Raw genomic sequence first — 72089 nt, 5'->3', positions numbered from 1 at the left:
AAAACCAAGATCACTTAGTCCCACCTCCCCTGCTATGGACAGGGACACTTACCACTAGAACAGGTTGCTCAACACCACATCCAACCTGGCCTTGAACACTTCCAGGGATGGGGTGAAGCAGTCCAGCTGGAGAAGGATTGTCCTTCTCGGACATCCCGGCCAGCTATCCAGCACCGCTAGCAGTACGGGGGCTCTATCCCGATCTCCGTGGTTCGGGACAGCACCTGAGGCAAACGCTCTGTGCTGTGACAGCAGCGTGACCTTGTGGTAGGACGTGGCTTGGCTTGTGGCTACAGCCAGCAGAAATAAGAGAGCGCTCTCCAGCTGTGGTGAATCCAGGGTTATTGGGCCCCAAGGGAATCGACAGCCAAAGAGAAAGAGGGGGAAGTTGCAACAGCTTATAAGGAAGGAGGGAAACAAGGGAGCAGTCAGTCCTTGGATGAATAGGGTTTCAGAGGGGAGTGGGATACAAAAGATTGACTTAGGGAGAACACCAATGGGGATAACTTGAGGGTGGGGCCCCAGCCCCTGAGCCAATTACTCAATGCTCTAGCTGGAAGTTTCTAGAGAGTTCTAGAGAGAAGGGTGGGAGCACTGAGTGACGGACAGGGCACCAGGGAGGGATTTGAGAAAGGGTACATTGATCCCCAAGGCAACTGGGGAGGAGTTGGGATAACTGGCAGCATAAAGGAGGGAAGGGAGAACCAGGGCAGAACCATTACATGACAGGGGAAACAGAACAGTCCAACTTGTACAGACACAACACAACAATGGGGTATCAACAGCTTTTCTGGACAACAATTTACATGTGATATGTAAAAACAGCACTCATAACACAAGGAAAATTATGCTGGGCTTCTCACTCCAACTGTTTGAGCTATACATTTTCTAGAATCCTTGTTTCCTTTTTCTGGTCTAATTTATTTGATTTTCTCTTACTTTGTCATGTTCCATTTAAGAAAAAAATGAGTGAAAATGATGTGATTGATACCTGTGATATCATCATATCAAATATCTTAGTGGTTAGGATATTTTCAAGGGAAAAAACACATACATAAAGCTATGTGTACAATGATGTCTAAATATGAAAAAGATTTTTGCTTTCTGGGAACATTGCGAGGAAACAAAAATCACCCCAGAAAATGTTCCAAGGAAATTAATAAAAGTAACTGCAAACAAGGTAAATTTTTGTGTTTTTTAACTAAAAAAAAAAAGTGTTTTACAGTGTCTCCAAACTCTTTTCATCACTCTGAAAATATTACTTTTGCTGAAAATCCCTTCTGTATTTCATTTTTCTGTCATAGCATCAAATACTTTATGAAATTGTGAAGATGTATTGTCAGTGTAACTCTATGGTACATTTTCCAAAATGCAAAGTAGATCATTGTACCATATAGCTGAATTGAAGGATTCAGATTAGAATCAGATAAAACGCACTTACTTGAACAAGCTAGTAATTACACTGAATCATGTAATGTGTCTCTAGAGCTACTCTATTCTAGTTTGCTTAAAGAGCAGCTGACTCTGAAAGCACTGTTTACAAGCCATTCTGTTCCCATATTATATATTTTTCAATATTTATCTTCCATTGTCTTTTACTACTAGGAGCATTTGCATGAAAACAGAATCTTTGTTTTTCGGGAGTGCATCTGCTACTGCTGCTGATTCTCAGCCTGAAGTCATAATCCAGTGTTCAAGACATCAGCCTTACATTTAGAGGAACCAGATGAATTGTCATTATAAACAAAGTGTAAAAAACACCCTCAAATTCTGTCTTCAGATGTGGTTTAAAAGGAGAAACTTGAGAACTCTCGACCATGAAACCTATTTTCTTACAAGTGTACATAATGATGCATAGCTAGGAAAACAGAAAGAAGAACCAGCAACTTCGTTAAAAGGTATGAAGGTACTCCAGGGACTTAGGGAACTAGACTGCAGAAAGTGGGTTTTGCTATGGTAACACCACCTACACCTCTTAACTTCTCTAATGTCTCCAAATCCTATGCTGATTTTACCTTATTATGCGAATTTCTTATTCAGAGAAATTCTCACTTACCATGCAGGATACCAGCAGAGATAGTGTCATGATTTTGAGGGGACCAGAGAATTTGCAGTCAAGGTGCTCTAAAAACCCCTATATTTTTACAGTTGGCTTTGACAGAACATAGATTTATATTTGGATTCAGAGTGTTTCTGATTGTGATTAATGGACTGGAAATGCTATTCCAGATGCTGATAGAAACATTTGAATAAAAATGCTTAAGATTTTAGTATTTGTTTTTTTTTTTTAATATTTGAAAAAAAAAAAAAGAAGAAAAAGAAGAGAAGATAAAAGAAAAGAAAACTAATTGTAAGTAGTTATTTAAACTATTTCTCTACTTTACACCAAGGGCCAGTACCTGTTAAGGACAATTTGACATTACCACAGCTTATCTGTCTCTTATCAGTTCCCACAGAAACATAAATTATTAGCTTACAGAACTTCAATTTTTGTTAACTTGATGTCTGGTGAGGGGAGCACATCTCAAGTAATAAATACAAGATGCAGCCTGAGAAATAGAACTGTTTCCACTATTTTCATGATGCCAGTAAAAGAGCTGTGTGTGCATATATTTTGTGGGCCAAGAGATTATAGCTGTACATACATAAACCTAGAGATCATGCAAGTGTGTGGGTAAATACACAAATAATATTAGGCAGAAGGCTAACACATTGGTGATTTCTTTGTCATTGCTGTTTTCCATGTATTTATGTTGAGGAGGAGCTGAACATTCAAAACCCTAAAATATTTATTTAGGCTGAAATTATTAAAATTTTATTATGATGGCAGGATGTCTCAAACAGTAACAATCGGATTTCTTCCTGTCCATGTCATTTGGTTTTCATTCTCCAGTTAGATTAACTTTTCAGATGGATATAGAGAACGAAACACGGCCCATTATTATTGCAGTTTCTTACTTGTCTACATTCATCACAGCAAATATATTCCAGCTAGAAAATGTGTGGGAAAACCTACCTGGGAGATAGTATGATGTTTTAAATTTACAAACCATACTAGTTATTCAGAAAGCATTTCTAAAACTATATTGTGTGGCTTAAAACAAATTACAGTTCTACTGAAATCTTCTATCAATCATGGTTCGCTTTATCAAACTAAAATTTAAGTCTGCGTTTAGGTAGAGTGGTTTTGTTTCATAGCCATGTACAGTTTCACTGCTGTTGACCAGTCTGAATAAGGATTGTAAAGAGCAACCTAAGGCTGCTATCATCTGTTTTCATTTCATCTTTTGTATTTTAGCTGTATTTTAGCTGTATTTTAGCTGTATTTGATCCTCCTTTCTTTTATCTTGTAACTTGGTCTGCTGTATTTCTCAGCAATGTGATATTACTTGCAATTTGGGGATGCAATTCCAAGGGATTTTCCTGCTAGCACTTAAGAAGGCAACATGGAAGAAAACAGTGAAATGTATGAAAACCTGAGAGAAGCTTTGGTATGCTGCAGAGAATTTATGTGGACTTTCTGCTACTGAGTGGCTGCATTAAATGTTTGACACGTTCTTTTTTGAAAAAAACACAATTAATAGCCTTTGTCACATATCAAAAGTCTTTCTATATCAAACTTAAATTATACCATCTACAGTATATGGTCTGGCAGTGCCCTGTAATTTCATTTATAAAAGAACATCTCCAGGCTTAAAAATAAGAATTTCTACTCCAGCCCTTCATGTAAATGTCAGAGATGGATTTCTATCAGTGTTCCAACTACTTAAATATGTATGAGTATATATCATTGAAAACAAAGAAACAGCATCTCCTTCAATTCTCAGTTTGTTATTGTTTATGTGTCTTGGTTCCCCTCCAAAAACTTGTTTAGGACATTGCTTTTGGTTCAGATTTTATTTTTCTTCAGGCACAGGAACTAATAAACTTTGCTTAATTTCAGGTTTAGAACTGACAGTTCCATCAAACAGATTTTCTAAGAGAGATGAATGACTTTCATGAAACCACAGTGGACACCTGAACTGCTTTATTAGTTCTCTTTTTCTTTATCTAATAACTAACAGATATTTTCTTTCACATGCTAATTAAAAATTGTTTTTTATCCACTGTGTTACTAGTTTTTGAGCATTCTGAGTTTTGAGATCATATTAAAGAACACTTTTTTAGGGTCTTTTATATAAGACCCTAGTCAATTACACTTTGCCTTCCAGATCAAATTCCTTATGGTCCAGTATTAAACACACATATATTATAGAGAGACTATAATTTCCTTCTTACATGTAAGCTGAAAACAGGTTCAATTACTAAATCTGGGTTTGGGTTTACAAGGTTGAGTCTTTCAATTCATTTACAGCATTTTTGTTCCATTAACTTGACACATTTTATAAGCAGTCTCACATGCCTCAGTTACATTGGTGAGGATGTTTTAGATTCTCAGGAAATTTCTCTGCTTTCTGGATTTCCAACAATGTATTTCAAAAAAATCTAATAAATTAATACATAGGAATAATCTATTTTCTGTTTATTTCTACATAATAAAACACTATGACTTTATGAGAATTCTATATTTACATATGTTGATATAATCAGAAATTTTATTTTGCAAAATAAAGACTATGGAATTATGTATTATTTAATAGAAAATATATTTAATGATTTTATCAAATGTTGTATTTTAATTAAATTTTGTTTTTATTTCATTGAGTAAATGTTGTAATGACAAACCTGTTCCATGAGCTTTTGAGAAACAATATTTGTAAATAATTGTCCTCCAAATTCTTCTATCAGTCATTTTTCTTCACCCTATTTCTGCTCTCCTGCTTCTGTTTTTTCCCAATACAAAGTGAAAGTACTTTCAGTTCTACCAATATTTGCCAATTATATGATCCATTTAAGCTTCTATAGTATTGTGCCAGGGTTATCTCATGTCCAACATCAGAGTTCACATTTCTTTCTTAAAAGTCTTAATTTCTTGTACTATTCAAATACACCAGAGACAGAACAAAAAGATATTTGTGGGATCAAAGTGAAAATTAATTTAAACTTAAGCAAGGTTTAACTGATCTATGGCATGCTTCAAATATGTTTGCTGGATATCAATACATGCTGGCAGTGTGGACAGGAAAGTGATAATTTAGCACATATCTGGCATCACATTTCTGTTTAAAATGTTAGAAATTCCATTATATATTAAGTCATCACATGACTTACCCATCTTTGCTGTATTTAACCTAAATGCATGTGAATGTAATCTTCTAGTGAATAGACTGTGATTGCCCTCAGTTGTGCAAAGTCTTAGTGCTATCATATTTCTCTAAAAGAATTGAATATTGACATATTCTATACCATCTAATCTATAAAATTTAATTTAAGACTAGAGGATATGAAGAAAATCAGTTGCTCCTTCTTTGCTTATTCAGGTTCAGAATTTAAAAGAAACATATTTGAAACAGAACTTGAATATTAATTGCACACAGACTTGTTACTGAGGTGCTGCAGGACTAGGAAGCCTTGTTGGCTTAAATTTGAGTCACTTCTCTGAGTTTTAACCTGTTGTTATATACATTTTCAATAGCTGTTTTTCAACAGCTGTTTGGCTTTTTAAATTAGACTTAAACCCAAAGTTGCAAGACTCAGTCACACTGAATAACACCTTACAACATAGTTTGTCTCACTGGCATGTACCTGAAAAAATTAACTGTGTAGAAAGGCAACAGAACCTAATCTTATATGAGCTATCAGTTTTCATAATCATCTTTTCCCTTCAATCATTAAAGCTAGCAGTGGTCTGATGGAGGACTCACAACCAACACCAAGAACGGTTTTAAGCATCAACACTCTACTATTCCCCAGTACACCTTTTATACCCTCACCTGTACCACATGCACCACACCTGTGTGCCTTTTTACTCTTTTGTGATGTCAATGCACCTCAGCATTCTGTGATATTTTTCTCCTGACAATGGTCACCTGTTTTACACAGCTGTGTCCTATTAGGGATGAGGCTTGGCTGCAGCACCAATCCTAATGTCCCATAATCTATGCTCCTACAATGGTCATTTCCTTAAGTAAAAACAAACAAATGTGGATGATCAAAAACTGTCTTGATAACCATATACTGTATTTCATTATTTAATGTGTGCATTATTTTCCTTTGCATATTTTTTATGTATATGTATGTATGAAGGGGGTGGACTTCTTGAAATAAGTTTTTATACAATGAACATCAGATGAATATAGTAATATCTATTCTCTTAGGTTCTTAATTTTGCATATTAGCTGAGCAATGACAATAATAATTTCAGGTTCTCGTTCACATAATTATAGCTGAAACTATCTGAAAAAAAATCTCATACACATGTTAACAGTGCACGTAAATTATTTTTCACCTACCTTGCTCAGAGTTACAAAACTAGACTCTACAAGAAATGAATAAAGAAATTATTTCCTTATCTTCTTAAGTAGTTCCTTGGTTTCCTTATTTTCTGCAATTTGTGATGACTCAGGGTGGGGGGAGCTGCCATCCATTATAACAATTGTGCCACCCATAATTACATCCTTTGTTTTTTCGTCTATTGTCGTTTTATCTGTCTGCATCTATATGCATGTAGTTTTGAGGATCTTGGAGATGGAGGAAATTTTTCTTCTGTCTTCATATGATGGATACAAGCCCCAGTCATATTTCAGCCTTGTCCATCTAACATACCTGCCACCCCTATGTTTTGCTCAACAGACCATTATAGCTTGGGTTGTAGCTTGAATAGAGAGCTTCAGCATGATTAACATTTTAACTCATAGACAGACACTTGGCCTTACTGTCCAGAAGGAATATGTACTGTCTTCCTCTCTAAGCACATCTGTCTCTATGTCTACAGAAAGCATTTTGAGGCCAGTCTCTTGCTGAGCTAATAGCTAAAAAGATGGTCATTAAGTGCATGGGTCCTGAAGTAAAACGCTTTAGCCCACTCCTAAGTCAACCCATCCTCCAGTAGCTTGATTAAACCTTTGTGAACAGTTTTCTGTCTGCTGAGTAGTCTCCTAAAGAGTATTTGGCTTTCACAATGCTGTTGAATCTGTTTTACTGCAATTTATCTTGCACTGTCTTGAATGGGAAAGAAAAGTTGTCAGGCTCCTTATTTCAAAGAAAATTACTGCTTGAGGACATATCTCAAATTAGATCTCATCTCACAACTGAGCTATTACAACTGGAAAGCCTCTTCCTTTTGTGTATTTGCTGGTACAAAACTTCGTCCTTGCAAAAAGTCAGTCCGTGGTCACCAGTCTGAAAGTTAGTTATTCATTTTACCTGTATTTATGCAAATGTGGAAAGAGATGCTGAACATATACAACTTGCTTGAATTCTGATGTTACACAGTAAAATGTGAGCAAAATATTTTTTTATAAGCACAGGAGTTACTAAAAACTTTGAGTTTAAAAAAATCCAAGAAGATGATGTTTAAACATTGTACTTTGTTTAAACTTGAAGGAAATTTCAATTCCAGTTTGGATTCCATTGTGTTAGGTGCCTTATTGCAGTTGCTTATAATCCTTATGTCCTTAAGTTTAAAAAATCCCTCAGAATCTTCAGATGTGACTGACCAGGCAACACATGTATTTATGTATATATACTTATCTCTATATATATATACATCTCTTATGTGTATAGATATTGTATTAAAGGATCAACTGTACAACTGATCATATAATTTTTTTTTCATTTTTCTTCTTTAGGTGTGAAAAATTGTAGTGTCTGAATTTCATGAAGATCAAACTGGTAAAAGCTAATAAAGACTCAGCACCTCTGGCTGAGGTCATGTTTCCTAAAGCTCCCCTTTAGCACTCTAATTGGCCAAAAGATTGCCAAAAGAGATTCAATTAGAAAAGTATATCCTAAGTATTATGATTGGAGCTATTGCATTTTGCTCTTTTTTTTTCCTTTAGAAGAAAAAATATTATTTTAAAATAATTATTTCCAGTTTTAGAGGAAGAGTACTTAAAAATCTGGCCTTGAGGTCTTCTCAAAATCTGGCTGTACTTGTGAAGCTGAAACAACCTTCTCAAATCATAGCTACTCAAAATGTCAGGAATATTCTGAATAAGACTGAGTTTTATAACTTTGTCAATCAAGCCTATCACTAAATAAAATGTCAGATGTTGAGTTTGTCTATTTATTGCCAATAAAGTTTGAATTTGAACTTTGAAAATGTGCCTGAGAAATTATAATTTTCCATCTTCCTGTTAACTCTTCCAAGTAGACTTGCAAAATATATTCATGGTTTGTACTTGGAATAAAGCAATTTTCCCCATTTAAAATGAGGCGATAGTTCTGAATATTACAGAAAAATAAAAGTACAATGAACAACTTTCCTTGAATACACAGTACTATGTATCATGACAGGAAAAAGAAGAATGAAGCTAAAAACATTTTTAAAATGGATCCAAGCTAGCAAAAAAATTGTAATTTTAATTTTAATCTTTTCAATTTGAAATATTATTTGATTAAATACTCAGGAGTTTCATGAAAATATTTGAATATATCTTTCTTTTTTCAAAGCTCTGTAATATTTCAGACTAAATGTGAACTTGTACTGGTGTGCAATGGTGTTGTGGTCCAGGCTCTCACTGGAAAGGTGTTATCTGTCTATTTCTTTGCTTCCCTGTACCATACATGTCTGAAAATCTTATTCTTCAGCAAAGATGCTCAAACCAGTGGACATAATTATTAACTATAACTCATTAGTCCTATACACAATAATCTGATTAGAGTTTTCATATAGACAGATGATACATCTTCTCATACCATACTAACTTAGAGATATTCTTATTAAAATAAAAAGCATAAAGCTCATGACATTACATTACATAAAACTTTATTTTGTCACATTTCTGCTGTTTCAATATCACACGTGATTAACTCTTCCTATAAGGTATTCTGACCCCTTTTTTTTTAACTGCCTTCTCTCTAAATTCTTTAATATTTTGATATTATGGTGACTCTTAACAATTTTTGTTTCAAAACTTGGAGCTTTTTTTCAGTGTATGAAATTAAACCCCACTGGCAGAATAATATTGCTATGGAATACATAGTGGTTTGTCAGTGCATCCAAATCTAATGCTTCTGTTTTTCAACAGTGCTGAGACTTTCATGCATATGGCACATAACTACTTAAAATTTAACATTATCTATATAACAATATTGACATTATTTAGTATAGTGTGAACCCTACTGTAAAATTTCCTTCTTTTCCATACCTCCCCTGCCAACAATATCTCCCCATAATGCCCATGGGTTTTTATTTTCCTTAAAATATTCCTACCTTTGAATCCACTCCGTTTTTACTTCTGAGTAGGTGTAATTATCAAAGGGTGCCAGACTTCATTTTCATTCCTGATGCTTTTCAAAAAGTGTAGACTATGTGAGGTACTAAATATATATACATATATATATAATCTGAATATGTTGCAGGCAATAGCTCCCTATTTGGTGATACTGTTTCCTGAGAAGAACTATCATATGCTACACCTGTAGAAAGATTACATTTCTTTTATGTAATCTCTGAGTCTTCTATGCTACCCTCCAAACTTTGAGACTGGCATCTGCTGTGACCAGCTATGAAAAACAGTGTGATAGCTTATATAAGTCTAGCTGTAGATGCTGATGCTGTGGGTGGAGAGAATATCAGATAGAAGAGAGGACCAAATATGGATGAAGAAAATAAAACATTTCCACAAAACTGTGACATTTTCATGGTAAAAAATTCTACTTTTCTACATACAACCTGCTAGTGTATGTCTGCATGCTGGAAAAGGGGGAAAAGAAATTTCATCTTTTCTATCTGTGGGGTGAGAAGTAATTATGGAATGGGAGAGAATGAACACAAAGAAATGTAATCATGCAAAGGAGAATAATCCATGGTGGACGTACAAGAAGTTCTTCTGAAATCTTTGCTGGGCTACGTGGGCTCTGCCCTATTCTTGTGTGGAGGGATAGAACGTAAGAAAATAGTGCAGAAGGTAGGCTCCGACCCAAGGAGTTGCAGCTGTACTAATCACCAAAGATTAGGAACAGGCCTGCCCTTAACAGGCCACAGCTGTGTCCAATAAGGAAGGGTGCTACAAAAGAGTGGGTTAGCTGGGTGAGGAGAGAGAGGTGGTTTGTTGGCTGTGCTGTGAAGAAGGAGGAGTCAGTGCTGTGAGCACCTACCTATGAGAAATCACTGAGAAGGTATGGGAACCTTCACAGTATGATGATAACATTCATGTATTTAGCTGGTGGCTGATACCTTCCAGAAGAGGCATTTAATTTCAGAGTACAACCTTCTCATTGTGGCTGTGATTTTAAACTTACTGTGTAATGGAGCATATCAGCATTTACCTTATGATGAGATGGCCTTGTCTGTCAGCCAGGGAGCTGCTTAATGTTATATATGGGTTAAACGAGCCAAAAAAAGAGAGAAGGGAAAAAAAATTAAAGAACCTTGAGCCCTCTAACAAAAGGGAAAACTTCCCCTATGGCAAGTAGCCACATAGTGTTTTTTTAAAGTTCCATTTTCTCCTGAAAATTGATTAAGTAGCACTAAATCATATAAGATAAAGGAATTCCAAGGTCAAGGGGGGTTCCTGCAGAATCACCCATTGTAGTGATTGCTGTAGTAGATGTTATCCTTTCAGCAGAAATAGTTCTTTAATGTTTGCAAATACATTTTGTTCCATGAAAAAATAGCAATTCTCCAACATATCAGAACACTAAAGTCTTTCCTTGTGAATATTTGCACACAATAAATGAGGAAGAGCTATAAAAGCCAAATCAATCAGATGTTTGGAATTTGACTAGTTGCTCCCAAAGGCAGTTTTACTGAATGTATCCCTTGGAAGGTGTAATGCTATCTGCAAACCTTACATGACATTTGGCTATGTGAAATTGGAGACCGATATAAGCTAAAAATAAATAGATTTATTGAACTAATTTTATGTCTCAACTTGATTTAGTGAAGGTGTTTATTTTGCAGCAGTTTTGACCTAAGAAAAGCAAAATAATAAGTTCAGGTTCAGTCCTTAAAAAAGCTCTACAGTAACCATGAAATGTACTATATACATTAATATACAAAAAAGACAGTAGCTGTCATTTTCATCACCCAGATCCTATTTAATCAGATCAGTATAGAACTGTTCTGGAGTTCACAGTAATCACAATGCTATAAATTTGCCCATCTTAATTCTTAGTTTTAAGATTTTCTTATTAAAGCCGAATTATGCTTCAAGAGAGAAGTTTCTGCAATGTGCCTATGGATGATGGTGAATTTTCAATTTCAAAGATGAACCAGAAGTTTAGGCCATCCAATCAACACCTTTGCTCCAAAATTCGTATTTGTAAGTGCCCTGTGGTGTTAAATTTTCTCTTGTCAGTCTCCAGTTTTCTTGACAACCACTGTGATTTGCTTTCAGTAGGAGTATGTTAGCATTTTACCAGTAATTTGGTGTCATCTGAGGATTTTGAGAGGAAAAATAATATCTTTCCTTTTATACTGCTCTAGCATAATGGAGAAAAAAAGTGCTCAGGAAAATGCCCAAGTTCTAATTCACAAGTGACGGCATTCTGTATTGCTTCCATAGTGTCAGGTGATTTTCTGTATTGTCAAATGTACAGGCTGACTTTGGAATTTTTGTTTTGTTTGTTTGTTGGCATTTTTAATTTGTTGGGTTTTGTCTTGATTTGAAAAGACAGGTAAGGAAGGCAGGAGTATCCCTTGAAATTGAAAATGCATACCCCCTCCCTCCAAATTACTATAATCATAAAATTAAGGGGCTCTCAGACAAAGATATGAGAATAGGAATAGCAGTTCTTTACTAGGAAAATTAAAATAAAAATGCAGTAGTACAAAAAAAACAACAAAAACCAAACAAACAAAACACAACACTGCCAGAGTCAGAATATGACCTGACACCCTGTGGGTCAGGGTGTTGGTAGCAGTCCAATTGAAATGGTGGCTGCAGTCTTCCTGGAGCGACAGATTTGGTTCTATTGAAGTGGTGATCCTGCAGAAGGGTGTAGTTTTCCTCTGGAGGTCCAGTGCTGGTGCAGACAGGTCTGATCTTCCTTCTGGGAATCCAGTGGGAAAAGGCTGTCTGTGGTGTTCCAAATCTCAGATTATATCCAGGTAGGAATCCTTGGCTCCTCTCCCTGAGCAGAGCATCTCACAATGGGGTGATGTAATTTTCATCAGCCATGCAGTGAGACTCAATGGCTCACTAACAGAAGATATCTCCCTGGAGGGAGAATGAGTCATGGAAGGGATAAAGAAAACTGCTCCACCTGGTTTTAAGAGCTGGCCCATTAATAGAAGATAACTACTCCACCTGGTTTTAACAGATGGTAATAGAATACATACTTTCAGTTACATCTTGCATTGCAACCTAAAGCATTTTGCTACATTTTTTCCCCTCCCTTTGTTATGTTCTATCTTTGAAAAACCAGGAATCCCATATCTTCATGCATTCTTTTTGTTAGAGAAATGTGTTCAGATCAGATGACTAAAAGCATTTGTGGCACAGAAACCCGTAACTTGTGCTGCCACAGATTCCTCTGTTCAGCAAAGTCAGGAGGGAATTGGTGTTAAGTGCTCTCTCTCTCTTTTGAATGTATGGTAGCAGAGATGGTAAAGACAGAGTTACACTTCATGTTACTGTCCTTTGTAACATCACACTGGGTTCTCTGAAGAGTACAGGTAACCACAAAGGGACTGCTATGAGGATTTCATATACTGGTGACTCAGTGGCTGTTCAATTGGGCAGCCTCCCTTGACTTGGCTTCACAGAAGAACCCATGACTTGGTGGTCATATTATTGAAAATAAACAATAATAGTGATAATTAAAACAAAACCTACAAAACCTACAAAACAAAGCCCTACAAAGACAAGTTGAGATGTTCACAAAAAATAGAATGCTGTAAAACTTTTCTTCAAGCCTCTGTCTTATTGTTTGTTATGAAATGTAAATTTATGCAGCTGTGAAAGGGCTTATAGAAGACTCTACACAACCATTAAAAAAACTATAATTTGTGATGGCTCAGTTATTTGGAATCCTGGATTAATAGTAGAGAAATAATTAGTTCCAGCCATAAATTAGAAAGGAAAGCATAAACATGAAATCTATTCTTTTTAATTTAATAAATATTTTCAAATTAAGAAGATTGCTCAATATGACAAAATAAAAATTCAAGGGATGTTATCATACATCTGATATATACTATTCCTGTTTAATATTTTACAAGACATCTTTATTATCCTCTCATACAACACCAGAACAAATGTGCATTTGTTAAGGTGAAATTTGTCATTCTTGAGTCTAACTAAACCTTTTTTCTTTTCTTAAATTGAAAAAAAGGGATTCATTTCAGACCACATGGAAAGTACTTAAGATTTATTTTAGTTTTTTATTGCCCATGCAATATTTGCTTTTTTTTTTTTTCCTCTGTTTATTAACCCTCAAGTATTTTTTAGTTTGGAACTTGAAATCTACCAATAAAACGACAAAATGAAATACAAGCTATCAAGGAATAAGTTTTAGGTCAGCTTGAGTTTTCTGAAAAATCACACAACAAAGATATTCAAGGCACCACCAAATTTACAGGCTGTACAATTCACCATTCACTTAGGAACTGGACTTAATGATCTTTGTGGGTCCCTTGCAACAAAGAATATTCTGTGAAATCTGTGAGTAATTCAATTGTAATCAATCTGAAGTGAAAGACAGACAAAGTGACTGATCTATATGCATGCTGGAAGATACACTCTCTTTTGAAGGAAATAATGTACACAGAAATGAACATTCTGATTGTAGACCAAACAAATGTATGCTAATGTAGACTTGTGAACACCTCAAAACTGAAATGCTTTTGGTTTTTGGGACTGACTTATTTGTACCTGACTTATTGCTTCAATTGACTACCGTTGAATATGGATGCTTTTTAAAATGCCCCAGACAAGTATTGATATGATATGGATGCTCATATACTATTGTGTGGCATATTTCTAAATGTGCCTTTATAGGAAAAAAAAGAAAAAAAAAGACTTCAGATATATAAATTTCTTTTATAGTCAAAATAGAGAGGTTGCATCTGTAAATAGCCAGATAAAATCATATGCCTCTAAAGAGATTTATCTGAATTGAAGCTGCCAAAATTAGAAACAACTATACAACCTCTATAAATGGGTTAATATTGTATTTTTTATCACAAGGTTCACCAAGATGTTTGTTTGGTGGGGTTTTTCCCTGTGTTCGGCATTTACCTTCATACCTGGGACTGCTGGAAGTTCATTGTGTGTTGACTATAGTGTTGACTTCATTACTTCATTAGTATTGCAGAGAACAAGCCAGGTAATAATGTACCTGACTAATTATGCTTGCAAATTATCATAGGCAAAAAATTGAAACTGCTTCCCAAAATCAAGCTCAAAATAAAGCATGGAGTGTAGTATTTTCATAACTGCATGTCAGTATTTTATGTGTTTGTTCTTTGTCTAGTTCACAATGGTAAGAAATTTATCTGACCATTATTTATTATATTATTTATAATTATATATTTATGAGAATCAGAATATGCACAACAGAACTTAAACCCTATCAGAGTGTCTCAAACAATTAAGTTACTCAAAACAAAGCACTGAATGAAGAAAAAAATCGCATCATTCTACTAGAAACTGCAGAACATTATTAAGTGTTAGAAACAGGAGGAATTAAAATTCTGATGCTTCATTCTCTTTTAGGTAGAGCATAATGAGAACAGAAAATAGTACAACATTAATCCATCCTTGTGACAAACCTTGTGAGGTAAAGGGCAATGGGTACAAACTTATCTGTCCTTGTTACTGTCTTCTTGTAATGCCACAATCCTCTCTAGTTACCCAAGTACAAAGTCATACAAAGTATTAGTTTTCAAATCAAATTGTACTGTTGGCAGTGGGTCCAGCTAAGTGAAACTGTAGTTTCTATTCCACTTAAAATAGACAAATAATGAGATACAATGGGCTGAGTATTCAGTCAATAGTAATGGGTAGTCCATACTTAAGTAAAAGACTGACTTTAACTCTTGGTATCTTTGGATTTTGGCCTGGATTTTTCCACAGAGGTTATGTGCTGTCACGTATATCTGGAAGCTTTGGCTTAATTGGATGCTTTTGTATTTGAGTACAAAGAAACTCTGAATGACAATATTTATGCTAATTCAAAAGTGTGGGATGTAGTGAACATTTAAAAATAGACTACATGACTATGTATCATAGAATTGGAGTTTCAAGGTTATTTCAATACACAAAAAGATTTTTTCTGCTTAAACACCACTGCAAGAGAGGCCAAGCTAATCACATGAAGGCACATCTCTGAAGTATCCCAGATGATTAGATCTACTGAGGGCTAATTGCTTCCTACAACAGTTTCTAATGTATTTGTGATATTCTAAAAAAGGTTAAATATCTAGCTTTAACTTTTTGACTTTTTTGAAACAAATGAAATCCCATTTTTCAAATTTATCTTATTTTTGAAGTCAAGATTACTAAGAAATATTAGTCAAGATTTTAATTTTCACTTTCTCAATGGAGGAAAAATACTCAAGAGGAAAAATACTATACTTTGTAAAAAAATTATTTTCAGAGAGGTTTAGCTCAGCATTCCAACAGTATCATGGTATTGACTGGCCGAGCTAAGAGAAATATACTAGTAAAAATGGAATCTCAGATATACCTCAAGATCTCAGGTATATCTCAAGATATACCTTTCTTGATTCACTGGTGTCAAAAGCGGAAAATGTATTGTTTTTAATTTGAAGTGTGTTAAAAAAATTGTTGTTTAAAATAAAAGATAGTGGTCATCTTATTTTTTCTCTCCATGTAATAGATCTCCAGTGCTGAGATATGACACCAATGTTCAGATTTTTTTTAAAAAAACACTATTTCACAAGAGTTTCAAATTCAAGAGATTCAAATCTAGATGAGATTAAATATGGTAAACTAGATAAAATGTGTGAAAGACAAGAATGAAGAAGAAAACCAGAAGATAGTATGAGGTATTTCACAGTTATAGAGTGTACTATAATACAAATTACAAATATATCAAGTAGAGATTGATTCTCAGAAACTAATGAGATAGTTGACATAGGTTTCAGTCGATAAAACATGAAAAGACGTGTAGAAGAATTTAAACCACTGTCCATTGTGTAAGGATAGCAACTAATTAGCTTTACTTAGTGCTTAAATAAGTACCTGGGTAGTAGTATTTGGAAAGATTATGAATCTGGTTGAGGAAGCTAATTATCCTTATCTGAATTTTTTAAATCCATGAGACATTTATTTTAAAACAAAATATAGCAATTTCCCTGAGATGAGGGCTGGGCTAGCCTTGTTGCTTTCTTGCCAGACAGAAGGGAAAAAGGAAATTCCCTGGATCATTCATTTTTTACATGGGTGTTCACAGAGGCAGATCAGTTTTCTCAGTGGTTTAACAGAGAAAACCTAATTACTGATTAGATTTTTTCAGATGCTGAGGAAACTCCTAGCAGCTTATCTTAGAACACCACTTCCATGGTGCAAGACCAGCACACTACCTTCAAATGGAAAGGTTTGTGTGAAAATAGGAAGGCCGGTTCTTACTGGCTACATTTGTGTCACCAGATCTAAAAGCATTTTCCTGCTTTTGCTTCAGGTATATGACCTGGTTTTATCAAGGTAAATGAAGGTGTATCCCCCACCCCACTGCACACCGCAGTCCCCTGCCCGCTTACCCGTTAATGGAAATGGCAACATAGAGGTGGTATTTTTGAAAATCAGATCCCTTGACTGATACTGGTTATATGTCTAATAAGTAAAGCATTTTAATGATTCTGTTATTAAAGTTCAGAGACAGACCTTTTATCAAGCATGCTAGAGCTTTCATCATGTTTGGGTAAGATACTCTTTGATTACACCAACATTATTTTTAAGAAGGCTCCCCTTGCCACATTCATGAATGTCCTGTTATCCACAGAACAGGAATATTTGAGATAAGCCTACATATAAGTGCCACATATTTAAAATCCACCTATTTTCATTTCTTTTATGCTTTGCCTTCTTTCATAAAGTGGTGGTCAAGTAATTGGAAAGTATGCATAGCTGGAGATCTTTAATGACTTCCTGACAAATAACTTGTTTTTTCAAATTTTGCTATCCTATTTCCAAAAGACTGCATTTGACTAGGCCAATTTTTTCCTCAGGTCTGTGTTTTGTCCCTGAAATTTGCAATTCTCTTGCAGCTGAGCTTCAAATGCTCTCTTGACCTGAAACATGAATAAAATTTTCTGCACTTTTCCAGACACATTAATCCTACTATAGTAATTATGTGTATGTGAACTCTTAGGGAGGCACTCACAGTCTCATGGACAAAGTGTTTGTTAAAAGGCAAAACTAATTTATCAGTATCTTGGCAAAAGATAGCATTCATATGGGAAATCAAGTCAATTGAACAGCATGATCAATTGTTGGCTGATGGCAATGAGGGTCTCCACTGCAATAATCACTGCAGTGGAATCTTCAGCAAGGTTGGGTAAAATTCCAGCTGCTCCATGATCCTGTGTGACCACTCCAGCACATGAATAACTCACTGCTATCAATTACCCTAACTACATATAAAACATCTCTCAAATATCTCAACTATGTACAAAACGCTGTTCTGCATGACCTTTTTTGTATTTCTATGAGGAGTTCTCTACTACCTCTTTACAAATATTTGTTCTATGTACAGTTTGATCAGTTCTGCAGCAGAAACTGCCTGGAAGACTTTGGGATAATTCACATGGGATATAAAAATCAGCAGACTTAAGGGCAACTTGATTTTTGAGCATTTGGGGATCCAGAGAGGTCCCAGGTGAGTGGAAGCTGACAAATGTCCCAGTTTTCAAGAAGAGAAAGAAGGAGAACCCCAGAAACTTCAGGCCCACCAGTCTCACTTCAGTGCCTGGTAAAATCATGGAAAAGGGTATTCTGTGAAGTACTGAAAAACACCTGGAGACAACATAGTCATTGGTACCAGACAGCACAGCTTCATGAGGGGAAGGTCCTGTTTGTTGAACCTGACTTCCTTCTATGGCAGGGTAAACCACTTAGGTGATCTAGCAAAACCACTAGACTTTGGACTTCAGCAAAGGTTTTGATCCTGTCTCTCATAGTATCCTTCTGGATAAAATGCTGGATTATAAAGGTGGTGGTGTAGTCAGTCAACTGGTTAAAAGTCCTTTGTCTACCATCAGTTATCTCATGTATGCAGATGGCTGGCTGGGGAGTTCCTGAGCAACCTGGGAATTAACATCACCATCCTGATGTCCATCCACATCATAGTTCTAATTAAAGGGCAGGCTGGAATTTCACCTTGTAGCTCACTAATAACTAAGATTTTTAGCATTTGTGACACAATAGATCAGTAAAATGCTTTGGCATATATAAAGTTAAAAAATCCAAGAAAAATATGATTGAAGTAAGAATAGGCCATGATTATGTTGGGGGTTTTTATTCTGCAGAAAAGTAGGATTTCCTTATCACTTGCAAGCAGGGTTGGTATATATATGTAAGTGCAGAAAATCTCAAGACATGCATGCAGATTTGAACATTGCTTCCAGTTCTATCTATCTTGTATTATAAAACCACATTCCCAGGAAATCTGTTGTGTGGGCTAACATTTTTCTTCACCCTTGTCATGATGGATTTTTTTTGTTGTTGTTCATGCTTTTTGGCATCTGAGCACAAAATGCAGCATATATGTCTTGCTAAAGACAGCATTTGGGAGGATGTAAATGGAAAACTAGGCATTTCTTAGTACTAAAAGTAAGAAAAATTTTCCTTACTTTTTGGCTGTCTGTTCTACTGAGATTTACTTTTGCTGACATACTTTTACATTAATTTCCCCTGTAGCAAATAAAAGAACGAGTCTACAGGAGGATTGCATTATTGTATTTATTTATAATATTCGTATGCAAACAATATAGTGAGCACTTAAAAATAACTTGTTTGAGATCTAATAAAACTGAGGCCTGCTATACTAGTTCAGTCAAATTTGTTTTTCTTCTCCCCCTTCCTTTATTTGCTTTGTTTCTGGCTTCTATTTATTTCCTTGCTATAATCCTTGTCTACTTAGAGATTTGTGTGGATAAGATAAAAACCTTTTCTTCTGTCACTGGTTTATTGTCATTCCATCTTGACAAGAACTGCAGAAAACCCAGCTGGAAGGCAAGGGTTTTTAGGCATACAGTGTCTCTTTTCTTTACGGACCAGCAACTATGTAAATTAAAAAATAATAATAATAAAAAAACCAAAACAATTAAAAACTAACAAAACACCTTAAATAGTTTCCTACCTTCTCATAGCATTGTTTCCTAGGGCAATGGCACTTTCGCTCCCTGTGGACTGCCCTTTTATACAACCTTCATGCTTAATTGTGTGCAATCTTTTTACTCCCTCTCCTTTCCTGTTTTCTTGGTTATAATTTTCATCACACAGAAAATATTTTTGTTGTTGTCTTTAGACCATTTCAACTTTATGTCTCCTTTCCAAACTTCCAAAAATTTATCAGGAATTTCTTTTTTTTCATTTTCACAATAATTTTATAAACACTTTAGGGATGTATTTGCAGTTTATAGCTCTCTGCAGTTGAATGTTTCCCCTGGGCCTGTTCACCTCATGACATCTCTGTAATTTCATTCTCTTAATTATATTTTAGCATGCAAAACAATGGGACATAAAGTCTCCTCAGATGTCAGACAAAACCTGCCACAGATCTTACTAAAATTTCCTACCAATAATGATTTTACTGATAAGCCTCACAGTAAGACAATAACCTGTTTTGTAACATGTAGAAAATTTTTTAACAACCTCATTAATATACTGAGAGTGTTCAATGCTGCTTGCGTTCATTGTGGAGGCTGGAGAAGCCACCTAAGTGACTGAGGAGTAAATCCTTTATCAGGAGACTTCATGCTTTTTTTCAAGGGCCAAATTCTATGTCACTCAAAGATGATTCCTTTCAGGGTGGAATTCCATGCACTTTCATACCTATGAATTCCACACACCAGAGCAGCTCAATTACAATTTCTTTATTTGAGAAAATGTTTAATCTCATCACCAGAGAAGTTCTGTTTGTTGTTCATAGCCCAACTGATTCTTTTTTGTCAACATCAGAGCACCCAAACAGTTGGGTTCAGCCTACTCATTTCTACATTAAGTACCAAATGTCTTAGAAAGTTTGCATTGAAGAAGGCAGAGGACTGCCAGAGTGCTTGTTTTTGTAATTAATCCCTATGGAAACAAAATGCTGTGATTTGAAATTTTGAGCAATCTAAGAAATAAATGGACTTTAAAAAGGAATTTTTTTTTCTAATAAAATTTAGGTATGCTACATGATATGTATTGCAATTGGCAGGAGTTAATTTATAGTGAATATGAAGAGATACTACTTCAATAAGTGTAGTTCTACACTTTGATATATAACAGAAATAAGACTGTACCTGATTTGTTTAATCATAGAATCAAAGAATGGTTTGGGTAGAAAGGCACCTTTAATGATCATCTATTCTAACACCCCCATTCCCTGCCATGGGCAGGGACACCTTCCAGTAGATCAGGTTGCTCAGGGACCCATCCAACTTGGATTTGAACACTGTCACAGATGGGGCATCCACAACTTTTCTGGGCAAACAGTTTTAGTGTCTCACTCCCCTCTGAATAAAGAATTTCTTCTTAAAACTTAATTTAAATCTCTACTCTTTCAGTTTAAAATTGTTACCCTTTGTTCTATCACTGTCTGCCCATGTAACAAGTCACTCTTGCTCTTTTTTTTTAAACCTCCTTTAACTACTTGAAGGCTGTAACAAGGTTTCCCCAGTGCCTTCTCATCTCCAGGCTGAGCAACCCCATCTCTCCCAGCCTGTCTTTGTAGGAGAGGTGCTCCAGCCATCAAATAATTGTTGTGGCCTTCCTCTAGACCCACTCTAACCCACTCCCATATCTGTCCTGTGCTGAGAACTCCAGACCTGGACACAGTACTTTAGGTGGAGTCTCACACTGTCTGTGATTAAGAGAGCTGAGTTGAAATTTGTTCTGTTAAAAACCTCCATTTACATGATTTCCATCTGGAGAAGCATAAGGAGTGATTCTAGTCATTTTCACTACAAAGAAAGAGAATGTTTTCTGTTTGACAGTTTGTAATATGACGAGAGTTTGCCAACTGAGGAAGGATATTCACTTGTGTGACTCTTGTGTTACAGCATATCTGAGAATATGTCGTGGTTTAACCCCAGCCAACAATCAAGTCCCACTCAGCAGCTCTCTCACTCCTCCACCAGAAGCATTGGGGAGACAATTGGAAGAGTAAAAGCTGGAAACTTGTGACTTGGCATGAAAACAGTTTACATAGGGAAAGCAAAAAGCACATACACATGCAAAGCAAAACAAGGAATTAATTCGCTGCATCCCATGGGCAGCTGTTCAGCCATCGCCAGGAGAGCTGGGACACATCACACATAAATGGTTCTTTGGAAGGACAGATGCTATCACTCCAAATGTTCCTCACTTCCTCCTTCTTTGCCTCCCTTTAATGCTGAGCATGATTTCATATGGTCTGGAATATCCTTTGGTCACTTGGAGTCAGCCTGGCTGTGTCTCCTTCCAACTTCCCCACGCAGCCCCAACTTCCTCACCAGGCTGGCAGTATGAAAAGCAGAAAAGGCCTTGGCTCTGTGTAAATCCTGCTCAGCAATAGCAAAAACATTTCTATTACCATCACTGTGTTCAGCACAAATCCAAAACACATCCACTATAAAGAAAACTAACTCCATTCCAGCCAAAACCAGCACAAGAATATCTGAATCTGCAGCTGAGGCAATCCACAGCCGAAGATATCTTGTACTAAATGACTTCCTTGATAAACAAAGAGGAGAATTAACTGCTTTCAAAAAGATTGAGGCAAATCAACACTTTCAGAGCAGCCAAGAGTGCAGGCTTTTCATTACTTCCCATCAAAATTAGGAAGGGTAGGGAACCCATGTAAGAAGACATTTTCCAGCTAGGAGAACAGCACCTTCTTGGAACAAACCTAGGGGAGACTGATATTGTTCTTTAATTATAACTACATCTTAAGTTACCCTTAATGGTAGTTAAAGGCCTAGATTTAGGTTTCTGAAGCAAGCCCTAAGGTGACCAATGACCAGGGCTTGAGCCACCTGCAATTTGAAGCTCAGCGCTTTGCAGAATGGCTGCATGATATTCACCAAGTTTTACCACAAACACTGTTGCTGAGCTGTGACAGACTACAGAAGGCAAAACCAGGCAAGATAAGTAGAGTGAAAACAGAGAAATAGAAGTGTTGAGATGGTAATACCAACACAAAGATCTAGAAGAGAAACACCAACTCAATAGGATGCATAAAAAAGACTAAGCAAAAGAAAGAGCAGGGAGATGGGAGATCTCAACCTGACAATATCAGGGGTTATGCTGTTCCAAAGAGCAATGAAAGCCAAGCCTTTTCCCAGATGACTGATGAGACACAAGTTAGCTCAAGGTGAGATTAGGCAGAATGTTAATGATTAGCCCCATATTTGCATGTCCTACTTCTCTGCTGTATCTATCAGACAGTAAATATTTTCTGGATGCTTATGGGAGTGTGCATCTTGCTCTCAAGGTCTCTTTGTGCAGAGCAAAATATGCCTGGAGAAATTGTGGTTCAGTAAGGGAGGGTTGGACCAGGAGACTACTTTGGAATGAATGGAATCACTCTCCAGAGGTTAACTTTCAGGTAGGTAATATAGAAGTTAGGTACCTCTGATCTTTAGAGCAGCCTTAGCAGTGCTGTGAACAGATAAAACAATCAATGCAGCCAGCCAGTCAGTGTGGGATCTTTTGTACTTTCATATCCACATCTTCTGGTCTGGTAGAAGTGCTTTGCTACACAGTTCATATCATTGTGAGAGAGATTTTTACTCTGCTTGCCTGCTCAGGGAAACATTGCTTTATTACTTGTTAGACCACATTGTAATTTTTTTTTCCTTTTCTTTTTTATTTTTGCAAAGAAAGATTAAATTCCTATTTTACTGTGTAGCACCAGAAAGACAGAACTAAACAGGCAATACATTGCTTATACTCTTAAGCAATCCTTCTAGTACCTTCCTAATTAACTTGACATTGGTCTGAATGCTTTTAAGCCTCCATTTGCTTAAAATAGCACAAAGTCTGGATTTATTCAACCTCACTTTAGTCTTCAGACAGATATTTGTGTCTATACCTGTTGGAGAGAAGTAGGCTCTCCACAGGATGATTCAGAACTTATCTTATTTAAATTTCTCTCTTGAGGTGTCATTCTGTTAAGTCCAGAAATAGCTTATGCCATTTTTGTGCCTAGGTTAGACTCCTCAGGAAGGTGCCAGAAGCTAAGAGGAATGAATTTAAATTAAATTTTTTTGACAAAAAGTTTTGGCTCAAAGATAAAAAAAAAAGTCCTTCCAAAGATGTATATTATATCTGAAAGCTCCTAACTTACTGAGGAGAATAAACATTAGACTTCCTTTCAAGTTTACTCCCTAATTTCCAGGAGCATATGGCTTGTTAACTCACCTAGCTGCAATTGCATCCAACACTTAACTTCTGTGCCTGTGCTGCCCTGTCACCCAACAGATTGGTACTTCCTTGCTGGAGAGTTACTCACTCAGCTATCAGTGTTCAGATGACACTGTGTATAATTTTGCTCACTTCTGCTATGATTTACAAAGTTATGAAGGGCCTCAGTGTTGATTCTCCTCCCCTAAGGTTTGAAGAGCTGACAGTCTCAGCCATCTAATTCCTTGAGTGCAACCAGAACTCAAACTGCCTGAAATAATAGTATATTTCATTTGACTTATGTGTGCTTTTACAGGCATTACTGCAATACTTCCTGACAATTCTACAGTTAAAGCCAAAGTGTCAGAATGCAACACATCTCCAGAGAGCAATAATTTGTAAAACAAAGCAAAAAGGTAAAATTTAAAAAGTGAAGTCCTTCCAGCTACAGTTTCCATATGCGCCTAAAGATCTATTGGTCAAGAAATTACATAATTCTTTGTGAAAACTGGGGCAGAAATTCTACTTTATTCAGATCTAGGACACAGAACTCACACTGTGTAGTAGCCACAAGAACTAGATAAATTATTGATGAGCAAAAACAGGATATTAATTCACAGGAGGAGTAAGATATTTTTGGTTTTAACTTCTTCTCATGCTGATGATAAAATATCCTATATCATTTGGCATGAGCCTCATTAAATATATGTATCCTGTACTTTCATAACACCTTTATGTTTTCCAGCCTCTATTTCAGCTTTAAATACTGGCAGTGAAATTAAGACACATCAATTATTAGAGCAAAGATTTTACTAAAATGACAGAGCCTTCTGTCCGTCTGCCTCACATTTTTAAGTCTTTCTATTCACATTTTCCAAAATTACAAAATTAATTTACATAGATATTTCAAATATATTTTTCCTTTATAATTTTTGTAATTAATATTTTAAAATTATTATTTAATTTTAAATGTAGGTTCTTGTCTGCCCAGGAAAAAAAAGGTACCAAAAACCACAGGGAATAAGCTTTTTGCAGGTTGTTTCTCTAAACCACAGGAGATCATGGTCCTATATCTATGAGAGCTGATACCCATATTTCCCAGTTAGCTTGATAATTCCTTAGTTGCCAGACTGTAAAAAATTCTGATTTATTTTTTTTCCTCTCCAGGCTTCCTCCTAGATTTGCATTAGAAAATTAAGAAAAGAATTGTAAGGCGAGGGAAAAAACAACAAAAGTGTGATTTTTCAGCCTAGTAAGATATTTTTTTCCTAAAATGGTACAGTTCTGGATTTTGTTTCAGTGCTTCTTACTCACTACAATGTGTTAACCTTAAATGAAAATTCAGAAACCATTATTAAGTATGTGTGTTCTAACCCATACTTTGTGGAACTGAAATTTTGTCTAAAATGAGACTTATTTAGTATCTAAAGATTATCTGCTGTAACTCTCTAGAGCTGTTAAAATAAACCAAGTCCAGGCAGGCTAGTTGGGGAAGTGGACTTGGACTTCCTCGCCATTGAGAATATCTCAGTCAAAATAATCAAACAACTATTGTTTTCAACAAGCAATAAAGTAATATCATGGAATCACCGAATGAAAAAATATTAAGGCCAGGAGGGACTTGTATTTCAGTCCAACATCCTACTCAAGGCAGGACAAATTCAGTCAGGCTGTGCAGGACTATGTCTCCAAGGCTTAAAGACCTCCAGGGTTTGACACTCACTGCACTATTCTCTGGGTAACTTCCTCCAAGGTTTGGCTATCTGCACTGTATAAAAATCCTAGCATTTAACCAGAATTTCCCATGTTCTGACTACTGTCCTTTGCCAATCACTGGGCATTTCCATGAGGTTGCTCTATGACTTCTGTATCCTCAGATCAGGGGCACTGCAGACAGCAATATGATCTCCCTGAGCCTTCTTTTCTGCAGATTGAGTCTGTTCTCTCAGCTTTCCCTTGTCTATCATGTGCTCCAGCCCCATGACAGACACAGTGGCCTGTGCTGGACAACCCCCAGGATGTTCATGTCATTTTGTAAGGGGTAGCCCAGATTCTGTGGTTTTGCTGGTGTTGAACTGAGGATGAGGATCATTTCCCTGAGCCTGCTGGCTGCAGTCCTGCTTGTGCAGCCCAGAAGGCAATTGGCCTCTGCTGCAAGGATGCACTCTGGCTCTTCACCTGCTTAGAGCCTACCAGCTTCTGCAAAGCTGCTCTCCATCTGGTCAACCCCCAGCATGTACTAGTAATTGGGCTTACTCCTCTCCAGGTGCAGACTTTTTCATTTGCTTTTAGTGAACTTCCTGAGGTTCCTGTTAGCCCATTTCTCCCACCTGTCCCTTGTAGTAACAGTCCTGCCCTCTATGTGCTTTTCATACTCTGGGGTTGTTCACAAATTTGCTGAGAGCACACTCTGTCCCACCATCTAGGTTGTTATAAAGAAATTAAGATGCATTTTTTCCAGGACTGATTCCTGAATGATGCCTCAACATCAGCATACATCAGTCCAGCATCTGCTCTTTCCAGCATTAACTACTGGTCTTTGAGTCCAGCAGTTCAGTCAATTTTCTATGCACCTTGATGTCTACCTGTCCACGCCATATCTCAAAATTTCAATACTAAGGAGACTATGAGGGACTCTTTCAAAGACCTTCCTTACGTCAAAGTGTGAAGCATCAGCAATAATCACGGTTGCAGAAAGCAGTAAGGTTGCCCAGGGATGAGTTACCCTTGGTACATTCATGCTGCTGCTTCCAGTTATTTAAATTTTCTATTGTGTCTTGAGAAATAGCTTCTGATAGGATCTGCCCCATAACAGATGAGATAAGATCTTTACCTGGATCCTTCTCCTGGAAGATGAATGTGGTGTTTGCCTTTTTCCAGCCATCAGAAACCTTTCACAATTTACATTTTATTTTGAAAATTATAAGGTTAGCCCCTCAGCAACATCAGCCAGCTCCTCTGGTAGCCATGGATACATTGCATTTGTACATACAGGCTTGTCTATGTCTAATTGTCTAATATTTAAAAACCAAAAATGAGAAGTCTATGTTTCTGATCTTTCCACATGCATTTTTTTAGTCCTCCCAAGTAAAGAGGGAATTTCTATCTAAAGGGGAATTTCCTACCAGTCAAAATTTTGACAATGACAAAAAATATATTTTTCAGTTAATCTTTAAACCATTCCCAAGCCTTTAAAGAATTTAGCTTTTATGTAATTCTAATATTCCATTCCTTCCTCTATATTTTTTTCTTAGGATATTCCCAGGAATATCAACTGCTCAGCACATTTTTCAGGCTTCGTAGTGTATTGATTTGAAATACACTGAAAATTAAATACATTTTTAAATCTTTTTCTTTCAGTCATTCATATGAATTATCACATGCTTTCTCTAGGTCTTAGATTAATCAAATATATTTTCTAAACTTTTATATGCAAACCAAATAAAAAATAAACTTTACAATAAACTCCTCTACGAAGCAGTAATGAGATGTATTGGCATAATATTTATGTTGCATCAACAGACAACGAAAATGAGAGAGATGTCTTTTCATGTCATTGTCATCAAAAACATTCCAAGCAAGTGACTTAATTCTATTATTCCAGTTTTGTGACCAAATTTGGTTTATTCAGTCAGGGGAAAATAAAGCTGTTTGTATTGCTGATTTATTTTGCACAAACCACTTTAATTGAAGTGGCGTAATCAGTGGAAACTAAAGAGCTACTACACTGCAATGAAAGGAAGAGTAAAGCGTATTCTGCTCCCTAATCAGCAATTGGGAAAGGACATAAATTTTGTCTTTCAGTTATCAAGTAAAAGTTTGGAATTCAGGGTGAAGGAGGAGAGAAAAAACAGTTTATTTACAGTTGACTTCATTGTTTGTTTTCTACGAGAACATAGCTGTGAATCATTACCTAGTTGACAGAAAAACAAGGATTAGCAGTATGGAGACACATATATATATTCAACATGATTAAATTTCCTCAGCAGCCCAGTAAATATGCTGTCTGTCTGTAGAGGGCATGGCCCTGCTGTGTGCTAACCTGGCACTTTGGGGGCTCAGTGTTGCCATGGCCTGATCTGGGTGTCGCTGGTTTAACCCCTGTGCTGGGGCCAGTGGCTGCTGCCTCCCCTGCTCCAGCTCCAGCCCTGTGGTGCCCCCACTGCAGAAGGGGTGACACCCCCCTGCCTGTCACTGCCTGACAATGCACAGCCCTTTGTGTGCATGGGGCTGGAAGAACTTCACCTGGCAGACCAGGAGGAGGATGCCAAATGGATGAGAACATTTATAAAGATAAACCCAAGAATAACCAAGGCCAGAGGCGAAGGTTCCACCCACCATCATGCCCCTCCCACTCTTCAGAAGGCAGGATGCTGGCAGCTCCATGTGCCACCCTCACTACTTTTTCTGACATTGCCAACAGAATCACACTGAATCACAAAATGAACTGTGGTGGAAAAGACCTTTGAGATCATCGAATCCATCAGCCTTAAACCCAAAATGATCCCAGTTTCATAGCATTACTGTAACTTAAATACAAAAAAAGTCTGTATTTTTATCTAGTTGTTAAGATTATAATTAGGTTAATAAATTATTTGTTCCACATATGCACACTGTGTTCTATTTTTACATATAACAAGGTTTGGAGCATAAAATGTAATACCTAGTCACACAGAAGGAAGTGCTTTTCAGCAGTATCATTTGAAGCTGTAGTTCATACAGTTCATCATCCCATGAGCAGCCTTTAAATTCCTATTTCACAATTCATTCCTTGTTCTTTTTTGAGACTAAGTGACAATGGTCTGCCTGCAGAATAGAGGTAAGATCCTGAGACAGGTTTATACATGAATATCTACATGAATACATCCTGAGTTAGCTCTAGGTTTTTTCTGCACCAGAAGTGAAGATTTCCACACATGAAGTGAATGAAGACAACTTATTAGGTATGGTCAAACCATATCTCTCTTTCCCTATTTTTGGTCTGTTTACATTAAGACTTTGGAAAGAATTTACAGACTTAACTGAAAGTTAAATTAGAGAATCTCAAAAACTCCTGAAGCTTTTCTATCTCTTTAGGAAGTAATCTTTTGTTTTTCATTTCAGAGATTCTATGTAGAATCATTGTGGATTATTTAGCTGTAAGACAAATGTTACACAGCTCACACAAAGGATTGAGATGTGGGTTTTATTAAATTTATTATTAGGCACTCAACAGACCATATCTAGGCTACTGTTTCCAATGCAATTGGAAAATATTCTGTTTTCACCAATACAAGCAAGATATTGCTATACTTGAGTAACTTTAGCAGAGGCCACCAGAGTGCTTGTGCATTGGAACACGGCCTGTGAGGGAATAGTGAAGATGAGCTTGTTCTGTCCAGGAAAGAAAACACTTTGGGGGTATGTTAGAGAAGCACCAGATGTATATGGGACAAGGTAGATGAGCTGTTAATAGCATTACACAGCAGAAAGACAAGAGAAGAGTTTTAAAATTAAACAGCACTTATTCGGACTGGGTACCAAGAAAACCTCTTTTTTTTTTTTCCCATGAGCATGATCCAGCAGTGGAGGAAGTTGCCCAGAGACACTGTGCAGCATCCATCTCTGGATTTTTTCTACATTCAATTGATAAAGCCCTGAGATTCCTGGTTTGACTCCATAGCTGATCCTGTTTGGAGCAGGAGGTTGGGTTAGAGATCTCCTGAGTTCCCTTCTCACTTGAACTGTTCTGTGCTTCTATGGTCAGAATGTTTACCCAGACCTGGACAGATCTCACAATTCTGTACATGCAGACAGAGGCAGGATTCATGGCTGTATGTCATTGTAGTCTTATAAAACATCATATCTATCGTATTCCTTTTTTGAATCTAGGAATTTAAATAAAATTAATTGAATATTAAAAAAGTGATATAAACCCCATTTCAATGGAGACTAATCCTTTTTCCTCCATTATTAATAGGAGCATATGTACATGTACAACAATAAATACAAGATGATTCATATACAAGTCCTACTTTTAGATGGAAAGACAGCAAACCACCAGATGATAGATAGGTAGTTGAAAATGAATCATTAGAACCATGGATTGATCAGGAAATATTAGTAAAATCTGAAAAGCAGTATCTTTTTATATATTGCTAGGTACCCAAACTGTCATTTATGATAATATATTGTAGATTAAAAACAAATAGTACCAATTTATTGACAACTGTAATACCATTATATTATTATATTTGCTTTCTTAACAGCTAGTATGATATTGAATTACTGCATGTCTTTTAGAATCCTTTATGGTGATGGCTCGATAGACACACACGTCAATTCCTCTTCATTGTCAACAGAATTTCTGTCATTGTATTGTTTTATGAGAGTTTTGAAATTCTAGGTATACTTAGGTATGCGTCTGTGAAAAGAAAACTGATGACAGTAGAAAACATGAATTAAATACACTTTTAAACCAAATATCAAATAGAATTTTACAAGTTCAGAAGATCTGAACTTTTAGAGAATTCTGCTAAAGCTCAAAAATTAATATTCAGTACAACTGAAGCAAAAAAAAAATATTTGGAAAGATTATTTCTCACTGACTAAAAAAAAAACAACTATTCTTTAAAATTTTTATTTGTATTAATTCTTAGACCTCTTCTTAACCATATTCCTATCCTCTCTCTCTTTTTGCTTCTTGTCTTTTCCAGGTGCATGTGTTTGATAGGTATAAAGAAATTGTATATTTATAACAAAAAGAGTGTTATTTCAGTCTTATTTGGTGAAATGCAATCTCAAAATGTCTTTATTTCTCTGCCATTGCTCATATTAACATGCTTTCTTCTCCTCTACAAAGTAACAAAATGTTATCATATGCGTTTTTCTGTTCAACAATTTTCTTTTCAAGCTACAGTATTCCTAGTCTTTAATTGGTAAATCAACAGCAGTCATTCAGTAAGGATGATGTTTTTGCAATATAAAATCTCATTGGAATTTATTTTTATCTTCCTAAAGAGAATTTTAAATTACATAATAAATGTATGCTTAAGGCATCTGAACATCATTCATATTTGTACTTTTCAAGTGTATTCAAACTAGATGCACTTACTAAAGAAAAGTTTTTTGTATGGGGCATGTTGGATTTGCCAAAATCTATGTACTGCATCTGTACCCTGTAAAACAACAATTCTGATTAATGTGGATGGATAACTTTAAGGTCCCAGAGCTTATTCAACAAGGGTCTTAAAAAGGCTTGAGATTCTTTTATGTATCCAACAAGATATTCCTTAAGAGGTCAAAACCTTTAAGGCAAACTTCAGAAAATAAGGGAACTTTAGAAAAAGTTAAAAGCAACATTCAAACAAAATAAAGCATTTCACAAAGCATTCGGTAAGCAAACTCCAATTCAACCAGTTTTAAGTCACTCAAATTCTGAGAAGAAAAAAAAAAAAAGAGAGAAGAGATACAGAAAAGAACAAATGTAGCTACCACCCATGGCTGCAGTAGTGTTTCAGCTGATTCAAAGCCCAAGAGGAGGTAGGATCAAGACCTGTGTGTCCCTCATGCTCTGGTTTAAGTAACCTTTGGCTTTCCTGGGCCCTTCCCCCATGTGGGACTTCCAGTCCGTTGGCCACTCAAGTGCTGGGCTAGGGGCTCCAGGGTCAGGATGTGGAGCATTGCCTCCCAGTGTCTGGGTTTGACCCCACTGCAGGGCTGGGTACAGCCCCTGGGGTGTGGGGTGTGTGGAGCAGGGCACACCTTGTCAGGGCAACACTTGACCCTTTCGCCACACATGAGCCTGAAAAATGTTTTGAGCCAAGTTCATCCTCGTCTCTCACAACAACCTAACTCTAAAGTTCAATCTATATGCTTTCAATATGAACAGGTAAATTATAACTGGATGCAATGCCAAAGAACTCACAGTACTAATCTTTAAAGTGTATATCTAGTGGAAAATATTTTTTTTAGGTTTTTTTAACAATAATATTTTCTTAAGAAGAATTGCCTACCTGAAATGTAATGATGTTACAAAACAGAAACCATGAATTCTATTGTGTAGTCAGCAACAGCTTGTATTCATCTACAAATGTTCTAAATTGTGCCAATAATTCTGCGGTTGAATAATTTCAGTTATGGATGTTGAACAAGATTCCAATATTGCTGCAACATTGTTTTTAGATGTTAAATAACACCCAAATGAGAAAAGAGGAGAAAATTACTTGTTAGATAATGATTTCAAAGAGATTAACTGTTTCAGAGCAATACTTTTGTTTATTATCAAAGTAGAATGAAAATTCTGTGGATTCTAGACACAAAGATGTTTAAAGTATAGACTAGCAATTAAAGATATTGCATCAAGCATTGATACAACCTAACTCCCCTCAGTCTATACCAGAGATGCCATTGTTTTTTTTGTCTACTACTTTTTTCTCAGACTGCTGTAGGATTTTTTTTTTCACATTTCAAAACAATAAATCTACCCTACATGCTGTTCACAGAGTCCTTCACATGAGGCAAGGTGTTCTATCTTGCAAGTCTAGCCTATTTTTTTTGTTTTGTTTTGTTTTGTTTTGTTTTGTTTTGTTTTCTTCTGTCTTTGTATGGAGTAGATATGCCATCTAAAAGTACAAACTGTTTGTGCCTCAGGTAATTCAGGTAATTGTGTATCAAACATCCAGTTTCCAAATTATCACTCTTCCAAGATTATAGAAATGTTTTTATACATCTTTGCTTGTTTGCTTTCAGATTACTCTACCAAAATGCTTTCCTGATAACCGTAATACAGTTAACATTCATGTAATATAGTTTTTTTTTTTTTTAATTAAGCTATATCTAGTTACATAAGGATAATTTTCTGTATTTGTGGGGGAAAATGCACAGATCTGATTTTACTATATTCTTCAAATTACCTGCAAAGTTAAAAATTGAGTAGAAAGATGATACAAAATCAAATGATCAGACGATTATTCTGATTAGAAAAAAAAATATTCTGGTTATTCAAAGCAGGAATTACTATTTTGAGCTGGTTGTACAGGGCTGTGTCCAGTCAAGACTTGAATTATCACCAGGGTTTGACACTCGCTCCACTCTCTGTCCAGTTCTTTCAGCTTTCCCTTGTCTGTCATGTACACCAGCCCCAGCTAGTCACCTGTACATGGGTTTAATCCTTATCATGTGCATTTTTTTTGCATTTGCTTTTAGACTTCCTGAAGTTTGTCTGTCAATTTCAGCAAGTCTGGTCCCTTTCAGTAGCTGTCCTGCCTTCCAATGCACCAGCACTACCCTCCACAAACATATTTCACATTTCTGAGCACTTGTTGAGTGCACAGTTTGTCCTGATATCCAGGTCATTGTTCATTTTTCCCCGTTTCCTCATCAGTAGTCTTTTTCCTCTGGATATTTGATGGTGGTTCCAGACATACAAAAAATTGACCAAAGTGACCCAAAATTTTCCTTTCATAGAACTTCTGCAATTCTGTTGTCATTGACATTTAAAGCTCTACCTTCTGGTAAAAAAAAAAAAAAAAAAAAAACAATGAATATTTTAAGACTGTTTTTCCTTTTGATATTTATTAAATTCTGCTTTTGTTGTTACACTGGCTCTGGCTGGGATGGAGTTATTTTTTCCTAACAGGCCATATTCTAACAGTTTTGGATTTGTGACTTAAACAGTGTTGATAACACACCAGTGATTTGGCTGTTTCTGAGCAACATTTGCACAGTGTCAAGGTTTTCTCTGTCTCTCACATGGCCTCCCCAGTGAGTAGGCTGGAGTCATTAAGAAGTTAGGAGGGAACTCAGACAGGAGAGGTGATTTGAGTTGACCAAAGGGATATTCTATGACATATATGATATTCAGCAATAAGAACTCAGCAGAGTTTTTGGGGGACTTTAACCATTTCTTGGAGATGGTTGGGTGTCCGTCTTCTTGTGGAGGTTTTTGAGTGATTGTCCTTGCATGACTTTTGCCTCCTTTATTTTTTTATTTTTATGTTTTTCTTTTTCTTAACTTCTAAAACTATCCTTATGACCCATGAGTTTTCTCTCCTTTGCTCTTCCTATTGTCTCCCCCATCCTGATGGGGTGAGGGAGTAAGCCAGCAGTGTGTGGAGCTTAGCTGCTGACCAGCATCTGCTCACTACTTGTGGTCTTCTATACTCCAGAAGTATTTTAGTCATGTTTTTTCCTTTGAGTGTTACAGATCTTGACTTTTTGTTTCTTTTTACTACTTGTTATCAATTTCCCTTTTTGGTATATTACATCAGTCTGTTATAAACATATTTTTTTCATGTCAGTGTAGATACAATTATAATATATCAATTATAATATATCAATTATAATATATCATCATTCCAGTCATAAGAATTTTAGTTTCAAATTTTAGTTTGGCTGAACTGATGTTTATAAAAAGTCTTTGCTTCATTATTCTTGCTTAACAGTTTAGGTCAACAAATAGTTAAATAATTTCTTCTATAATGTGTGTCCTAATTAATTTTGGTATTTTGATTTTTTGTCAGATTCCTTTACTATTGTTTTCACTTCTCTTTGGTCAAGTCAGCCCATTTACCATGATGATTTGTTCTGCTTTTATCAGGAATCCATCTGAAGTGAGCCATTTTTCTGGAAAACTTGGAACACCCAGGGATGAGGAGGGAAAAACAACCCAACCAAACAAATACATCTGAAAGCAAAACAGATACACTGCCCATTTTTATCTCTCTTATTCAACCTAAACAATTATTCATGATAACATGAAAAAAGAAAACAACCACAAGGCAAGCACAGGCTCTGTTGTAATCTAGAAACAAGAAAATGCTTTAAAAAAATTCAGTTACATTGCTTCTGTGATTATGGGCCTTTAAGACACTTAATGCATACATAAAACCCTAAAAACAACTCACACTGACAGCACTGTAGATGTCCTAAATCTTACAATTTACTGGAATGCCAATAGCTACCTGAGAATATTAAGGCACTAGGAAATCCAATTATTTAAAAAACTGTAATGTAACTGTCTGCTGAGTTGTTTTTTTTTTTTTTGCCAAGCAGAAGAAATAATTTTTAAATATTTATTGAAGGCTATGTTTTTGTATCCATATTTTAAGCTCTTGTAAAATGTCCATTTGTCTTATATTGTGTCAATGATGAATATGTTTTGGTCCCATGAACCTAAATTGATATGTCAATGATCATAATTAAAGGCTTGTTGAACTCTTTGGGAAATTGTGAATTGATTTAATGCTTCATAAAACATGCCTGTTACAGGCATGGAGGACTGTCCCTCATGTTTTTAAAAAAACCCCCACCTAACTGATTAAAAAGTCAGTATTTCTTTATCTACTGCTCAATGGTAGTTGACAGTAAAAGCCATGTTACTGTTTCAATAAGATTGCTGATAGTCCTCAGAATATGCTTTAAAAACCAGTCATTCACTTCTACCATTTTTTTCTTGTGCTGATGTAAGTTCTCAGTCTAAAAGAGACTGCAATGTTTGGTTTTAAATAATTCCAGGGGTCAGAATTTTATTAGCTCTTTTTAGTTTGTTGGCTTGTTTGTTCTCAAAAACACTCCATCATAAACAACTTCAATCTTTGTTTTTCGAAAAAGAAAAAGAAAAAGAAAAAGAAAAAGAAAAAGAAAAAGAAAAAGAAAAAGAAAAATAGGAATGACATTTTTGTGCTGTTTTCCAATACAGCTATTATTCAGAACAGGTCATTGTACTACTTCCAGCTGAGCCAGAATACCCAATCTTGTTCTACCTTGCAAAAATAAAACAATGCATAAAGATTTCCCCAGCTGTACTGCACAAGTGTGCCTAACCTGTATGGACAGTATCAAATCCTCTGTATCAAATCAAACTTTCTAATAATTCCCTCCATAGCCAGACTGGAAACCTAAGCTTCTTTAATATTACAGTTTCATTATTCTTATTTTCTATAATTTAACAACTTTTCTTATTATACTTAATGGAAAAGTCATGCAATATTGAGCAGTAACTGCTGTTAATCTCCTGCTGTATAAAATTTGCATTTTTTGTTGCTAGTGGAGAGTAATTAACATGCTCTAATTATCATATTGATTGTCTTCTTTAGCTTATGAGGATATACTCATCTCAAACCTTGTTGATCTTACAATAGTACATTTTATTGCCCTCAGTAATACTATGCAAGGCTTAGTTTTTTACTGAAAAAATGGTGTGATCTAGCTGTAACAAGTTCCCAAAATGTTTCAATTTGGAATTGAGTAAGTTTTTAGAGTGCCTATCAAAAAAATAGAACCCTGCTTCTACAGTAGTGCAATGCCACCTTTTAAATAACTGAATTATGATTGTATTACCATAATGACAAAAAATATATTTTCTTGTGTTCCATTCAGATTATGTCTTACTCCGTCTGCGAATAGTTAACACAGAAAACACATTCAACTTGTAATATGCTTGCACGGAATAGTGAGGGTTTTTTTCTCTTGCAAGGGCGTTTTTTTAGGCAAATAGACCTTTACCAGTAGGAAAAATGCTTTACTTGATCTAAAATTTCCACCTAATTAAACTCCTTAGTAAATTTTATGTCTGTCTACAACTACCTTATAAAATAGTACTGCAGATAGGAATAGTTAAGTGAAATCAAGTTTTCTGTTGGAATGCTGAATACAAGAACACTGAGGTGTTTGGGGTTTAAAAAGACAAGAAACATCAAGTACAATGAATTACAGCTGCACATGCAAATAGATTGCATTGTTTTCACAAGATCAAGTCAACCAAGTGCAGAAATTCAAATGGGAGATTTTGTATCAGCCCGTTCTGCATTTATTTAAGCACAACCATTTAGTCTAGGAGACAGAGAATTCTGCACTGTGTCTTACAACTCCCTGGGAATCAGAATTTCATTTGCAACAGATTCTTCCTGTGGATCAATAACTAATGTGAGGATTTATGACTATTTTGTAAATGTTCTCCATTAATTCTGAAATTAATATTGTCTCTCTGAAAGAGAGTGCTATATTTGGAATTTTTTTCTTCTTCTCAAAACTATCCACAGTATTCGCAACTTTTAGAATGCCTGTATGAATCTGCAGGTGGACAGGGAATGCTAGTGTAGGAGTGAGACAAGCTGTGTGTTTTTTTTATTTGTGTGTGGTTAAGCCTATTTAGTATTATAGATCACTTTTTCTGTGCAGTCTCAGGATATCTGTACTCAGAAGTAACTAAAATGCTGGTTTTGAATGATACTAAAAACCAATAGCTGTTAACAGAGAAAAAAAGTAATGCAATCCCAAATTCCAAAGCAGAAAGTTTCTTTGAGTTTTCTGTACTCAAGGTATGAAATAACATAGCTCAGAAAAAAGCCCCAGAGTGCTCTTATCAGTACAAGAAGCTGAAGTAATTTGCAGCAAAATCAGAGGAGACATATACCATATTGCATCAGTGACAGAAGCCAGATTGACATCACAGACATCTAGAAAATATCTCACCATGAGCATGTCAATAGCTGGCCTTTTTCATTATTTTAATTGAGTGTATCATTACATATGGGGTCAAATATTACTCTACCATATTGCACAGGATTCTATCAAAATAAGTAAGGGAGAAAGTACCTGCTAATTGATCAAATGCACAATCAAGATCTAAAATAACTAATTTACTGAGAACCTGATCACTTCAATGAATGAAAAATTCAGGATCAGAGAAGGAGTAGAAAACAGTAGTGCTTATTAACACTTAAAATTCTAGGAGAAAGTCATAATCTTTGCTTGATTTATTCTCTTTCCATTTTTTAACTTTTTTCATTTGAATTCTTTCCTCATTTCCTTACAGTCCTGCTTTCTCCTGCAATATTACAATTGGGGTTAAGAAAGAAACAGTGATTCATTCAATTTAGGCATCTACTCCAGGACTCTGTCAAAGGGCTCAGTATGGTCTTTCTGGACTTGATGATTCATAGAAGTATTTACTTTTTTAATATTTTCATTTTGGATTCTAAATACCCATTAGTAAAGCAAAGAGTAGGTACAATGTTCTTTGGGTGAATAAGAAAGAGATGACATCCAGAAATAACCCAAGATATTAATTCTCAGAAAGATATTATTTTTTAAATTCTAAGCTGAAAGCAACACATTTGGGCTTTTATTCTGAATTGAAATGTTTACCTAATAACTGGCATATCAAAGCAGGAAATCACTCACTCCAAATAGGTTTATTAGTCCATGTACTCTGTTATCATGCATTGAGGGTAATATCTTTAAGTCTTACAAAATAAGAATGTACTTGCTAAAATAATACAATATGCTATTTATTCCTATATTTTGAAAAAATGTTATTTGTTTTAGTAGAGGCAAAGTAGTTTTAGTCAAGTTAAATTAGGATTGGTGGGTGTCTTGCAAAAAGTTTATTCTCAAGAGTTGTATGTTTTGTTTTTTAATCTTGACTAAGTCAGTTAAAAAATGATTGGATGGCCAGGCCCAAAGGGTGGTGGTGAATGGAGTTAAATCCAGAGTAGGCCAGTCAAAGTGGTGTTCTCTAGGGCTCAGTATTGAAAACAGGCATGTTTAATATCTTTATTGATAAGCTGTATAAAGGGGCTGAGTGAATTCTCAGTCAGTTTGTTCATGACATCAAGTTGGGCAGGAGTGTTAATCTGCTGGAAAGCAGGAAGGCTCTACAGAAGCATCTGGACAGGCTGGATTGATGAGCCAAGGCTCATTGTATGAGGTTTACCATCACCAAGTGCTGGCTCCAGCACTCAGGTCACAACAGCCCCCTGCAGTGCTACAGGCTGGGGGCAGATTGGCTGGAAAGGGGCCCAGCAGACCTGGGGGTACTGGGAAACAGCAGCTGAACATGAGCCAGAGTGTGCCCAGGTGGCCAAGAAAGCCAATGGCATCCTGGCCTGTGTCAGCAAGACTGTGGCCAGCAGGACCAGGACAGGAACTGGCCCTCTGTGCTCAACATTGGTGAGGCCACACCTCACCAGTTCCTGGTGTCCAGTTCTGGGCCCCTCACCAAGAAAGAAATTGAGGGGCTGGAGCATGTCCAGAGAAAGGCAGTGGAGCTGCTGAAGGGTTTGGTGCACCAGCCCTATGAGGAGCAGCTGAGGAAGCTGGGTGTGCTTAGTCTGGAGAAAAGGAGGCTCAGGAATAACATTATCGCTCTCAAAGCTCCCTGAAAGGAGGGTGTAGAAAGGTGGAGATCAGCCTCTTCTACCAGGCAACCAGCAAGAGATGAGAGGACATAGCCTCAAGCTATGCTAGGGAAGGTTAGGCTGGACATCAGGAGGAATTTCTTCATAGACAGGGTTGTCAAACATTGGAACGGACTGCCCAGGAAGGTTGTGGAGTTGGTGTCCCTGGAAATGTTCAAGAAATTACTGCATGTGGCACTTAGTGCCACGGTCTAGTTGATATGGTGATGAGCAGCCAAAGATTAGACTTGATGGTCCCAGGGGTCTTTTCCAACATAAATGATTCTGTGACTCTGTAAAACTGCTTTAATTTTTGACCTTCTGGGCCCTTACTACAAAGAGGATATCTGGGACTCTTACAGAGCTATTTTTTCCCCTTCATCTAAAATAAGCAAAACCAAACACCCCTCCAAAACTTATATATTGCCTAAAAATTAGAGTTGAAGATGTTATGGCCATCAAGATTCTTCATTAGTGTCTTTAATATTAGTTGTAAGATTTAGCTCCCTTTAATTTACAAGTTTGAAATCTTATCATTTAAGGTGAATTATTTTAAATTAACTCTACAGTTAATGCAGACAGTTAATGCAGACAGTTATTTCTAGACTATTCTAGAAATTGACCTCATCTCATATCTTGCAACTGATTTGGGTATTTTTCAAAGGTAATTAATGAAATTTCCAGTAACTTCATAATTTATTTTTAAGTCATTGCTCATCATGCTTTATTCATTAGATAACCTCAGTAACTGTGTCTCAGTGCTTCCACCTCTGAATTCCATCACCATTCTAGCAAATTAATTACTGAATACTGAATAGCCAATAACCAGTGTAGCCAATGTTAGCTATAGGAGCTGAGGTAGAAGGCCTGAACTAACTTACTGCATGCTCATCCTGATTCCAGTGGAGGCTAGAACTTTTCCAAAAGTCTCAAGAATTATAACTGCATACAATTATTTCTCATGTGAATAGAGAAAGGCACCGATTTCTCTTTTATCATCCGTCAGGGTCCAGGGAGAGCATTATGGAGCAGAAGTTCCTGTGTTAGTAGGTCAGAGGCCCTGAATAAGCTGCATAGGTTGTCCTTCATCCTCTATTGCCTTGTGACCTACTTAGTACTTGTCAAGGACTAATTTAATTACATAAACTTAGCCAGCTATCAGTTACGTCCAACGCCTCTAATTTCTATTGCCTTCCAAATGTTTGCCAATAATACTATAATTGCCATTTCTAGTCTATAAAGAAAATTGCAGCATACTGGATTTTGTATAAAAAAAATCTGTTTCAATAGCATAGGATGTTCTACAGTTAATATCTTTCAAGATTATGAAATAGGTCCCTGGTATGGACTGTGGGCCAAATTAATTTCCTAGAGGACTATAGATTAAACATAAATCATGGTTTCGAATGTGAAAGGTCATGTTATTCAACCACAAAACTACAGTTCAAAATGTGACTTTGTGACTTCTACTACTTCTTTCCACTCTGAATTATTCATCAAGTTAATATTTCACTATCATAAGTTTTCAAACCCTTTAAATTTAGAAAACAAAGTTTGTGGGCTTATGTTAATAAAAGCAATTTCAAAGAGTAATAGAATAAACCTAGCATACCCAGAGCACAAGAGAGAATAAAATATTATTTTTTAAGCTGTGTATGAATTCTCTTAATCCAAATATTTTTGAAAGTTAATAAAACTTCAGAATTATTTGCACAGATTTCACAGAATCACGACATAAATGATGTTCTAGGAACCTGGGGAGATGTCCATCTACCTGCTGAAACGAGGTCAGCTGGAGCAAGTTGCTCAGGGCTGAGTACAGTCAAGTTCAAAATTTCTTCAGGGATGCAAATGCCATGACCACTCTGGATAACACAAGCTGTTCTACTGTTTCAGCACCTTCACTGTTTAAAAAAGAAACAACAAAACAATAAAAAACCTCTCCTATTTCTCATACAGGAACTATGTCCAAGAGACGTCGGGATCTGGCACTGGGTGATGTGGTTTAGTGGTTATGTGGTTACGGGGGTAGTGCCAGTTTGACAGTTTGATGGGATGCTCTTGATATTAAGGGTCTTTTCCAAGCTTGATGGTTCTATGAAATGGTTTTCCCATGGGAAATCTTATTTATAGCCTGGAGAAAAGGAGGGTCAAGGGGCACTTTATTTCTTCATACAAATGAAAGGAGGTTGCAGCAAGGTAGGAGTTAATCTCTTCTCCCAGGCAACTACTGACAAGATAAGAGGAAATCACCAAAAGCTATGCCAGGAAAAGTTCCTTTTGGACATCAGGAACACTTTCATCACTGAAAGAGTGGTTAAACATTGGAATGGGCTGCCTAGGGAAGTGGTAGAGTTGCCATCTCTGTAAATGTTCAAGAAACGACTGGATGGGGCACCTAGTGCCATTGTCTAGTTGACAAGGTGGTGTTTGGTCAAAGGTTGGATTTGATGATCTTGGAGGTCTTTTCTAATTTTAATGAATCTATGATTCATTATGAATCATGATTCAGTATTTCATTAATGAAATGAATGAAATGAATCTATGATTCAGTATTTCAAACTTTTCCCATTGCCTCTTGCCCTTTTACGGAACCCCTCTATGAAGAGTCTGGCTGTACATTGTATACTTTTCACTTCATGGCAGGTATTTGTATATATTGATTTCAACAGCACATACATACTTACATATATATATATATATATATATGTGTGTATATACACTAAAGTACACACTTTCATAATATTAACAAATAAAAATTTTTGGTGCCTGTGGACTCTTTTAAAATTTTATTTCCTACAAGTTACTGGAGTTTAAGTATTTCTAACATTAATTAACTTTATAGAATAGAAATACACAAAATACAGTAGAGATGTAAAGATTCAATAGACTAATTTAGGGCTTTTTTATTGCTTACTAGACTTGATCATCCTAAAGGTCTTTTCTAATTCAAATGGTTCTATGATTTCATGATTATTTGTCCTAAAGAATCTCCTTAAGAAGCTGAGGGGGAAAATAATTATGTTTTCAAAATCACTACTATAGATTAAACAGAAGAAATAGAAACAGTTGCTTTGCAGTTAAAACTATTTCTTCCAAGTAAGAATTCAGTGATGAAATCATTTGTTGCAGTGTGATGCCATTTCCTGTTTCACCTATCCCAACTCCTCAGGTGTGCCAACCTTTCCTTTCCCCTTTGCCCTCCTGCTAAGAGCTGTCCATCAATCTTAACATTCCAGCAAGGGCATTGTGTGGTTGGCAGAAGTTCAAAAGATGCCCCTCAGGTCCGGGCTCATTGGCCTGTCCAAGTGTCTGCATCCCTTGAGCCTTCCCCTCCTCACACCTGGTTGGCCCTCACCTGTCCCTTCCCCTCCCCCTGTCCCCAGGGCTTAAAAGGAGAGGGGACCATGCGGCCGGGATTCTGTTGGGAGCTGTTACCACATTCAGAGGTCTGCCATCCTGGAATAAAACTCTGGATTAAAACTCTATGATAGAATCCCCTCCTTTCTTTTCACTGTTGCCTGAACCTTTTCCACCAGAGGTAAACTGAGTTCCTACTTTGCCTGGATTTGTTCTGAGTGTCCAGCTGCAGCATCCAGCTGGCCAAAGGTGTCTCTGAGGTGAAACACCACAGCTGCAGCCTTTGGCCCAGCAGCAAGGGTCAGACGGGGCCAGGCACATCCCACCTGGAAATATTGGGATTAATATTCTATAATCATTAATGATTTTAAACCTCTATTAAGCTGAAGGAAGATAATTTTAATAGATATTACAACAGAATTTTACCAATGTAGGTTAGTAAGAAAGAAATTATTGGAAAAAATGAAAACATAGTAAACTCAACTCAGTATGTTCAATATAAGATATGAGTTTTTGAAAGCATTAGGTAATTACCTCACTGTAAAAATGTCCATTATTTAAAAAAAAAATAACAGTTAACATATATATCCAGTGTTCTTGATGCTGCTGTAGAAGCTTCTAAGTGACCTTCCAACAATGATGAAGCCAATGTCCAGTTACTGATGACCATAGGATGAAAATTTCACCTCTAACTCTTCTAACTATTAAATGAGTTATAAATAGTACTTCTATTAAGTGAGCAACCCAATATTCAATTAACAGTTAATGATGCATAAGGAAATAGTTTCAAACACTCTAAAATGGACTTGAGATGATTTTCAAATTTAACATGAGACTTCTGGATACTGGATTGTGACTAATGCCTAGTGATAATACTTTTAGAGTTTTTCATCATGTGCTCTATTATATACAAAATGAACTCTGGCAAAAATCAGTTAAGTTACTCCTTGGATCAACCCAGAATCCTGTGATATTTTAAAATAATGAAGTGGTCCAAGAGTTTTGATTTCTCATGGAATTTTTTACTATCTTAGAATCACAAATCTTTTAACACTTTTTATTACATTTTTCCTAATTAAATCCATTCCTGAAACCTACTCTGAGTATTTAAAAAATACTCTGAGTATTTAAAAAACAATTTTTGCTATGACTATTTGAATGTACGTTTGATGGAGTATTTGTTTTGGGTGGAAAATCAGATAAAATTATAAGAAAGAAGGTTGAAAGGTCATTTGTTCCCTTCCTAATCCATGTCTTAATCTAATAAATCTTATTCCTGAGAGATATTCTCCAGGATTTTACAAAGTAGTCAGTGACAGACACGTCACAACTTCTTTAAACCATTACAGTGGTTTCACTATTATGAGTGTAATATTTCACTGTTTCACAATTACAAAATCCATAGAGTGTTTTTATAAGCTTTTTCTTTCCTAATTTCTTACTGAGGTGAAATCCAATAAAAATTAAATCCATTATTCCTAATCTTACTTATTACAAATGTGACTTTTTATGGTACATTTTGCGTATTTGAATGCTTTAGCATGTCTCCTCCCAGTCTTCTCTTCTATAAACTAGGTTAATCTTTTGTTGTGGATCTTTTATTATTTTTCTTGATGCTCTTAGGCTGTTATCTGGTAGTTTACATCTTCCATAATATTTATGCCCAGTTTTTCCACAAGAGGATTCAGTTAAGACATTGCTAATACTAGCAAGAGAGGAAAAGTGAATTCATCTAATATGGAAGATAGATTCTTGTTCATTCATACAGATTTTGTGACTGACTTTTTTTGGAATGTGACAATACTGTTCAAGTTCATCTTAGGGTCTGAAGTAATAACCCTAAGAATCTTCTTAACAGAACTTTTGTCTACTTGCTTCCCTTTTCTTATAAATGTTATAAAGAATTTTTAATTCTTTAATTATGTTGACTTTTTCCCCACCATGCTACAGTTTCTGGGCACTATTTTAATTTTCAATCCTACTAATTATTGGTATATTTAGCAATAGTATTTTCTATGTGATCATAAAAGTCCTACATAAATATTCAGTAGTCTTATAGCCAGGACAAACCTTAAAAGAATATTTCCTGTGAGATACCCGGAAAAGTTCACTTTTATCCCTCTTTCCTCTTCTGTGTGTATGGTCAGTATCATAGATCTTGCTCATGACTTTTTCTCTTATGTTATGGCTATATCACTCAGCAAGACTGTACTTAACATAAAGCTGACCAGGGAAGGTGATTCAATGGAAGGAAGGGATGCCATTCAGAGAGACATAGACAAGACTGAGAAATGATGACAAGAGAATGTCATGAAGTTTTCCTAAGGGCAAGGTGCTGCACCTGGGCCCAGCCAATCCCACTCATGAGTGGGACATGAGCTCATTGAGAACGAGTTCTGGTGAAAGGAGGGCTCAATATGAGCAACAGAAGTGCTTGAAGCACAAGAAACATGTTAGAATGGTTCCAGAGGAGTCCACATAGGTGATCCGAGGGCTGGAGTACCTCCCTTATGAGGACAGGCTGAGAGTTTAAATTGTTCAGCATAGAGAAGACTCGACTCTTTGGAAACCTTATTGCATCTTTCCAGTATTTAAATGGGGGCTTATAAAAAAGAGAGAGATTTTTCACATGGGCACATAGCGATAGGACAAGAGGGAATGGTTTTAAACTGAAAAAGAGCTGTATGTTAGATGTTAGGAAACAAATCTTTAGTGAGGATGGTGAGGCACTGGAACAGGTTACCCAGAGAAGCGGATGCTGCATCCCTGGAAGAGTTCAAGGCTGGAGGAAGCTCTGAGCAACATGATCTAGGGGAAAGTGAACCTGCGTAAGGCAGGGTGGTTGGAACTAGATGATCCTATGATCTCAGCTCTGAGGCATGTCATCTTTTCCCCTACCATTCCTCCATCTAATGTAGTTTGTGAATTTTATGTCTAATTTTAGACTGCAAATGGCTCAACAGTACATGTGTTTCTGTAGGTAGTAAAAATGATAGAATAATTTCAGTCACAGTGCAAACAATTAGTACAAATTAATACATACCAATATATGGTTTTAACAAGTATTAGCGCTTTATGAGTTGAATAAAAAGTCATCTAAATTAGAAAATAGATCTATCGCTGAGCCTAATTTATGATTGTCCAATTAGGCTATAGATTAAGGATAATTGCCATAGAAGATCTTCAAGATTCTGAATCCATTAATCTAATGTTTCATATTTAATGAAATTGTCAGCAATTTTTGGTTTAAAATGTAAGATCATTTAAGAGTATGTGAGTCATCACTTTCCTGCTACTGATTTGGTATATAAATATTCCTTTCCCTTCATCAGCAAGGCTGCAATTTTCTTTTTAAATTTTACCCACCATACTGTCATGAAATTCTTATTTAGGAAAAAGATCAATTTAAAATTAGTGAAATAAGTATCAGCAGGAAAAAAATGCACAGTGTTTATTCCTAAAACTTCTGAGTTTAAAGGATAAACTTTTTTACAACCCTGTTAGAATGATTAATTTGGCAGAATGCTTTAAATGTTAAATCTAGGACTGGAAATTGATTTTAGAAAACAGGTTTGAAAATATCACTGAATGTAAAAAAAAAATTACATTTCCTTTAAAAAGTAAATGAATGCATCATTGCCCAATAACATGATGGACTTTGGTTAATATATTCTAAAAATGGGAAATACGTAACCTTTGGTATTGTATGGCAAAGAGCCACACAATTTGCTGATATATACCACTCCCTGTAGCCTTAATTCATGGCTCCTGCTCTGGAGTCAGCAAAGAGTTTAGAAGCAGCTACTGAATTACTCCCAGAAACATATTCAAACTATTTGTGTCATGCCAACATATAATGAGGGCAGGATTCTTTCATTTCCATTCTCATGTCCATTGTGTTCTGACAGTACAGCATACAATGTAATATGTCTATGATTGTTAGACCTAAGGTGCCAATAAACCTAAATCATCAGATTTTCCTGTTTCTGTTCTTCCATATCCTTTATTTGATGTATATCACAGGTTTAATCAGAAAAGGTCTTTGTAGTACAGTTCACACTCAGCTATCAGTTATAGCCTTATGTGCATGGCAATTGCTGTTGGGAAATATTTAATAAAAATGTGAAATTATTTCACATGGCTCTATTTCTTCTCAAAACATTGCCCAAATCACATGTTTTCTCACATTGCATGAGACCAGAGCAGTGAAGCTGTACAATATCTGAAACTCAACATAAAAATGCGCCTTGATCTAAAAGTCAGTAGGCAGTAGTCAGCTCACATTAATTGGAAGTTTAAAGGAACTTCTATTTCCAGAATAGCAAAACACACAAATAATTGCCTAGCTAAACTACTCTGATGTGAATGCTAGACGTAATGTTTTCATGTAAAGTTGCAGAGCACAGGGCAGTGACTGCATAAAAATGAAACCAATTGGCCACTCTTCATAGAGCCAGTTAGGAAAGGGGTAACAAAACTTCAGGTCTAAGTGATAGGGATGTCCTATTCATGACTGTATTCCCTTGCCCAACAGCAAAAGTTTCTCCAAGGCACTGTCTTTGCAGAGGACAAAATTACGTGTTCAGCTTTGGAACGTGTGTGCATGCCTCACTGCTTAATTTCATTGAACTCTGTAATTCTGAGTGCACAGTGATCTCCCCTGGGCAACTAGGAAAGAAGTGAAAGAAAGGCAGCAAGTGATGCTCTTGACATCTCCTGGTATGCCGTGTGGTGTGTGTTCCATTTTACTCTACCAAGATGAAGAAAGCATCCAGCAAGCCTCCACAGCTCATTTTCAGGGCTGGGGAGATCAGCCGGTCTCTGTTTCCTGAGCTGTTAAAGGAAGCGCAGCATGCTGGGAGAACAGCATTTTGCCACCAAAGGATGAAGATAATAGAAATTAATTCAACAAATTGGTGTTTTTCTGTCTTATTGCAGGCTTTGAGTTTCTTTTTATCAGGTTGATGGTTGGCTTCAGCTGTTACTGAAAAGTCAGATTTTCAGAACAGAATTTCTTCAGTTTCCCTAAAATGCCACTGACTTACATAGGTAACTTATCTTTTACGAAGCTGGGAACACTGAGATATTTGTCTAGAATCAAATTATCAGCTTCCTACAGCCAACTGTTTTGAAAACTTTGGCTTAAAGTTGTGTACAACACAGTCCTTATTCTTTATGTGAATTAACTGAGGATCTGATATCACAGCACTACAGCTGCAGAAGTTTTAACCATGGACATTTGTGGAAAGTGGCTCATTTTCTAGCAGCCAACGACAGAGAGTTAAATAGGTCAGATAGGTCTGTCTAATGATTGCCATCTGCATAATCAGCAATCTATTAAGATTAATGAGGCTCTCATATGATATTCTGTACTTCATCCTAGCCCACATTAAAATCATATTAATCAGAAAGTCCATAAATCTTCTTTCATATTTCAAAATACGAAGTTCTATCCTTACCTATTTCACTAATATGTTAGATAATTATAAATGATATGCAGATCAGGGGAGTTTGTTTTGATCATATATTATTATGTACTGAAAAAGAATCACATAAAAAGAAATTCAATTCTGAAAAAGCAATACTAAATCACAGTACATATGCCAAAATTCCCTGTCCAATATTTCTGAATTGGACCTTACATATTTTGCATGCTCTTTTACTATATAAAATAGTTCTGTTATGTGTCTATGGATTTTATCCACTGTAAGAAATCCTTTTATTTTGCATGAAAAAGAATACCTTCTTATTCTATTAGTTTTATTTTTGTGTGATTTCCAAAGAAAGCTTTCAACTGTAAGTGTAAAGCACTATTTCCCCTGCCATCATAGGAGTCTTTCTCCACTTTGCTTCTACTCTGACATTTTTCAGTCTTAGTAAGCCTTCAAGCAGGCACTTTGTTAGACAGGAGCATCTCTTTCATGCTTTTGCTCACTCTTCAAATCTTTTCCTAGAATGTGTGTGTCCTAAATGCACATTCAAAATCTTATATAGCCTTCAAATCTCTTCCTTCTGTGCATGTCCTAAACAATTGCTCATCCTCTTCCAAATCCTCATCCTCCCCAATTTTTCCTATTCTCCTGGTTCAAAAAGGCATTTTTCCTAATTAGAAGTTTCCCCCCTGATTCACAGAATAATATATTTATTTAGCTTGAAAAAGATCTTTAAGATCATCAAGTCCAAATATAAATTAGTATTCCTGGAATCTGAGCCAGTAAAATATTGACAGGTCTTTGTAATTTTATTTCAATGGGCATCTTTAGTATCTCTAAGCTTATCTCATGAGTAATAATTTGTTAGGCCAAAGCTCTGAGTAAGTTCAGTGTCATTTGAGATAAAAAATAGAGTAAAATTATTTACTTCCATTCCTTGGACTCTTTTGCCCATTGTTTTTCACCTCTACTGATCTGTTACAATGAAAAATATTTCAGGAAACTACATCATAATTTTCTTTTTTTATGTGTGCAGGGTTTGTGATCTTGGAAGTTGAGTTTCTTTAAGATAAGATTCAGTACAGGAACTGCAGCGCTTGTGCATTTTTTTCATTTTACACTCATGCCTATCACTGACACAAACCATAATTCAAATGCATAGTCAAGTCCATCCATAAACAATAAATAAAGGATATTAAAAATAAATCCTCTACAGTGACCATATATACCTTTTAGATAATGAAAAGAAAAAGAAATCCTAAAAAAGGGAGAAAACCTGATAAGGATATCTAGTGGAGTCCTTCTGTACTTACAGAAAAGCAAGTGACAGTTTTTTAGTGATATTTTATATTTAATGAAGCTATCTTCAAAAGCTTAACCCAGGTCTGTAAAATAGCCTCTGCTATTTTTAGCTTTTATTCATCATGCTGATAAGCTTTAAGCTTCTCTAGCATAAATTAAGCTCTTCTTTACTTTGTAGGTCACCTGATTCTGAATGGCACAATATGCTTCCAGTCCAACTACTTCAGTTATGCTGGATAAAGAAACTACTGAATATTATAGTTTCAGGGAATTTGTGGGCCATATGTAAAGAGTGAAATTCTATCCTGACACATTTTTCAAGGAGAAGTTTTGTAACTGGAACAGAGGCACCACATACTGATCTTAAAGGTGATCTTTAATACACCTCTCTCTCCCAATCTCCAACACTGATTTAACTTAGGCAGCCTGGGAAATGGCTCCCAGTCACATTTCTAATATTTCTGTATATTCTATATGGTTTTGGGTGTAAAAGCCAAACTATCTACAGGATTCTATATATGTCTTTGACATATGTCTTTCGCTGCTTAGTCATTGTGATTGTCTCTATGCCAAGTTTAGCAGAGCATTAATGTAATACAACAGTCTGAATAGCCAATCCCAGAGCAATTATCTTAAAATTTTTCAGCCCATTTGTACCAGCATATGTCACGGTGGTGATGGACAACTAACTATATTATTCTGATGTTGCTTGTCCAGCCAATGTGAGTGCATGAAACATAGTGAAATATCTGCTGAAATTGAAAATACCATTCAGATTGGTGTAATGATACAACAGAATGTGTAAGATGGCAAGGAGAGATGACACAAGAAAAACACCTAATAGATTTCTCTTTCTTTATCTTCAATTGATCACTGAATCCCAGTTTTGAATTTCTAAGAGAATTCTATATGCCAGATATCTTTAGTACCTGAATTTCCTTTGTGGTAAGATTAAAAATGGGTGTAAGAGATCTTTAAAGTCATCCAGCAAGTATGCAATATCAAACTTTAAAAATTGCACTATTCTCTCTTTAACAATAAAGCTACATGAGATTAAATAAAAATAACCTCTATTAAACCACTTTAAATTTATGTAATTTTTTTTTCTCAGGCAATGTGGTTTTTTATTTTGTTTGTTGGTTTGTTTTTTTTTTTTTCCATTTAGAGGGAGATGGGAGCTGCATTTTCATTATTTTTTATTTAGAGGGAGCTGCATTTTCATTATTTTTTATTTTAGAATTCCAAAGGAGAGTTTGAACTTTGCTGAAGTTATTGTAGTTCAATAGTAGAAAATAAGCAAAAAGGTCTAAAGGTTTTCAACACCTTCTGTCGGAAGCCAGGACATCTCCTGGCTGTCTTGAATGGCTTGAGCCCCTGCCCAAGGGGCTCAGAGACCTTGGCACGGAGCCCAAGATGCCTGTAACTTTGATTTTATCCATGGGGCAAATTACCACCATTATATGAAGAATTGCAAGTCAAGAGAGTTTAACTAGAACAATATTTAGTTTTTCACAGGGTGAAAAATAGATTTTTGGGGTTTTTAGAATGGGGGCTTGGAGTTCCAAGATGGAGGAATTTGGGCGTACCCTGTCCTTCTTCTTTCTTCTTCTTAGCCTCCATGTTCCGGGTGATGCTGGCACTTTTGGATTGGTTTAAGGTAGAAACTCACTGTCTAACATAGGTGATAGGTATTGGGAAGTTATAGTAAATAATGTACGCATAGTTTTTAGTATAAAAAGACAACACCGCCTCTGAGGTGGGCAGTGTGCCTCTGACCAATCTGCCAGACAGACCTGTGGCGGGTCAGAGAAAGAATGTTATAGATAAGAAATAATAAACAACTTTGAGAACAAGAACAGAAAAATTCTGACTCCTTCTTTGATGGCCAGGCTGGGAAAAAGAAACTTGTAAGCATCTCAGAGTCACTCTGACCAGCAGAGATTCTGAGAACCTTCCAAAAGAGGTCTTGCTCAAAAACTTAGCAGAATTACCATGTGACTTTGCCTTCACCTGTATGGGGAGATTTGTTCTTGACCTCCTCAGTTGAATACCTTTTCTGGGCTGCTCAACAACAGAAAAAAATACTAATAAACTGAAAGAAGTCTGTTGAAGGGAAACTAGAATGTACAGGGTCAGGAGCATTTGCCTTTTGGAGAAAGCCTGTGGAAGAGACACTCCTGGGAGGACCTGGCAGGAACTCCTGATGCTTACAGAGAGGTGTTGAAGAGATGGACCAAGGTGTTCATGGCAGTGCATGCAAATTTCTAACATGCCATGAACCTGAGTGGTATATTTAGTACAACACAGAATGTTAGGCTGGCATACACAGAAAAGTCAATATGTGTAACAGGGCTTTTAAAGATAATATCAGGAAAATACTAATAGCTTTCTGAAATGTCAATTTGAAAACCTGTTTTTAAATTTCTTGGCCAAGTCTAAATTGCAAACTTGGTAACACTGCAAACGCATGGTAAAACATATATATATATATATATATATATATATATATATATATATGTATATATATATGTATATAGTATATATAATTATGACTATATGATTAATGTTCCAAAAAAGCATGCTGATATTTTTTGCTATTTTTATGCCTGTTCATGCTGATCAGAGACATATTTTTGCACAAGGACTAGTTGCTATTTCTCTTCCTGAATTATTTTCTTCCCTGTTTTGTTGCCTTTTTTTTCCCTAATTTATTTTATTTTAGCTAGTGTGGTAGAATTAATACTCAGCTCTATTAAGTAAATGACTTAAAGTTATATAGGTTTAGGTTTCTTATCTACTGTGAAAATTATTTAGACAGAACCAGCTACTAGCTTATTCAAACAGAAGTTACTAGTCTGAAAAAAGAAGTAAAATACAAAATTTCTCCAGAGGTTCTTCATTATATCTGAATATTATCTGCATAAGGTAAAAGAGAGGCTGAAATAGATGTCACTTGAAACCTCTGTGACACAAAGTCTGGTGAGCAGTCAAATACTCAAACAGGTGCCATGAAAGGATTGACAATTTTAAATGCAAGCTTTTTGACAAAAGAAAAACCAAGAAAAATCAACATCACAAACTTATGCTTTTCCTTTCCCATTAACAAAGAAATGAAGAAATATAAAAATATAATCTGAGCAATTCAGTCCCTTCAACTTTTTTGTTTACTGTAGATTGTGTCCTACAGATGCTTCTGAAGAGATATTTTATCACCACATTATTGTATATTGTATGGGGAAAATTATAATTAGATACTTACCATCTTTGGCAGATGTGTATGAGTGCGTTTTAAATGACTATATAAAATTTTCAGCATTAAAACCATATTCTGTCTCCAACATAATTTGTTTCATTTTTCTGTTTAATGAAGTGTAAAACACTGATAAATTGTGGAATTTTTTGTAAAAAATGTTCATATTATTTGTATAATACAGTTGGTGAACTAACTGTATTTCTAAAAGCAAATGAGTTGCTTGGATGGAAATGTAATTTGCTGCTTAAAGATCAAAAAGCAAAGCAATACCATGACTCTGTTGATACTTAATTAAATTAGAGTGAATTTTACTTTAAGCAGCAGCTTCAGTGCTTCAGCACCAGTAACCCACCTAGCACGCACAGTACAACGGACATATACTGAGGCACGTAAAAAATGGAGATGGCAAGCTCATTTCCACAGGGAATTACAGGTGCACACACAGAGCTCCACTGCCATTAACAGAGTCTAGGACTCAAAAGGAGAAACACAGACACATGGCAAAATCAGTTAAAGGATAGTGACTTGACTGCTTCAAATTGATCACTATTTTAACAGAAATAAATACAGTACATGAGGAAAAAAGCACATCATCTGGACTTTAGGAGATGGATTGTGATGGTGACTAACATAGGAAATAAAAAAGTGAACTAGTGAAACTGCATAAATTCTAGCTGATTTTAATGGACAGTTGCCTCCTATGTACTTTCACATATTATGAAACTTAAGATTGTCTCATGTAAGTGTACAGATTTCATTAGCGACATACATCAGCAGCAATTTAGGATTTGTTACTAAAAGCTTTCCCACTCAGGACAACAAAATAAATTTAATATAGGAGATTATATTCTTTTCCCCATGTGCTAGAGATAGGACTGGAGCTACAGAAAATCCCTAGCATGAAGTGCAAATAAATTAGAAATTTGTATTAAAATGGAACTTCCTATTGATATCAAGCATTCTTGACAGCTGAAACAACAGAAAGATTCTTATTGTAGCCATCAGGGAAGAGAAGAATAAGTGATGAGTATGAAAACAGGAAGACAAAGTAGATTCCTTGAAAACAGTTAAAAGTCACACAGCATATAGAAGAACAAAACCAGTATATAACAAGTTAGTATTCATTTCTCAAATGAATGAGAATTTTATTTTTTAACAAGAGCAACAAAATTCTTCCAGTTATGCTAGATATCTAATTTAATAAATAAGCTATTTTGAAAACAAGAAATTACCTTCTTTAAACATGGAAGGTGTATTAGTAAGAATTTTTTAAAACTGACTAGTCATTCCAGTATGATGGTAGCAACCTGACTTTTTTGTAAGCAGACCAAGAACTTTCTATGTAAACATTTTTGCTGTAATTGCACTTTCATTACTTTTACTGCCTTTTTTTGGAGTTTCTGGAAAAATAAAGCCCCTGATCCCATGTGTAGGCCTTGATGTTGCAGTGCTTTTACAAGCCTGCTAAAAGTTTAACTGCTTTGAGTGGTTATAATGCTAATTCTTAGTGGTAAAGTTTCAGCTTCCCTGCTTAGGAGGATAACTTTAATGCATGGAATAATGTTTCCAGTGGCCTGCAGACTATGTGTCTGATGCAGTGTTCAAGATGCAGTTTGGAAGCCTTTGAGAATGGCTGCTGGAAAGCATGCAGTCTCTCAAGCATGTAACTAAATATGAGGAGACCATTTCCTTTTAAAGCTCTTCTCTCCCCAGAAATTATTATGGCAACATACACTGTATTAATGCTACTTAGCCACCACATATCCACTATTTGCACTCTCAAGGGTGAATTAGAAACAAATGTATTTAAATTAAAGGCAGAAACATTATCAGTTTAGAAATGCACTTTCCACCAGGCTTTATTAGAGAAAGATGCAAAGATACTCCTTATGCCTTTAAAAATGCTGTTAGTATTAACAACATGACTAGATAAAAGTGTCATAAAAACGTAATGACAGTCTCATTTCCAATATATAGAACAAACAAGCTTAGTTACTAAGGCCAAAATATATGGCCCAGAGGAAAGCTGTTTGGAAATGGTACAGTAATTTAATAATTGTAAAAATGCTGAACATTGATTCCTTGAGAGTTCATGCCTTGTGTGTTGCTGCACAGATGATAGCGACAGATTCCTCCATTCACAGCCAGTAAATGAAAAGGCCCCTCTATCCGCTCATGTGCATTTAACTCTGAGCTTTATCCCAGTTTGTCCTTTTCTCTCTGTCACTGTCAAGTTAAGACTGATCCTTTATAACAGAGGAAGATGCCACTGTGGCTTCAAGGCAAGTGATTACAGAATGTCTTTTAACCTCTGTACTTTGATCAAAATTTATAAAAAACATGAATAAAATTGAAACTGCTCTAATGCAGCCTATCATTGTTTTCTTCTGTGAGCCAAAGAATTCACTCAAAGCTACTTTGGAGTCATATTGTCTGTTCCAAGAAATTCCCTGTACTTACTGGAAACCATTCTCTGCTCTGTGCCATAGGAATGCCATGTGAGTAAAGAGATAATGTGTCCATTTTTATTATTACAAAATCATTAATTTGAACAAGAAACATTTGGATAAATATTTTGTCATTTTTAAAAAAATATTTTGCCTTCCATCTATTTTCAAACTTTATCTTCCATACTTTTTAATGACATGGAGAATATGTATTATATTTATTTTAGTCTTTAAGTCTCTATGGTAAAAACTGCTTGTTTTTTGTGAGTGATGAAGTATATTATTTGTCACAGAACGTGCAGAAACAAAATAGTAATAATATTCAGATACCAACAGTCTGAATACTCACAATAAAAAAGACAAAAATTTCTATTTATATTTCTCATTTTTTTCATTTGCTGAAGAAAAAGTAGACCATCTGCTGAAGAAGTGATGGCAAAGTGATATTAGAAACTTCCTGTAGTATAGCAACGTGAGAATGTCAGTCTGCTTTATGCTAATTTGCAGGACATTTCACATAAGCTTACCTTAGTTTTATCTTTAAGTGCATTCACTTTACACTCAGTTCCTGTTGTCTCTTAACCACTTCTGTATTCTTCTTATCCGCCTTAGAATTACAAGCACCCATAGTAGCAGGGCTGGAAGGAGGCATATTAAATAGGAATAAATAACATCTGCAGTGTTTTGAGAAATCAAGTCCTAACTTATAAAAGTAGTGTTATAATTACAGAATGATCTGAATAAACATAACACACCTAAGTGCCTATTTATGCTTAGCTTTATTCAGATAATTTGCATTTTATTCTGAGTACCAGTCTCTGCAGTGTATTTCCAATTTCTATGAATGCTTTTGTTTAACAAATAACATTCATAAGCTTAGAATTATATAAATGAGATCAATAATATGATGAAAATAATTTCCATACTAATAAATCTTTTTGATGAGGAGGCTAAGTAAAGAATGAAAATTACTTATCTGCATGAAAGATGATACCTATTTCTCCTTTTTCTTTAACAGATTAAAAATCTTCATCAAATTTCAAAAGCTCTATCTCTTCATATGACTGCTTCCAGGAACTGCTAATGGTCTATAGAGCTTTTTTTGCAGAACATTAGCACTATCCATTGACCTCTTCATTAGCAGACATGAAGTTATTTAGAATTCCAGTTCCTGCTGGGAAGTTGTCCACATTACAATGTTCACATCTGTGGCGGTCTTATCAGCCTGATCAGATACTAAATGGGCCATAAAATATACTAACATATCTTAAATGAGTCTTTTGCAGAAGAAGAGAAATGAAAAGAAGTAGCCAGGGCACTTTCAAGATTAGTAAATATGAAGATATGATGATTTACCCATCCTGTATTGTTCCAGATCCTTTAGTACACATAAACATTTTGGGACTAATTCTGTTATTAAAAGCTTTTGTCAACAATAAGGAATATAGACTCTTGCTAACTAATTTAAAAAAAGCTTTCTATTTAAAACTAAGAAAATGACCTGGCCTCAATCATTTAGATTTTAAAAAATGTTAATGGATTTGTATTGGATTTGCATGACCTGGTTTTTGGTAGTATAAGAGCACAGAGGTGGGTTCTGTGAGAAGCTGCTAGAAGCTTCCACCATATCCAACAGAGGCAATCCTTGTTGACTCCAAAGATGGACATGCTGCCAGCCAAGGTTGGGCCAATTAGAAATGGTGGTAATGCCTCTTTGATACCATATTTAAGAAGAAATCAAAACAAAAGTTATGGGGCAGTTTTAATTCCAGCCAGACATGAGTGGGGTGAGAACACATGAGAGGAACAGCTCAGCAGACACCAAGGTCAGTGGAGAAGGAGGGGCAGGAGGTGCTCCAGGCACTGGAGCTGAGATTCCCCTGCAGACCGTGGTGCAGCCCATGGGGATCCATGGGGGATGCAGAGATCCACCCTCAGCCCGTGGGGAGGTGCTCATGGAGCAGGTGGATGCCTGGAGGAGGCTGTGAGTCTGTGGGAGGCCCATGGAGAGAGAGCCCATGCTTCTATGCTGGAGCAGCCTGTCCTTGAAGGACTGCACCCTGTGGAAGAGTGACCCATGCCTCAGCAGCCTGAGAGGTAATGATGTCAGTGAGATGGACCCATGGTGGAGCAGTTTTTGGGGGACTGTTTCCCATGAGATGGAGCCATGTTGGAGAAGTTCATGGACAACTGTCTGCCATGGAAGGGACCCCCCTGTGCAGCAGGGATAGGACTCCTCTCCCTGAGCAGCGGGAGAAGTCTTGGGTGATGAACTGACCTAAACCCCCATTCCCTGTCTCCTTGTGCTGCTGGGAAGGTGTGAGTGGTGTTTTTAAGGGCTTATTTTATTTCTCGTAATCCTGCTCTGATTTTGTGAGTAATAAATTTATATTATATCACTAAGCTGAACCTGTTTTGCCCTTGATAGTATTTAATGAATGATCTCTCCCAGTCATTTTCTCAACTCATGTACCCTTTGTTGAATCTTTTCTCCTTTGTCCAGCTGCAGAGGGGAGTGACTAACTGGCTTTCATGGATGCCTGGCATCACCCCACAACAGTGTTTTATAAAAGTATGATTTTGGCCTGAAACATCTTGCCATGCTGAGACTCTAGTCAAATATTGTGTTCAGTGTGCTTAAGAAATAATTTTATCCCTTAATTTTCCTTCGTCTATTACTTACACTCTTAGGGGTATTTTTATGTGGGTTTGTTTTTTGTTGAGGTCAACATTAGCTATATCTGGAGTTTTTTGGTTTTATTTTCACAAAATCTTTATCAGATACCATTTTAGAAATGAATATTGATATTCACTTTTATAATTTATAAAAATGCATCAGAATTTCAAAACATGACAGAGATATAACCATTACAACCAGAAAGGGAAAGTTAGGAGTTTTTTTATAGGTTTGATTACTTAGTACGTGGCTAATTACTTCTAAATAAGGAAAATTTCACATAACACTTCATGATTAATGAAGCACACAGAGTTGTAGTTATTGTTAAAAGCACTTTTACACCTTGTAAGCAGAGAAACAATAGTAATAATGCTCAATTTTTGAAGTTCTACAATAAAAATATCCTGCAGTTTATTCTTTGCATGCCTGCATGAGACCTAGCTGATGCTCAAAACGACAAGAAAGAAGCCCTCTGGCCTAGAAAGTTAATAGTTAACTAAGTATTTCTGACATAACTTCAAAGATAAATAGAGCTGTGAAGCAGTAAAATTCTTTAATTGAACACATCTGAATGGCAGCTTTTCATTTCTTGCATGGTCTCAGAAAGATAGATACACTGAAACAATCCCTTCAGTATCTGAATATAGCAAGGAGTTTTAGGCTTCCAAGAAAACTTTCAAGGACACCAGTTTTTGCTTTCAAGGGTGTAAAAGTTGTGATAAAAGGCTATGAATGGCTCATACTTTTTGAAAAAGTGCCTTTATTTCCTCAGAGTCTGAAATGACAGCTGTACAAATGAGGCTACAGCAACCTTATATATATTTTACAAATGTTCATAATTCACTAGCACTTAACTCAGAAGAAATGAGCTGTGATTCATTAACGATAATAGAAATTTTACTATTGAAGGTAGGCCAAAAGAATGGCTTATAATCAAGACATTAAAATAATAAAGAGGCTACAAGTTTGTCCCAAAAAATTAGCCCCATTTGTTACTAGTTTTCATTAGATAGACTTTATCTACAGGTAGCTAACATCATCTTATGCTTAATGAAAAAAATTTAAAATCAGGTAAGAAATTAAACCTTTTTTTAATTATTCAGATGTCTCTTAGACTGCCAGGTTTTTTAGTGTCTCTCCTTATATTCGTGTAGCATTTAGCAAAATCTAGCCATGGCATTTTTTGGTTCTCTTAGATACTGTTATGATAATGAAAATCTGTCTGTAGACTTAGAAACTAAGTGTATTTATTCTCCAAATCCTAAAATCTCTGTATTTTTCTCTTGTTTCTTTAATAATTTTTTGTAGTATAATTTATATTTTAATTGACATATCAAAACTGAATAGTCCCAATATTAAATCTGAAAATAAATTTGGAGAAACAAAACTGCTGAAATGCATGAGAATATTCAGTGTAGGTAAAGCTGCCAGAGCATTCATTCAAAAGGAATATGATAGTTAAGTGCAATGAAAATATACCAATAACTATCAGTAGTATAAAGTGTTAAAAAACCCTCTTTCCATGGAAGTCACTGCAAAAAAAAGTTGTTCCCACAGATAATTCTTCTAAAAGTGACAATAAAAAATATTAGCAAAAGAGAAAACAAATGGTGCGCACTGGACGACATGATGGCAAATTTATCTTCACAGATGTAGAGAAGGGTCAATGTCTTGAAGCAACCTGCCAAAGTCAGTTTCATTTGTGCTTGCCTAATGTACAAGTTTGATTCAGACTTCCTCAAGTGACTGGACAGTGGACCATAAATTTGCATTGCTTCCTTCACGTACCATACACATAAGTGGATCTCCTCCAGTGACCTGCTGTTACAATCCAGTTATTAAGAGATGTCTCTGCCTGAATCAAGGTGCAAACAAGACCGTATACCAAAGTCAATAGTACAGATTTTATTCCACAGTAAATGTCAGGTAGAGACAGATAGAAAGAAATAGGAAAAAGAGTGGGAGGGAGAGAAAGAGAGTGAGGAAGGGCAGATTAGGTAGAATTCTATCACCACCACATGGATCCAGAGGGTGCCCTAATGGTCCTTCTGGTCTTGTCAGTGTTGGGGATTCTCAGGTTGTTCTTCTTTGGTATCAGCTTTATACAGTCCAAGTTCTGAGAATACATGGGGCACAGAGGCTTTTCTCACAACTTGGGATGGCATGTGTGTAGGTTGTTGCTTTCTTCTCCACAGTTTGCCAGAGTGGGATTTTTGTGTGGATGCATCAGCCAGGATGGATGCTACCCAGATCTGCCTCACCAGGCCTGGAACTAATGTCTTCCTGTCACAGATCCCTCCCTTCTGTTCTTGTCTTAAGTTCTCACTGTGGGGGGATCATCTTACAAGTTCCTTCTGTCACATTGACAGCGTTTAAGGTAATTGTGATGTTTGAGTGCCTTACATGTGTAGAGTGGAAGATGGGCAGATCTGTTTGGTTTTGGATTCCAGTCTTAGTAAGAGCACAAAGAGAAGGTATTACAGCCTCTCCAACATTTACCATCCGTCTTTAAAAAAAGAAGAGATTGTTTTGAGAGAGGCAAATTAAAGACACAGGAGAAAAAAGTTGCAATTTGCTAAAAGCTCATATGCATTCTCCTCATTCTGAGCTCTGCTCTAATGCTGCCCTGGGTAAAGAATGTCCCTGTTGTAAGCAGGAGGTAAGCTTAAACATTATAGTCCCTCTAGTCTGAAAATTTAGGAGTGCAAGAATTACATTGATTAAGAGACCAATCAAATCTTAAATAGTGAATTGCAAATAATATACTAGTAACTGAATATTCTGCTGAAGTTCACCAAAATCCCAAAGCTCAAATATATTTGCAGTAACTACTGGAGGAGTCCTGAGAAACAAAAGTATACAAATTTCCATCTGTTCAGAGAGACAGAATAAAGGGCTACAGTCAGCAAATACAAGACATGTGATGAATACTTCAATCAACTAAGAATAATAATGTAACTTCAAATTTCTCATAATCTTCCCTGCAAGCTTGTCTCTCAACAAGCTGTGGGGTCTCACATGATCTGAGATTCCTGAGATGAGGCTGGCTTTATTTGTGTACAGGCATCTGAATGTAACTTAGTAATTGCACAACTGCAGGCACAAAAGACAGTCCAAATTACTCAAAGTTTTTTAAATATATGGAAGTATTTAAGGAAGTGGAGTATAAAAATGGTAATCTATTGCAAATCAAATTTACCTGACTTCTATTTGACACCAGAGCCACTATTATGAAGAACTTGTGTACAGGGTCTTTGAGGGAAGATTAAATAATTGAAAAATAAATATATCCAAACTGGCGCTCTAAATATTATCTTTGGAGATTGAACATAACTGCAAAGCACGTGTAAAGCCATCCAAAATTCAAAGGCATTATGAACAAAAAAAAAAAGATATAATCATATAAAGTAGTCCAGTTATAAAAGATTTTTCTAACAGACACATAGGAGTGGGTTGTTACAAAGTAACATCTTATCACTTTTATCCCTTAGGCAAAATAGCAATTGTGTGATAATAATTAACATTCTTTTGAAGTAGTTTTGGTGAGTCCTGTTTTCAGTCCCTTATATAACTTCCTGGTGGCTGTCAGTATGTGTGAAGCTATTATTACTTCATTACTGGCTTGACATGCATTTAAAACTATGTGAACAGACAGAGAGCAGAAAGGAAGGCACATGTAAGTAGCGAGATTCACTTGTAATGTTTTTTCATGAAGAGAATCATTGTACCTCTATAGGATAGCACTAAGCTGCTCTGTAGCATTTCAAAACAATGGCCCTTTTTGAGTTATTTTAAGCAAGTCTTGAGAATCTTCTTGCACTAAGAACCACAAGTATTCACTTTCAGATTCACATGAAGCTGTGTTAAACAGAGTGTAGATATTTGTATATAGATGGAGTTATTGAATGATCCTTCAAAAGTTTTGGTAGACTTGCCCCCAGAACTTTCTCTGTGTATATTAATATTTTGGATTTATATTTCAAAAATATTAGTAAGATTGGGAATCTTAGGCTTTTTCTTCAAATATTTTTTTTTCTCCCCAGTAGGAAGATAATTTAGGGTAAAAATAATCTATTTTTCTTTGGTTAAATTAGACATCTGATGTGATTTAGATCTCTGAGATTGCAGAACTGGTTAGTGCTCTGATAAGTCTTCAGAGTCTCTCCCCATGAAATGGTTACAAAAAAGCACCTGCATAGAGAGATTTATTCTCAATGTCCCAGACCCTGGTGCAGATAGAATGAATCATCAGTGCAGGCATCTGTTCTATTCAGACTGGGGAGAAAATGAGAGACATAACTGGCATGACACCAACTGTGGCACGACATTTATCTGGTAGATGGCCAGAGGTACATGAAGTACTACCCTGGCTGGGGATCCCTTTGATGATGTCACTGCTGAACTGCTTTCCTCCAGATGAATGTGCACACTGTGGTTTTTTTGGAGCCTCTTTTTGGCTTTCTTTTTTTTTAAATTTTTCTGCTTATGAAATGAAAACTCCCTAAAGAGAAAGGACAACAGTGTTCTGAAAAGCTATCTTTTCCGCCTACATAAAAATCTACATTAAAGCAAATGGAGTAAAAGACAAGATATTTTAGGAAATTCTCTTCTCTAACTTTTCCCCCTTCATTGCTGCTTTCTTGAGGTGGTATTTTCAAGGAATGAAATAGGAAACACCTCTCTGCATAGGTACTGTAGGAGCAATTGTTTGCCACATTGCTTTAAATAACAGCTATTAAAAGTGACAATTTTACTTGCTAGCAAAGAATTATGTGTGTGTCACAGACCTTATGCCCATTACAAAAATTATATTTGACAACACCATAAAACATGACCACTTCCAGGAGAGGCTTCACATGACTTCTTAATGCAATTTTCCTTCTCTAATTTATTATTAACTTGATATTACATTTTTTTAGAATCTAAATAGTAATTTAGGTATATGTTTAAATATAAGTAAATATCTTTTCTTCCTTTAATGATGTGTTATTTCTCTCTAGACTTAGTGCATTAATTTCACTTACTATAAAATCAAATTTTAAGTAAAATACATAGAAGATCTTAATAATACGTAGCTCCTAATTGAAAGAGACAATAGTTTATGTCCACAGTGGGTATCTAAAGTTTTAGGACATTTATGTCAAGTTAACTCAATGTCAGCATTGTATTTTCACATATTCAGAATTTCTGGTACCTTTGTATGACTCTACATTCTAAATGAACTGAAAATGGATAGCAAACAACCACAAACATGAAGTTATAATATTATTTGAAATGAAAATGTGCAGAAAAGAATCAACCAGTAAATAAAAAAAAATATTAATCATGTGACTGCAACTTTAATTTTGCACATATTTTATAGTTGAAAAAAAAATAAGGTGAACCTGCACTGCTTCCAGGTTTTACAAAAGAAGGAAAGATATAAGAAAGCAAACATATAAATAAATGGCAGCTCGAATTAACTGCATAGATAAAATGCTTAAGTGTCAATAATTCATTAGAGATAAAAACATAATGAAATGATTACTGGAATTTATACTCATCAAGACAGGGACATTACATCTTATGTGGTGAAAAAAAAAATTCAAAATAATTTGTATTTATTTTTGAAAAACCTGTATGTAAGGACAATAAAGAGCCTCTAAAATGAAACAACATTCAACAGAGGTAGTACCAGCACATTTAAAGGTTGCGGCTGGATACAGATATATATATTTATATATGGCTTTTTCACTCAACTGAAATCTGAAGTATGTGGTTGCAATAATTATTTATATCCAGAAGAATTTTTTGTTAAAAATTGTCTTTATTTTTAGATTTTTTAAAATGCTTTAACCTGTCTTTTTACAAGTTTTCAGAGAGATTAATATAGCTCTCAGACCATCTGATTTACTGTATGCTCCAATTCTGTTCAAATCAAACATGTAGACCCTCTCCCCAGGGAAAAAAAACCCCAAAAACAAACAAACCCAGTGCCCCCCCCTAAAAAGCCCCCAAAAAACACACCAAACTAAAACAAACAGGAAACCAAACCAAATGAAAAAAAAAAAATAAAAAACCCAAGAGTCTTCACATATTTGGAAAAGATTGAATATAACATTTAGAGAATTTTCTAATATACTTTTACACAATGAATGTTGAAGCCTATAGTCACTGTGATAGCTCAAGGTCATTAGCTTCCTTCACAACCAGAGGCAGAGAAGAATAACTTCTGAATGAAGATTTTAAATTATTTGAATAACTCTCTGGAGATAACATAGAGCCACCTGCTCTTATCTCCTCTCAGCTTGTTCTTTTCTAACTTCTCATAGTTATCACTACAGCACTGGAAAGTGAATTGCTCCCTTTATTTCAGAGATTTGAGGTGATTTCTGATGAGACAAAACTCTTACCTTAAGCAAGAACAAAGTATGATAAATCTGTCTCATACATTCCAATTTATCTGATAAACATATCTATAGAACCTGTCCTCTAATCCTTTCCCTGCTTTTTTTTTTTTTGCATCTCACTGCCCATAAATTGTGATTTGAGCAATTCAAAACATCGTATATGTATTTGTTCCTGCACATGTCCTGAAAATCAGATTAAAATTTGTATTGTTAAATAGGATATTATCATTACAAAAATGTGTGCTTATTTATATACACTGAAAAATGAAATTACAAATTATAGGATTTTGAGGATGTATAATTCTATAGCCACTTTTACAGGTGAATTGTGGAATATTTATAATCTCGCAAAATTAAATAGTTATCACCAGCTTGACTCAGAACACTCAAATAATAAAAAGTAGATAATGTATCCTGAAGCTAAATTTGGAACAAGAAATACACATCAATATGCCAATATTTTTCGTTTAATTTTGCTATAACTTTGAAATAATTAATATCTAATTCTTTGCAGCATTATTTTCCTGTTAAAGCAGCAGCCAGTAATTTTTATTTTGTGTTACATCCTTTAGTAAGATGAAGACTCTTACTACAGCAGCTGGATTGCAGTCTCCAAAGGCCAATTTCCACATTTCTTGTCACTGTGGATTTATTATCTGCAGAAGTGCTTGGAGGGCCCATAATTATGCCAATCCCCACTTGACATTTTAGACCCTTCTGCCACTATCTCAAGCCATCCTAAGTTTCAGCTTCACACTGCATCATCAAAATACTGTTAGACAGCTATCAAGTAGCATCATGAGGATTAGAGATGTGCAATACCCAGCTATAAATGACTATTACAGCTCTTACATCTTGTGCTTTGGACCATAGACCTGAAAGCAGATCTACTGAATCTGGGTGATAAAAACTCAAATTCAGAGCTGACGTTTTTCTTGCTTTTTAGTTTTCTTTTTGTTCATAAACCAAGGTATAATTTTGCTGCTTATTAAAAGATAAACATTCTATTATAGCAATTAACCTGTTTTATATGTTTAATGGAATGCTTCATTAAAGTGTTCAACAAAAACAGTCCAACAGATGTAATTTAAATTCCATATGGAGAAACAGTATTTTGTTTGTATTTTGCTGAGACTAATTGCTACTGTATGTAATATATGAGCTACAATAAATATAAGAAAATACCTATAGGCATAAATTCTGATCTTTATGTGCATGTTTTATTGGTAGCAATCTTGAGACAGATATGGTAAAAATATTAAGAATGATGGGTTCAGTATATCTGTATACAGGTGAGTCATTTCACTAGAAGTCACTTGTGGAGATATATAAATCCCAAACACAAAATCTATGCAGGTGTCAAGTTCCAGCAGGAAAACCTGAAGCGAATGGAATTATTATTATATCCTAATCCTGAAACTGTCAGTTAAGAAAAGCTGGTTTTTTTTAGACATGAACAACTGAGAAAGCTTAACTTTCAAAGTTCCCTTTTTATTTCCCCGTACAATGGAAACACAAATGCTGATCAGAAATATTTTTATACTTTTTTATTCAAGAATATAATTTTTTTTAAAAAAACTAAGCAATATTCAAATGGAAACTCTTGAACCTTTTGCTTAATTGGTTCTGGTAAATGAAATAATTTAACAATTCCCACAATGTATTTTCACTAAAAATTAGGGAAAACAATGCCCAGCTGCTAAGACAAATGGAAAATATTGACAATTTCAGTAATAAAAAAATTGGAAAAATTCCTAACGTATTTCTGCTGAATGCATTTCAACCAGCTGCAGTACGTCTCTTTTTTCCCTGAACAGGATGGACCATAATTTCAAAGTTGTCCAGTTCAAAGGTGAATCAATAACGATCTTCCCACCTTCTATAGGAGATGGATCAGACCCAATGGGAAGAGCTATTTATGCAGCTCTAGGACTCTTGCAATCCAGCAGAATGAAAACTAAAGCTGGAAATATGATTCAATGCAATGAGAAAAATCTAAGTTCAGCCATATCTTTTGTGTTTTCTCCCCTATGACCTACCAGTGGTTCTTTGGGCCGTGTTAGCTTCACAGCATGTCAAATTAGGTAAAGTCAAGGTCTCAACTTTGCTACCTTTTTTTTTTTTTCACTTTTCCCGTCCATAAGTGGAGTGAAGGTGAAGTTTCTGGCACCTTTGGGATAATATACTTGAAACAGCTTCATTTTTTTCTGCCTTTCTCTAACATAAATAACAAGTATCAGATACACTTTGTAATGAACATAAAGAAATGTTGGAGGGAAGAACCAGAAAACTTGTCTTTTATATGTTAGTTCAGCGTAGTTTTCCTGCTTTGTCACTGTCTTTAATTTCCCCTCTAGCTCTATAAAAACTTCTAGCTGTCTCTTAAATTCATTTATAGTATGTGCTTCAGTGGGCTTACCTGACAACTTATTCCTCACGTTTACTACTTTTAGAATGAAATAGTTGTGCTTGAATACTGCTGCTGTTTCCACTTAAAGGGATATTGTCCACTTATCAGGTTTTGTTTAGGTTTAAATTGACTAATTTTTAAAACAGACTTTTTTACTGACATATCCCTCTTTAAACCTTACACCCAGATCTCAGTATCTGTAATTGTATCTCTGCTCCACCAGTGATGTATAGTACAGTCCTGTGGGCAGGTTAGAGAGACTCAGCTACCTCTCCTGAGTCAGTGCAATAGGTGCTCCTACAGTAGTGCAGTCTTGTAGGCGCTCCTGTAACTGTGCCTTGTCTTCCAAAGAGAAAGTCAAAGAGGCAACTTCACTTTTGTTGTGGTGCTCTGGGTGTGACTGTGTACCAGTGGAACAGCAGTGCTGTCCAGTCACCCAGCTGTCCAAGAGGAGCTGACATACTGACCCTGTCACAATGGGACATGAAATGAATGACGCGCAGGAGCTGCGACGTTCAAGGTAAAAAGAGCGTAGTTTATTTCCGACTCCAATATTTATAGACTTTCAAAAGTGACCATGGATTGGAGGATGAGATTGCTACCTCTCTAGCTACAGTGGTCAGACCAACAGTCTATCAAATTTGTCCTCCTCCAGAAAGGAATGCAAAACAATCATTACTTACATGAAAAGTGAGTGAGAAACTCCATTACAAAAATGTAAACATCAGAGGGCTTAGAAGAACTTAAAAATCAGAACAGAGGCTGTAAGTCTTTCAGCACTGGCAATATTCATGGGTATTTGCAACACTCATTGAATCCTTTACCTGTCATCCTCTTCTAAAGTAGTAACAGCAATAATGGATTTTTTATAAAAATAATCCACATGTGGCACTTAAAATGTCAAAAACTGTAGCAAAACAGTCTTAGAAATTTCTGTAAGAACTGCTAGTTACATTTTTTCTCTAAAAATCTTTGGGAAAACAGGAAGTTGTTTGTTAGTTTATTTATTCATCCTGAAAACACCAATGCAAGAAGCCTTCTTGCTGAATGCCAGATGGGAACACTGCTTTCAAAAAAGAGGTTCTCAATTAGTCAGGTGTATTTTGAAATTATGAAATGCCATGTATATATTTTTACAATGCTGACAGGAAACTGGGGATGCACATGGGAAAATTATTATTTTTTAAAATATTTTAAATATTTTATACTCATTGAAAAGATATGGAAAACCTCCAGTGTATCTTCATCAAAATCTATCATTTGGAATAGCCAATTGCATGACATATAACCAGCTGACATAAGAGAAAGGTGTAAAAATGAATCATTACTGGAAAATAATGTTATCAAATGTATTCCTTCTAGGTTCTTCCTTTACCCATCTTCTAAGGATGGCTGAGATGGCCAAATAGAGTAATAATTTTAGGGTTTTTAAGAGGACTACATCATGGGCATCTGGTCTTAGTAGAGGGCATCATACTGATTCTTCTTAATGCTATCTGGTTCTTGAGCAGCAGGTGTGGTGATCAGCCTCTCACTTCCAGAGTTTGTTACTATTCCATGTTTTCATTTACTGCAGGTAAGGTAATGATATGGAAATAACCTTGTTAAAATAAATTGGTTTCCCATATAAGAAGTGGTTTATATCTGCATTCTAGTGAAGTGCATGAGATTAACTTTCTGGTACATATTCCAAATTCTCTTTTTTTTGGAAATAATACTTTACAGTCCAACTCAGGTCATCACGTAAAAGAAGACTTGGGCTGGTGGACAGATACACTGCTGCTGATACATACAGGTGCACTAGAAGACTCAGTGGGGCAGAAGGAGGCATTAAATTTTTCTTAATAAACCCTTTCATTTTTATCTTTTCAAGCTAGAGCTGGTATGCATGGTTAATGATCTATTAATAATAAAGGATAAGGGAAGAGAACACATCTGTTGCAAAACTGTTGAAAATATGTCAGAAATATTCTTTATAACCTACATAGTTCAGAGAAAGAGAGAGAAGCTCTTCCAAAAATACACTGTGTTTACATGTTCTGCATTTCCCTGAAGGAGCTATTTCTTTTCATTGACTTCATCTCCTTTTAGTCTGAAGTACCTGGGATGAAGAGAGTGAATATGCCCACCAGATCTCTTGCACAAAATTCTTCTTGGTTGCTACAGAGAACTAACAGCTTTCAACGGGAAGTAGCTTTGAAGTTTATTCTCTGGTATTTAAATTCAAGAAGTAAATATTTTAACAAAAAAATGCAATTTATTTTTTTAAAGGTTATTATTAAAAAAACCTATTTTTCAAGACAACAGTTTTGTCAATTCTCAACATACTATTGCAAAATTCTAGAGCTCCTTTTTCTTATATATATCATTATATGATTCCAACCTTTTTGAAAGATAAGAAAACACTTACTATTTATGCTTAAACAACTATAAGGAGAACAGTCTTTCACCATTGGGAAATGCATCTTTTAAAACTCTGTTTTCTGGGGAAACTGTGAAGAAGTAAATTTCTCAAATTATTAAATGAGATTTATCCATTCATCCCAGCTAATGAGCTCTGGGCTAGATCCTAAATTTGGCTGACATTATACTGCACAAGGAGGCATGTTTCCCTCTACTGATGAGGGTTAAGCATGTTATAATCTTAAAATGGATGTCCTCAGGCACCATCTCTGCAGTGTGGGTTTCATCATCTTTTAGATGTTGTTGCCATGGAAAACTTTTATATTGCTCTAAGGACTCCTTCAAATATTCTTTTGCTGTGTGTCATTCTGTCTTCGAACATATGGAGGGAAAACAACACTCTCTTGGTTAATTATGAAATTTATCCAAATTTTAGTGTCTAGTATGAATCTCAAATGTACAGTTGTCACACAATAATGAGATACTTAGTTTTGGAATTAATGCTTTTGGTAAAAAAAAAATATTACTGCTGGATCTCAGGGCAGAATGTTTTCAGTATGACAATTCCATATATGTGGAATGGAATGTATCAAAACATGTGATACTTGTTCAATTTTTTTTACATATTTGTGTGTTAGCTATGAATATAGCATTTTTGTGTTTATAATATATAATTATTTTGATTTCCTGTTATCAATCTAGCTGTGTCATACATTTACGAGTCTTCTTTTTCTTTCTTTAGGTTTTTTAATTTTTTTTTAATCTCAAATAGCTCATGAATTGGCAATGTCATACAAATAAGTAGATTCAGTTGGCTGCAACAAAAATTAAGCCTGATTTTTTTTTTTCCTTTACTGCTACCTTTTTTCTGAAGCAAAAGAGAAGCATTATTGGTTTATTTAAGTCTGTTATGTTGGCTTTTTACTATTTACACATTTTTATGAGGCAATTGTAATCTAAAAATAATTATATGAAGAACTGTGAATTCACTTTTTTATTTAACTGCCAATACAAAATAGCATTTTACCCCAGAATTAACAGTATTAAATCTAGTAAGTATAATCTTTCCTCATTGAGTTTCCCTCAATATTTGAAGGACCTATAAAAGAAAAATACAACATCATTTTTTTCAGCTTATGAATCTACCAAGAGAACTTAGCTGTGATGAGCAACATACTTTTGATCATAAATACTCTGTGATTCTTGTTTTTAATCATCTTTATTCTCGATTGTTGCATCAGCCTCAGTGCTGACATTACTGATTTGCTGGGCTGTTAGGACTCAATTCAGCAAAGTGCTTGAGAAGTGCTCGTTTTAAACAGGGGAATAGATCAATCAAGTTACTTATGTCTTTAGAATTTAAGTACAATTAAGTGCTTTTATGAATTCCCTTTCAAAAGGAAGAGTTAGGATCAAAAGTCTCTTTATATCCTTCATAATTCACCTGCATAGATGGTGTATTTGTAACTGGTTGTCAAACTCTTGTTATTATTTTTTTCTCCCCACTAAAGGGACTGAAAATATAAAAGAAATATAGTTAGAAAAGCAGGATTTTTTTTAATGCTGTATAGTTTTAGATGTCTATTTTGGCAACCACGCATGCAAGATTATATCACCAGAAACATCAACACAGAAGAAATTTCAGAAGGTTTCCTTGAATATTTAAATAAATAGGACCTAATTGTATTCTCAATAATATTACCTTCTAATAGTAATATACACAGTGAAGACAGAACTGGTAAGCTGAGGCAACAGAAAAAAATTTTTGCATTTTTTTTATTTATCTTTTGAGGTTGATTCCTTATCATTGTTTGTGTAGTAATATGTTTTCCATACAAATAAAGGAGCATTCAAAAAAAGCTAAGAAGCTTTTACAAGATTAGTTTTGATCCTGACAGTTCCTAACAATGCAGCCACCTCTTATTCAGGAAATTGCAGCTACCACATGCATTGAGCATCCAATCATTCTGAGAATTATCTTTTGAGATAAAAAGGGAAACATCCTGGTGGATCAATACTATGATCCTTACAACCACAACCAAATTGTTCATATTTGATGAATAATGGAACAAAATTAATCTCCAAACACAATGCAGGTATTATTAAAATAGATAAAACCAAAATTAATTTTAACACTGCCATGGTTTCTAAACTTTCTAAAATTTCAAATCTGAACTTGCTGTAGCAAAATAGATCACTATGGTTCTGTCCATCGTATAAAGGGAGGATGGCAGATACCTTGCACATTGATTGCATTTTCCAATTCGCTCATCAAGCGACATGTTGAAACAACATGAGGTAGGATACGTTGCCATGAAGTTGTGAGCTTCTGATATCACTCAATTTTTGCTGGTTTTGGTTACTTAACCACACTGCAGTGAATCTCTGGAGAAAATGTGAAACATTGTTTTTAAGCCTGCTGTTTGCAGCATGTCTTTCAAAAAATCCAAACAACCCCATCCTATTGTATTTTTAGATGGAAGGTTTTGGAAGTCAATTGATCATCAGAAGCCTAAAGTCATTCCAAAATGATATAATAATGCTATATAATTTAAAATAATCAATTGTAAACATTTATATTAAAGTACTTGTATCAAGTTCACTTATTAATCTGTTAATCTCTAAATCAAAAAAAAATGCACAGTTCAATGGAGGGAAACACTACACTTAAACTTCCAGTAAAAGGGAAATCCTTGAATCAATTATAACTGGAGGGACAGTTTTTATTTTTATAATTGTGACTTATGCTGTTACAAAGAAGTGAGGAAATCCTTAATTTGTTTATAGGATTACAGATCATCTAACTTGAATTTATGTGAGGGAAACACAATTTTACTTGTTATTATTATTATTATTATTATTATTATTATTATTATTATTATTATTATTATTATTTTCATAAGGAGAGACAGAAGGTTTAATTTGCAAGGATTTCCTAGAGAAAAACAGAATCAAACACAATTTTTCCAAAAGAGCCAGTTATCTTTAGATAATTAAACTTTAAATTCAACACATGCAGAAACACAGTTGGATGAGATAATTGCTGCCATTAGCTTCCAACTGGATCTATTCTGTTCTAGTGAGATAAAGTTGCTGAAAAGTCCACTTCAAGAACATATGTACAGCAACTTCACTGGCTTTAAGAGGAGATTTTTTCAGGCTGATTTTTGTTATGAAGAAACTTTACAATTGTTTCATTTCTTCTTGAGTATGAATAACAACTGAAATTTGCAGTTTTCCTAATTTTCCATAAATTTAAAGAAAGCATTTGCCAATTCTAGGTGTACAAAAACAGTGGAGTGAAGAACTGGGCCTCTTTATTGTGAGAATGTATCTAAATAGAAGAATTGCATGCTTGAAAAAGTAGTGCACAAGGTATCTTGATAGACAGCATGAAGGACAATAAAGAGTATTTTGCTGTGGATGTGGTTAAATAAAAAAATTCTACAGCATGCAGCAAGACAGAGAGGAGCATATCTGCACCTGAAGGTCCTCAGAACATTTATTATAGGGCTAAGCCTAAATTAATAAATAGAAAAAAACAAGCTACACACATTGAAAAACTCAACCTCATGTGCATTTTTTCCCTTATTATAAACTATAGCTTTCAAATTGACTTAACGAAGAACTTACATCATTTAGTCAGCCATAC

General features: G+C 35.5%; 1 long non-coding RNA gene across 1 annotated transcript; it reads left to right on the top strand.

The window, feature by feature from the left end:
* The first annotated feature begins 22698 nt into the window (after positions 1–22698).
* On the top strand, positions 22699–34736 carry LOC139592697 (uncharacterized). Its single transcript, XR_011680097.1, has 3 exons — positions 22699–22806; positions 24771–24879; positions 34183–34736. It is a non-coding gene; the product is annotated as an uncharacterized lncRNA (long non-coding RNA).
* Positions 34737–72089: the final 37353 nt, after the last annotated feature.

This window comes from Agelaius tricolor, unplaced genomic scaffold, assembly GCF_023055355.1.
Source record: "Agelaius tricolor isolate 1412-34295 unplaced genomic scaffold, bAgeTri1.0.p SCAF_1, whole genome shotgun sequence".
In the NCBI taxonomy this organism is placed as follows: domain Eukaryota; kingdom Metazoa; phylum Chordata; class Aves; order Passeriformes; family Icteridae; genus Agelaius; species Agelaius tricolor.
Note: the sequence above shows the minus strand (reverse complement) of the source record. Positions and strands in the feature narration are given on the sequence as shown.